This window comes from Anabrus simplex, chromosome 6 (assembly GCF_040414725.1).
Source record: "Anabrus simplex isolate iqAnaSimp1 chromosome 6, ASM4041472v1, whole genome shotgun sequence".
In the NCBI taxonomy this organism is placed as follows: domain Eukaryota; kingdom Metazoa; phylum Arthropoda; class Insecta; order Orthoptera; family Tettigoniidae; genus Anabrus; species Anabrus simplex.
This window is the reverse complement of record NC_090270.1, coordinates 275,179,673-275,251,761: the sequence shown is the minus strand read 5'-3', so window position 1 is coordinate 275,251,761 and position 72,089 is coordinate 275,179,673.

Below are 72,089 nucleotides of genomic sequence, written 5' to 3'. Positions count from 1 at the left end.
CAGCTCTATTGCTGCTAAGTGACAATGTTACAACCAAGTTAAAACGAATGAGAAGTGATATACATCCAATTAATGAATTAAGATCTATTTACGGGGAGTACAAACACCTTTTTCCACAGTTCCTGTAGAAATCTTTCTCCAACAACCATCGACGATGTTCCTATTGGAATGATCTTTAATTCGATTATCTCATATCGGAGAATTAAGTTAAACTTTTGAAATCAAATTCTCGATATCCATCGTTAACAAAATGTCGGCAGGTTGTCTGAAACTAGAATGAACTAATCATTCCGGTAAACATCTGAGTTAGACTTCCAGTGCGCAGGCTTCCTGCGCGCAGGTGCATTATGGCCAGTCCTGCTTAGCAACAAAGGATATACTTAAGCCGACTCGGCGCCGACTGTCTGACTCAGAAAACCAGCGTGCATCTTGGACGTACCCTTAATGTTTAATACATTGTGCAGTCCTATAGGCTATCCTTACCTAACGTACTTTAAATATAAATTCACAATTTAACAAGAGAAGTCACATCGTATTATAACAGAAAACAATAACACAATAATATAACAATGCACTCTTGAGCGGAACAGCTCAGCACCGACGTTATAAGCTTTTGTTTCCACTTTCCACTGTGGTAACATGACCGGAGAACGTACTAGGATACAGCTCAGTGTCGAGGGGAAAGCAGCCTTGCTTGGCGCAGGCGGAGTAATACTCGCCTAGCTGTTAGAAGAGTTTCAAAGCGTAACCACTGCATAGAGTGATAACAGTCTCTCGCTCAGCCTTGACGATGGCAAACTGCTGCAATAGAGTACTCGCGATACGTCCGGGCAAAGAGACAAGAATATTAATATTAAAGAACTAGCTGACCCGACAGACGTCGTTCTGTCAAAAATAAATGACAATGGAACGAACTCAAATTTAGTCTGTACTGCACGCAAAAATCAGGTTAATGCAAATGGCGAATCATCAACATCAAATGAGTTAATTTTCTACTGCTAACAAAAGTTCGTAACAAACTACTGGAAAAACGTATTTCCATTACCTGCAATATTAATATCTTGATTGTGAATAAGGAAATCCTCAAATTATCCCCCGTTGGAAATCAAGTAATTTGATAAGTTGATGGCGTGAAGATAATGTGGGAAAACTTACTGCTCTTTCTTCGTAGGAAATAACTATAATAGAAAACACTGATTCCAATCAACACTATGAAGATATTATTCATTGTAAAGCTTTAAGGTACACGATATTTTTTGTTTGATTACCTGGCGCGTAAACAAACAAAGTTGATGGTTTTCCAACGCGGGAACAGGCAACATACAATTGGCCATGCGAGAAACATGGGTTTTCAAGATTAATGCCGCAAAATGAAATGGAAATGGCGTATGGCTTTTAGTGCCGGGAAAACACTCAATGCTGTCCCTGGGATTTATTTATGGTCATAGCAAAAGCGAGCCGCACTGGAAACTGCAGTCGTTTAAATTCAAATTGTATGTCAGTCGGAATCATAGGGATGCGTGGTATCAAAACGTCTTCTCCTTTATTCTTCCCCGTCAGAAAAGTTGCTTCGATCATGTTGTTCAGTAATGTTTTCATCGCTAGCCGTGTGCCATTACAAAGACGCGGTTGGTTGATATTTCGCAACATTATGACCAGTGATCCGACATATAATTGAAGAATGTGAGGCGGCAATCCTGGCAAATCCAGCGAGTTCAAAAATTCGGGTGAATACTTGACGACATCATCTTGGTTAGTAGCGGAATCAACTGATTTGTATGTCCTCAATTCACCGGCAATTTCATTTTGAATTTTGAAATGTAATTCATTTACATCCATGTTTTTGGCAGCAAATATAGCTCGTTCGCTCAACCAAATTTGATCTGTGTAATTTTGAGCAATGTTTGGGAACACCTCTTGAATGAGTTCGGTTTTGGATTCAGTAAACAGACAAAAATTGCCAGGAAAAGTAATGCAGCCAGTCAGAACGTCTGAAGGGAATTTGCCATTACCAATATCAATGAAGAAAATGAAATAGCGTATGGCTTTTAGTGCCGAGAGTGTCCGAGGACATGTTCGGCTCGCCAGGTGTGTAGGTCTTTCGATTTGACTCCCGTAGGCGACCTGCGCTTCGTGATGAGGATGAAATGATGATGAAGACGACACATACACCCAGCTCCCGTGCCAGAGAAATTAACCAAGGATGGTTAAAATTCTCGACCATGCCGGGAATCGAACTCGGGTCCCCTGTGACCAAAGGCCAGCACGCTAACCACTTAGCCATGGAGCCGGACACCAATGCCAATTAGTTGTTTTGAAAATATCTCTCCAGATGGATTATTTTGCAACTCGACACGCATATTCTGGCTTAAATTTAGTATCTTGACGTGTTTCCCCAAAACCGATGACTTTAAACATGGATGGAATCACTGGCAATGTTTGACGAAAATCTCCTGTTAACAAAATCATCGCTCCACCAAATAGGTTTTGATTGTTCCGCAGATCTTGCATGGTTCGGTCTAATGCTTCCAAAGACTTTTTTATGTGCCATGGTGCATTCATTCCACACTATCAAATTACATTGCTGCAAAACCTTTGCCATTGCAGAGTTCTTTGATATGTTGCAGGTCGGAGTTTCGTTGCTTTGCATATTCAACGGCAATTTTAGCGCTGAATGGGCTGGTCGGCCGCCTTCCAACAATGTAGCTGCAATGCCTGATGAAGCAAGTGCGAATGCAATTTCATTGTGCGAGCAAATTGTTGCTAAAATCAATGAAATTAAGAAAGTTTTTCCTGTACCCCCGGGAGCGTCCAAGAAGTAAATCCCTCCACTTCCATCATTTATAACTTTCATTAGAGTATCAAATACATACTTTTGTTGTTGGTTCAACAGCGGAAGATTTATTCGAACTGATGATTTTGAGTATACGAGCATCGGCGAAGGTTAAAGATGCTCTAAAGGTCTGCACACACCAACGCGGGATGCGGGAGCGGGAACAATCCCGTCGCGAACTATTATGAGTACAGCGGGATATGGATCCATTCACACCGGTGCATCACTCTCCCGCCTACACGGCGGGATTGCTGCGAACCATTTACAGTTCGCAGCATGCAGCGTTTTCCCGCGTCCCACATTCATTGTGACAGTAGCAATGGCGGCTGAACTGTTGATAGAGTGCGTTAAGAAGCACCCAACGCTTTACGACATGAGTAATGTACGAAAGAAAGATATGTTGTTGGATGCAATAAGAAAAGAACTGCGTATACCTGGTATCAATTCTTTAATTTTATCACACATTTTTTTTCACACATTTCTCCGTTCGTGAACTTCCAGATACATGTAAGATGTATACTAAAACTATTTATACACTGTTGTTATGCATTCTTCTTCTCCTACTTCTTCTGCTTCTTATTCTTCTTCTTATTGTTATTAGGGCTAAATGGTGTGCAGTATAGGTGTAAGAAGGGTAGTCTAATTACAGAGTACGCCGTAGGTCGTCACTATTATTATTATTATTATTATTATTATTATTATTATTATTATTATTATTATTATTATCAAATAAATTTCAGTTGTGAGATATCCCGATGCATATACAGTATATTCTTACAATACTATGAGAACGACGTTAAATGAAAACAAAAATTACCTAACGACAAGCAATTACCGGTATATAAAAGCAAGACATTGGAAGAAATTATTACAAAACCAGGAATTTCATAATAATGAAAGGAGAAGTATAAAAAAGCAATATATGCAAACAATTTTTATTTTCGTAAATTTAAAGTAATTTTTCTACAGCATTTCATTCTCTGCGTATTTTCGCCATGTCATCGTACTGTGGGTCCCCTCTACTGAGACCACGTCTGCCTATTAAAGCAGTTTTATTGCTGGACAAAGCAGGGCCACATCCAGATGAACATGAACTTGTATGTGATGTGATGGAATTCGAGCTTCATTTTTGCCCCCACTAACGTAACAAGTTTAATACAACCTATGGATCAGGCCGTTTTAGAATGTTTAAAAAGAAAGTATCGGCACCGCCTGCTACATTCACTCCTGGAAACAACAGAACGTGAAGAAACCATCACGAACTTCCTCAAACAGATAGCCAGGAAGGACGTATTGTATTGAACGAACTTCGCAACGACTAAGTTTCACTCCCACTCCCGCTTCCCGCGTCCCGCGTTGGTGTGTGCAGAAAGACGAACTTCGCAGCAACCGCGGGATTGTAGGTTTCGCTCCCGCTCCCGCGTCCCGCGTTGGTGTGTGCAGACCTTTACGAAGTATCGTATAAGAGGAATGGATTGGCAATTGCTGTGAGCTCTGAGATTATACTTCTCAATGCCAAAATTGAGAGGATTTCTGATAGAACAATGGCTACTACCACTGATCTGTCAGATGAAGCGATTAAAAAGTATTTTCCACATACACACTTCAGCAGATTTGTGAGAAGGAGCAGTACTGGGTACAAATAGAGGAGGTTGTGATTTATCAGAATGACTTCAAAAGTATTACACATACCTGCACCTGTGTTAAACCATCTCGCTCGATTTATTCGAACATGTGTTATTTTACAGGAACATGTAAACCAAGCGAGACAGACTGTGCCCTGGAGAGAAATAATAATGCCATGCAATCACCCACGTTTTGAGCGATTATACATTTCCCAGCGCGGTGAGAGTGGTTGAAAAGAGCGGGAAAACAATGCTCATAAAATTGAAAAGACCTGAACTATTTTGTATAAACAGTGATATATGCTAACACAGCAGCGGTAATTTATTCCCAACTCGACCACTGCCTTTGGTCGGGTGCATGAATTTTATATGATGGCTTTAAAGAGGACTTAAGAACCCGACAATAATGATCTCTATTAATGGTTGCTTCCTTTCTTTCCAATGACCATGCCAGTCGTTGGGTTTTGAAGCTGTTGATTTAATTTAATGTACTGTCTACTCATGAGAAGCACAACAAAGCACTTGAAGTACAGTACTACTATGTTATCCCGTCCCGTTCGATTCAGCGTCAGTGAAACAAAAGTTTTGTAACTCCGAAGTGCTGTACATCACGCTGTTGTTTCTTCAGGTCCGCTCGAGATAAGCGCTAGTTGTGTGTGTTTATCAACAAGCTGTGAATCACGCAGGAGAAACATGCGCCCGACACCACAGCGAGTTGCGTATCGCTTTTTACCTACAGTCACTCCTATAAATATTCGGCCACTAATAAAATCCGCGAAATGACAGTAACGCTACCCTGAGCAGAATATGAAACCAATTGTGCCTAAGTAGAGGCATGATTTTTTCGCATTAATTTTTGAACAATTTCGCGAGAAGGATACTAATTTTCGCCTTATTTCGCGAAATAGATATTGCCGTATCGCTTTAAGTTCTCTTTAATGAAATTCTAAAATTAATCATTAAAGATTACATTACTACCACTGATCGTTGATTGTGGAGGTTTAATTGATAGACTGTACATACCTGGTACATACTTTTGAATCCATTTCCGGACTGTAGGGTCGCCTCTCTTCTCCAGCGGGATGTTGGCATTGAGTAGCATCGCTATTGTTTCGTGAATAAATTCTATTTTTTCACTCTTAGCTTTCTTTTGCATATCTAATGAGAGTTCTATTGTTGCCTGCCGTTTCACTGTTGGAATGCTAAATTTACGTTCTGAATGTTCCTTATTTTTAAAACTCTGTTTTGAGACAGTATCTTTAACCTCCAACTCGATACGAACATTACAAAATTTACACATTAAATTTTTGCTTTCCGAAACGTACAGTATAAACCTTCACTTAGCTCTGTTCTGTACCGTAACACTTGTCGAGCGACCCATCTTCGCCACTGTCTGTGATCACTTTCTTAATTTTACCTGACCACGAAGCCGAAGTACACCAGTCAATTGTACTGCTTGTAGACGTCATTAGGGATTCCAGGATTGCACAATGCCGTCAGGGGTCAGGCTGGAGGTTATTATCAGCCACCACAAGAACAACATTCCAAACATTTCGTTTGGCAAGAAGCCTGGAGCCAACCCCTTTTCTTTGATGCCATGTCTTAAAGAGATTTTCCAGAACATTAATGATAACATATTTACTGGTATTTCCTGTTGATGAATGTTTGATCTTCCTTTTCTTTTCATACATAATCTTGGAACAAAATATTAAGTTCGTTGTTCACTACAGATTTCGCTGTAATATCGCGCTTATCGCGAAATAATTGAATTTCGCTTTAAAATGGCCTTATCGCTTTAATTCGCTTTAATTCGGGAACATATTTTCTTAACCAGAAACATATGATTCGTAAAGATATCGCAAAATCGCTTCAAAATATTTTTTATCGCGTTTATCGTTAATGCGAAAAAATCATGCCTCTATGCCGAAGTAATGGAACTACATGTGGTTGGTTATGCCGAAGAGGAATCACGGAGCATTGATGTACAGTATGCTGTAAAAGAAAGGGCATTGCGCACATGGATGAAATGACACGCCTCAAATACACTGACTGACAGAGCAAATGCAACACCAAGAAGGAGTGGTCAGAACTTTATGCCAATTGCAGGGTAGACTGACGTCACTGAGATATGCTCATGATGTGAAATGCGCCGCTGTGCTGCGCACGTAGCGAACGATAAATGGGACACGGCGTTGGCGAATAGCCCACTTCGTACCGTGATTTCTCAGCCGACAGTCATTGTAGAACGTGTTGTCATGTGCCACAGGACACGTGTATAGCTAAGAATGCCAGGCCGCCGTCAACGGAGGCATTTCCCGCAGACAGACGACTTTACGAGGGGTATGGTGATCGGGCTGAGAAGGGCAGGTTGGTCGCTCCGTCAAATCGCAGCCGATACCCATAGGAATGTGTCCACGGTGCAGCGCCTGTGGCGAAGATGGTAGCGCAGGGACATGTGGCACGTGCGAGGGGTCCAGGCGCAGCCCGAGTGACGTCAGCACGCGAGGATCGGCGCATCCGCCGCCAAGCGGTGGCAGCCCCGCACGCCACGTCAACCGCCATTCTTCAGCATGTGCAAGACACCCTGGCTGTTCCAATATCGACCAGAACAATTTCCCGTCGATTGGTTGAAGGAGGCCTGCACTCCCGGCGTCCGCTCAGAAGACTACCATTGACTCCACAGCATAGACGTGCACGCCTGGCATGGTGCCGGGCTAGAGCGACTTGGATGAGGGAATGGCGGAACGTCGTGTTCTCCGATGAGTCACGCTTCTGTTCTGTCAGTGATAGTCACCGCAGACGAGTGTGGCGTCGGCGTGGAGAAAGGTCAAATCCGGCAGTAACTGTGGAGCGCCCTACCGCTAGACAACGCGGCATCATGGTTTGGGGCGCTATTGCGTATGATTCCACGTCACCTCTAGTGCGTATTCAGGGCACGTTAAATGCCCACCGCTACGTGCAGCATGTGCTGCGGCCGGTGGCACTCCCGTACATTCAGGGGCTGCCCAATGCTCTGTTTCAGCAGGATAATGCCCGCCCACACACTGCTCGCATCTCCCAACAGGCTCTACGAGGTGTACAGATGCTTCCGTGGCCAGCGTACTCTCCGGATCTCTCACCAATCGAACACGTGTGGGATCTTATTGGACGCCGTTTGCAAACTCTGCCCCAGCCTCGTACGGACGACCAACTGTGGCAAATGGTTGACAGAGAATGGAGAACCATCCCTCAGGACACCATCCGCACTCTTATTGACTCTGTACCTCGACGTGTTTCTGCGTGCATCGCCGCTCGCGGTGGTCCTACATCCTACTGAGTCGATGCCGTGCGCATTGTGTAACCTGCATATCGGTTTGAAATAAACATCAATTATTCGTCCGTGCCGTCTCTGTTTTTTTCCCAACTTTCATCCCTTTCGAACCACTCCTTCTTGGTGTTGCATTTGCTCTGTCAGTCAGTGTATATTCGGTCACCCCGAAAGGCCGGGATTGCCGTTGTGTTCATTGGCTGCTGCTTTGTTGCGGACTAGTATCAAATGGGGAGCAAAAGACAGCACAGTACCACGTTTGAAGACCTCCAGCTCGTGATATTCCATCATGCTCGAGGTGAAATGAAATGGCGTATGGCTTTTAGTGCCGGGAGTATCCGAGGACATGTTCGACTTGCCAGGTGCAGGTCTTCCGATTCGACTCCCGTAGGCGACCTGCGCGTCGTAGTGAGGATGAAATGATGATGAAGACAACACATACACCCAGCCCCCGTGCCAGCAAAATTAACCAATGATGGTTAAAATTCCCGACCCTACCGGGAATCGAACCCGGGATTCCTGTGACCAAAGGCCAGCACGCTAACCATTTAGCCATGGAGCCGGACGTGCTCGAGGTAAATCGCATAGAAAGATATCGCAAATTCTTAACATTAGCAGAATAATAGTTGGAGATATAATCAGACGATTCAAAAATGAAGACAGAATTGATTCAGTTCCCCAGACAGGCAGACCAAAAAGACTGACAGAATGAAAGGAGCCGTTTGTGCTTCGGAATGTGAAACGAAATCCGAAAATTAGTGCTCCGAAACTGGCAGCAGCTGTTTTAGAGGAGTGTGAAAAGAAAATGGGTACTGAAACCGTGCGAAGAGCACTGCGAAGGAATGAGTTCTTTGGAAGAAGGGCTAGGAGGAAACCAAACATCAGCGCGGTAAATAAGTAGAAGCGGCTAGAGTTCGCGAAAACCTACTAAGCAAACCCAGTGCTTGGTGGGAGGATGTATTATTTGTTGACGAGTTAAAGTACAACGTCTTCGGGTCCGATGGAAAGCAATTGATGTGGCGGAAACGTCACGAGGAACTGAAAACAAGCAATTTACAAGCACCGGTAAAACATGGTGAAGGAGGTGTGTTGCATCGAAACGGGGTTGGTGCACTGAGTTTCAGTGAACATGTTTTGACAAAAGAGGGCTATTTGGCTATCTTCAAAAACAATTTGCGACAATCTGCGGAACAACTTCGTATACAGCGTACTTTCAAGTTCTACCAAGATAACGACCCCAAGCACAAGTCGTAACTTGTCAGCGAGTGGCTGCTGTACAACTAACCGAAAGTTTTGGAGACTCCACCGCAGTCACCCGACCTGAAACCCATTGAGAATGTGTGGAGTCGAATGAAGACAGCTCTACAATTGCGGCTGCCAAGTTCCCTCATAGTCTTAAAGAGGAGGCTGCTACAAGAATGGGCGGCATTAAGCCCCGATTATATATTTTTTTTTGCTAGTTGCTTTACGTCGCACCGACACAGATAGGTCTTATGGCGACGATGGGACAGGAAAGGGCTAGGACTGGGAAGGAAGCGGCCGTGGCCTTAATTAAGGTACAGCCTCAGCATTTGCCTGGTGCGAAAATGGGAAACCACGGAAAACCATTTTCAGGGCTGCCGACAGTGGGATTCGAACCTACTATCTCCCGAATACTGGATACTGGCCGCACTTAAGCGACTGCAGCTATCGAGCTCGGTCCCGATTATATCAAGAAAGTTATCGCCAGTATTCCGAATCGACTGGAAGAGGTCATAAAACATTAAGGTGAACCTACAAAGTACTGAATATGCAACAGGGTCGTAAATAATGCGAGTTTATGTTGCTTTTTGTATAGTGACCGAATATTTTTGAGGCGGCACTGAAATTATTGCTTTTATTTAATGTACGGCAGAAGGCGTACTAATGACTGTCAGAAAGGTTTGACTTACATCACAATATTCGTAGAACGTGTTATTATGTTTTCCTGCATGTTTCGTTGCATTATACATTATCGTTATAGTGTAAGAATAACTACCCAATAAAAGTGTGTCAAAAATCAGAGTGACCGAATATTTATGGGAGTATCTGTATTGCCCGTACGTATGAAACGCTTGAATATCTCCAAATTTCTAATCGGCTTTACAAAATAAACACATCACTGAACCTGTCACTTGAGTCTTAGTTGTTCTATTGGGTGAAATTAGTACAGTTCCATTTTAAAAAGTTGCTACCCGTTTTTCGGTGATAACGTACGTGGTGGAGACGAACTGGAGAGCGTTTTACGAACTCCTTGATACACTTCAAGAATTTGAAAATAGTATATCTTTAACGGATCAAAAGATACTTGAGGAGGAGAACTTTGGTGAATAAACCTGTATAATATATATAGGAAAACAAAGTACATCTTGTCCGAGTGGTAAGCACACAATTCAGGAAGTTCTAAAATTAAATATTTCTTTCTTAATCCGTTTACCCTCCAGGGTAGATTTTCCCCTCGGACTCAAGGGCAGTGTTCTGGAGCGTAAGATATTGGGTCGGGGTATACAACTGGTGAGGAGGACCAGAACCTCGACAAGGTGGCCTCACCTGCTATACTGAACAGGGGACTTGGGGGAGGGGGATGGGAAGATTGGAAGGTATAGACAAGAAAGAGTGGAGAAAGCGGTCGTAGTCTTAAGTTAGGTACCATCCCGGCATTTGCCTGGAGGGGAAGTGGGAAACCACGGAAAACCACTTCGAGGATGGCTGAGGTGGGAATCGAGCCCCGTCTACTCAGTTGACCAATGAGGTTGAGTGGACCCCGTTTCAGCCCTCCTACCACTTTTCAAATTTCGTGGAAGAGCTCGGAATCGAACCCAGGCCTCCGCGGGGGGGGGGGTGGAGGTAATCACACTAACTACTACACCAAAGAGGCGGACACAATTAAATATTTACAGGATATATTTATGGAACTTTGATTATTATTGCTAAATCCAAAAGTGACCATCGCTGATGTGAGTACCCGGCCGGGTCGGAGATTTTAATCTGTATTGGTTAATCCCGATGGTTCGAGGGTTGAGTGTGTCTGCCGTCTTCAGCACTAGAATTCATCATTGTTAGAACCCCATCCTCACAGTCGCGAAGGTCGCCTGTTAGGCGTCAACTCGAAAGACCTGCATTAGGCCTCTCCGCAGGTCACGCGCCATTATTGTTAGTAGCAATCCCAAGCGCCTGGCATGACGCTCGGGTAGAGTCAAGCCCTTGAACTTTCGAGGCTGCTGTCTAATTGGGCTTTCTATGTACCTGCGAAAAACTCGTGACAAACTCATCTTTAAAATAACGGTTGTTCCTGATGGACACTGCGCGTGCTTCGGTCACTGCTGAAGGGGAGCGTGATGCTTGATGCGTGATTTAACGGCGAAAATAATAGATTCCTTCGACAATGGTGTAAGGTTGCCCTTCCAGGATTTTAATAATAATAATAATAATAATAATAATAATAATAATAATAATAATAATAATAATAATAATAATAATAATAATAATAATGTCCGCCTCTGTGGTGTAGTAGTTAGTGTGATTAGCTGCCACCCCCGGAGGTCCGGGTTCGATTCCCGGCTCTGCCACAAAATTTGAAAGTGGTACGAGGGCTGAAACGGGGTCCACTCAGCCTCGGGAGGACAACTAAGTAGAGGGGGTTCGATTCCCACCTCAGCCATCCACGAAGTGGTTTTCCGTGGTTTCCCACTTCTCCTCCAGGCAAATACCGGTATGGTACCTAACTTAAGGCCACGGCCGCTTCCTTCCCCCTTAGTTGTTCATAACACACTGTCAAGCACGCGACCGATCAGGGAGGGCGTAGTCCAATGGTCACTAATAGGGCCGATCCTGTTCATTCTATTTACGAATGACATGCCGACAGCGGAACTCACTACCACGCACCTCTACGCGGATGACACTGCTATCACGGTACAACATCCTCAGCTAGCATGCACCCGAAAGAGACTACAAGTGGCACTCCGAACCCTCGAGCCCTGGCTAACCTAATGGCGTGTCAAGGTAAACGTTGACAAATGCCAAGCTGTGATGTTCACTAGGAAGAACAGACGCACACATAGGCCAGCCAATATCAAACCGCTCAAACTATTTAATCAGGATATAGCATGGCACGACAAGGTCAATTATCTAGGAGTAGTCCTAGATAGAAAACTAACCATGCTACATCAGTATCACATTAAAGACATCCAGCGGAAAACACACGCACGACTGTCACAGCTCTATCCTATACTGAATAAAGGATCCAGTATTAACAAAAGAGTAGCAATCAACATGTACAAGGCCCTAATTAGGCCAATAATAACGTACGCAGCCCCCGCCTGGGGCTACACTGCTATGACGAACCTGGATAAGCTGGAACTAATACAAAACAAATGCATTCGAGCAGCGGATAGACTCCCGTATGACACACCAATACGCCACCTACGCGCAATTGCGAAAGCTCGATAAGGCAACACATACGAAAACAAACACTCCGAATGTACACGAAGTCATGGGGTAGTAAGGTCAACCCACTTGTCAGTGGAATAGGACGCTATGACGTCGACCTTTACACCAAATACCCCACGCCGAAACACATTCTGTTCAGCCACAGGGTTAGGAGGCCGGGGGCCCAAAACCGCCCTCGCTCTTACGCTGACACCAACTCACTACACCGCACCACTTAACATTACGCACACACACCACAATACCTGTATATACGTACACATCTAGTCGTAGATTATGTTATGTTATATGATTATTATGATATGCTATGTTGCAGATCTAGCCGCCACAGGGAATCAAGCGAGGGAGGATTGAGAGAAGAAACACAACATGATGAAGGCAACATAGCCATAATAAGAGACGATCCAATCCAACCCCGTGCCCCGCCAGTGACAAAGGAGTGGACGGAAAACCCACCCCTGCTAACACCATTAACTATTTACTTGTTTTTCAGCACACGAGAGCGGAAAAGCGGCCCGCACTCTACAGAAGAAAAGTGTTAATGTATATATATGATAGGATGTGTGTATATAATTGCAGAGACAAGTGTGTGCCACCAACACCGCAAAGAAGGGACGTCATCAGGCGAGAAAGAAGATGCCCCTTACAATAAGTAAGGCTTGGCACTACTCCACTTCACCTTAAAAGGAGACTTGGCACCAGGGACCGCTGGCTGCTGGACCAAGGGACTAATCCAGCGGACCCGAGCCGCTCCAGGCAGTGACAAGAAAGACTAATTCCCCATAATAATATTGACAAAAGCTAGGTAAATGGTTATGATTGCATGACACATACTCTTAACTAACACAACCTCTGGACTTTTCCAGCCCACATCCTTGCATGTGCTATCAAAAGATGTCAGGTTTTACATGTAGCCTCTTTCTCTTTTCTGCCTATGTGGTTTTTCCCTGACCCTTCAATACCATACCTTAACACTATCCTACCAATACAAACTCGTCTGGCAACGTGTTTAACATGGAAACAGGCAGATGCTCCTTGTATCATTTCCCACTCTTCCCAGCTATCTCTTTTCTACCTAGAAACTAATAGCATGTCGGAGGCAATGTAGATTGAGTCGATTGCCACGACGGGGGGAGTGGGCTACGGGGGCTCCCGTAAAAAAAAAAAAAAAAAAAAAAAAAAAAACCAACCTTCTCCCTTCCTTGTCTACCCAGTCCGATGTTTCCATTCCCACACAAGCCCTGTTCAGCTTAGCAGGTGAGGCAGCCTGGGCGAGGTTCTGTTCTTCCTCCCCAGTTGTATCCCCTCGACACAAACTCACGCTCCAGGACACTGCCCTTCAGGTGGTAGAGGTGGGATTCCTCGCTGAGTCCGAGGGAAAAACAACCCTGGCGGGTAAACGGATTAAGAAAGAAAGAAAGAAAGAAAGAAAGAAAGAAAGAAAGAAAGAAAGAAAGAAAGAAAGAAATACTACTGCCGAGCTCGATAGCTGCAGTCGCTTAAGTGCGGCCAGTATCCAGTATTCGGGAGATAGTGGGTTCGAACCCTACTGTCGGCAGTCCTGAATATGCTTTTCCCTGGTTTCCCATTTTCACACCAGCAAATGCTGGGGTTGTACCTTAAGGCTACGGCCGCTACCGTTCCCATCCCTCCATCGCAGAAAACCTTCGACGCGTTAGCGACGTTAAACAAAGAGAAAAAACTATGGAACGACGTCTGGACACCAAACATTACCCGGAGACGAGTACAGACTTAAGGATCGCTGGCTGTAGGATGACGTCAGTTACTACTGATGTACCTTCAGGTTCGTATACAAAATGAGCTCGGTTCGTTCGAAGTTGTCCATAGCAGCAAAATTACGTCAAATGTGGTGACTTCTGACGGCATTGTAAATTCGGATACTAAGTCTAAAAGATGGTGATGTTATACAACTATGTTGCAATTAAAGCGCGAGATAACTTGTTTGCCTTGTCGGTTCGCCGCAGGTATGGAATATGCCTTTGTAGTCATAATAGCACGCCTCTCCATTACGTATAGTGCATTTACCAGTAAAGTAAATATGTGATAATAATAATTTAATAAAGTTTTTCAGGTAGATTTTAAGTTTATTATTCAAAATAGTTTCAGCAGACTGAAGAGCCTAACAGTTAAAGAATAATTGAGTTGAAACTGAAAATATATCAGATATTACATATTGTCATTTTATTTATATTATTGATATTACTGTATTATTATTATTATTATTATTATTATTATTATTATTATTATTATTATTATTATTATTATTATTTATTAATTTCGTAATCCGTTTACCTTCCAGGATTGGTTTTTCCCTCGGATTCAGCGTGGGACTCCACCTCTACCGCCTCAAGGACAGTGTCCTGGAGCGTGACACTTTGGGTCTTCGGATACAGCTGGGGAAGGGGACCAGTATCTCACCCAGGCGGCCTCACCTGCTATGCTGAATAGGGGCCTTGTAAGTGGACGGCAAGATTGGAAGGAATAGACAAGGAAGAGGGAAGGAAGCGGCCGGGGCCTTAACTTAGATACCATCCCGGCATTTGCCTGGAGGAGAAGTGGGAAACCACGGAAAGCCACTTCGAGGATGGCTGAGATGGGAATCGAACCCCCTCAACTCAGTTGACCTCCCGAGACTGAGCGGACCCCGTTCAAGCCCTCGTACCACTTCGAATTTCGTGGCAGAGCCGGGAATCGAATCCGAGCCTCCGGGGGTGGCAGTTAATCACACTAACCACTACACCACAGAGGCGTACATTATGTTTATTATTATTATTATTATTATTATTACTATTATCAGTTTATTGTTTAATTTTGTAACAGTGGTTAAGTGTAAGAAAGTCCGACTCGTTGGCTGAACGGTCAGCGTACTGGCCTTCGGTTCAGAGGGTCCCGGGTTCGATTCCCGGCCGGGTCGGTGATTTTAACCTTAATTGGTTAATTCCAATGGGACGGGGACTGGGTGTATGTGTTGTCTTCATCATCATTTCATCCTCATCACGACGCGCAGGTCGCCTACGTCCTGGGATATCCCGGCACTAAAAGCCATACGACATTTCATTTCATTGTAAGAAAGGTCACAGGACCCTAACTGCGTCACCAATAAGGACGATATCTAATATGAACCATGTATCCCTTATCTGAGTGAGACGTAACATTTGCCCAGAAAACTGGTCCGAGGTGAGTCTGCTATTTGGAAGCAGAGGCAGTGTACCTAATCATACGCGGGAAATCTTGAAAAAGCTTGGATTCCAGCACACGACTTTAGAACAAATTAAACAGGACTTTAAACAAAATCGGTGACAATTTTAGTCATCATTTATACCACTCTTTCCTTTACTTTCTCTACAATAACTTAAATATTTTCGGTTATCATCGTCTAAATTGTAAAAATTCAGGATCCTTCTGGTCATTCACGGTTTGTGAACTTATGTATTTTGAATAATAATAATAATAATAATAATAATAATAATAATAATAATAATAATAATAATAATAATAGTTTCGGGGTTACCCGTGGAACGCAGAAGTGAAAGAAGGTGCCGGGATGAATGGGTCTAACTACAATGTCAAGAATAGAATTTAAATTTTAAGGTAACGGTTATATTTTCAGACACCAAAATTGACAATTTTTACAAGTAGCAAACGTTAAATAAGATTGGTAAAAAGTCCAAGATTCAGAATCTTAACACCTTGGGGTTTAAGCCCCCAGCTTTACATTTCCTGAGCTACCCGCTCAAATTGAATAAGCTCATGAATTTACACAAGGGCAGAAATCCCCTGATACATGGAGCACTTACTCCTTAAACTACAATATCAGGCCTCCCAGAGGCACTTTTACAACACTTGAAAAAGAGTTAAAGTGCTCTCAGTTTTCCAAGCCTACTCAAGGCAACATAACATGAAAACCTAATAATCACTGGCCTTACAAGGCACTATTTATAATTAGAAATCTTATTACAGAGAGGTATCTAGTACCCAACCTACAGGGCCTTAGTGAAAAAGAACAGGTTAAATAAACGGCCCGAGTACAACATGAATGGAGTCGAAGATTGAGCTCCAAAAAATATAAAGACCTATAGGGTACTTGGCGGACGAAACAGGGGCTAATCCTAAACTACTGAGGTAGCGCGGATGGAGATAACTTTAATACATTGCAGAAACAAGTGTGGCACCTCAAACCAAGATGAAGGGGAGTTCGAGAGGGTATATCACTCTCTATCCCCGATGTACAGTTTAAGATTTTATGAAGTTTTACATTATCCGGCAGAAAGTTACATTTTTAGGAAAACTAGGTTACATAGTTAATGTTTCGGACCTTTCCCTCAGGTTAAACTGCGGAGCTAGCAAGAAATAAAGATGTTATGTGGCCATTACCTTGTCGATGAACTGCTGCCTGATGAGAGAGGCCTCCTGCTTTGACACACACACTCAATAAGATGACGATCAAGTTGCCAAGAGACGAGAAAATCCGCAGTTTATAAACCCTCGGGGAAAGTTCGAGATCTTTCGCGAATAAACCAGCCACACCCTCTCAATTTATTGGTCACTTTAAAAGTTATACTGAAAACCAAAGAAGAAGACTATGATTGGTAGAAAATTAATTACAGAAATTAGGGATTGGTTGGATTCAAAACTGGCGGAAGGAAAAGATAAATATTGCCAACCCAAAAATAAATGAACATCAATTAGAAAAACTTATGAATACAAATCTTCTTTAAATCAAAAGTTCTTTCACTTCACACCAGGGTGCAAGATCATAGTTTTTTGTAGTGACATCTCTGGAAGAAAGTGCAAAGTTCTTGATGAATGGCAAACAAAACAAGTAGAAATACAGTCAGTTCAGGAAACTTCACAATAACAAAATTACATTAGATTTCTGTGGTGACATCTTCTGAGTAAAGTTTTAAGTAGGTCTAGTTTCAAGTTCACGGTTTTTCCAGTGGAGGAGTTCTTTCATGCGCAAGATTTAAATGCGCGGCGTTGGGGGGTGTACCTCCCGGTATAATAATAATAATAATAATAATAATAATAATAATAATAATAATAATAATAATAATAATAATAATAATAATAATAATATTACATACATACATACATTTATTGAACATAACAGGCGACTTCGCCCCTATACATGTTCACATGCAGAGTAAAATGAATAATAATAATAATAATAATAATCAGAATAATAATAATAATAATAATAATAATAATAATAATAATAATAATAATAATAATCAGAATAATAATAATAATAATAATAATAATAATAATAATAATAATAATAATAATAATAATAATAATAATAAGGCTAATAATAATCAGAATAATTAGCAGTCATTAGCTGTAGCAGTCACTCACTCAATGTTCATCCAGTGTCCTTATTATGCTCTGTACTTGCGTCACATTATTGTTCCTGACCTACACCTAATCAATAAATCAAACAACAACACTCAGCATTTCAGCACTTGCATTCCAGCTAACTTTAAAACAAACAGACCATGCAATCATGTCTTATTACCCAACTCCACATAACTAAGTACTCGGTCCCTATATTCCCTAATCCATTAGAATTTTATCATACTATCCCCTTCCCTTATATACATAACTATTCCACCCCCCTATTCCCCTGCCCACCCTCTAACTCACTCTCCTTCATTTTACTCTCGCAGGCCTTTTTTGTCGCACAAAAATACCTGTTCAATTCACCCCCTTTTTCCCATTGTTTAATAATCCATCTCAGGATTGCGTTCTCATCCCCTCTCCCCAATATTTCCCGATGCTCGGCACTCAATAATCCATGTCTTAACCCCCTCGTTACCTCACAGTCTCTTAGCAAGTGGAAATCATCATTCACATCTCCACAAAGTACACACCTTGTCTTATCTCTCCCCTGTATCCACCCTGTATTCCTTTGCAAACCTAAAAGCCACCACATCATCCAATATCGTTTTGACCTATCGACGTATCTAATATTCAACCCTGCTATCTCCTCTATTTTCGTCAAAACAGTCAGCGAATTTCTTAGTCTGCTTTCCCCCAATAGTTTCTGCCTATGGATATCTCTAATTCTCCTTTTCAGTATATTCATCCCTCTCACTTCTGTCTTCGACCAAACCTCCCCCCACAGGTGTCCTAATCCTATCCTCTCCACATATCCCTTTATTTTTTCTAACCATCCACCCTTATACATGCTCTTACATTGCTGTGCATACGCTGCCCGTAATACCCTCCCCCCTTCCTGTCTTTTTAAATTCATCCAGTATCTAACTATTCTTTTCACACCCTCTGATTCCAAATCCTCCCCACACATTAATTCCGCCCCTACATTTGCTGTACACCTCGGTAAGCCCATTACTAACTTAGCAAAGCTACTAACAATCCTTCTTAGTTCCTCTCTTTTCTCATCCAGCCCCCAAACTTCTGAGCCGTATAATACCCTCCCAACGATTACCGACCTGAACACTAGCCTCAGTGTTTTATAACTGATCCCCGGGTATTTGACTAGCAAATTTCTGACTGAGGCTAAGGCTGCCAATCCTCTATATTTCACCCTTTTGATCTGGTCACTCCAAGTTCCTTTATCATTAAAAATAACTCCTAGATATTCCAACTTCCTTACCTGTTCCAATCTTTCTCCCTGAATTACCCAATTACCTTCTATCTTCCTTCTTTGTCCACCTGGACTACTAATATTTTAGACTTATTTCCATTAATTCTCAATCCCCATTTCCTCGCAAATAGCGTCACTGACTTTAAGGCCCTATTCATCGCCCCTGAAGTTAGCGTCATCAATAACACATCATCCGCAAATATCAGTCCTGGTACTTCTAAACCATTAATTACTGGCACAGCCCGATTTTCTGTCCCAAACCCCTCTAAAATATCGTTGATAAATAAAATAAACAGTATTGGCGATAACTTGCATCCTTGTTTTAAACCCACCTTGGACTCTAATGGTCCACTCAGTCTCCCTTCTCCCAATTTTACACAAAACCTGACAACCCTATATATTCCTTCCACTGCCCTCAACAACATCTTCTCCGAAATCCCTAGCCTGCCTAATTTCTCTAATAGGGCCTCTCTATTCACCTTGTCAAAAGCTTGCTCAAAATCTATTGCTGCTACATAAACCGTACTTCTAGCCATATTCTTATACTTTTCTAGAATAGTCTTTACTATCATTATATTATCTACTGTTCTTTTCTTTTTCCTAAATCCACCTTGGTAATCTGTCAAAATTTCATTTTCTTCCGCCCACCCGCTTATTCTGTTCGCTAAAACCCCAGTATATATTTTACTCAAAGAATCCAACAGAGATATACCTCTATAACTGTTCACATTGTTCCTACTACCCTTCCCCTTGTATATAGGGCATATAATTCCTGTTTCCCATTCCTTAGGGTAATTACCTCCCTCAAATATCCTATTGAATAGTTTAACCATTCCCTCTATCATTATCTCATTTTTGCTAATTTCCTTCCAAAACTTGTTATTTATACCATTACACCCCCCCAGCTGACTTTGCTCTGGCTCTGCTTATCACTCTCAGGATTTCCTCCCTTGTGATTTCTTTATCCAGGTCATAAATTGCCACTCTCCTATTCCTCCAAATTACTTCTTCTCCCGAACCTCTCCATCTTTCATCCCCCTTATTCCCTAGTAATTCGTCAAAGTGTCTGACCCATTGCACTTCCTCAATACTCGTTTTCTCTGTATTCCTTCCACCCTTAATAATTTTATTAATCTTATCCCAAACTCTCTCAAAATTATTTGTCTTGCAGTCATTATTTATGGCTTCCATTTGTTCCTCTAACCACGTCTTTTTTGTCTCATAAATTTTCTTTTTATACTCCTTCCTCAATCTACAGAAAAACTCCCTTTCTTGGCTCCCACCTTTCCTTCTATATTCTCCTAACGCGTCCATCACCTTCCTCCGCATTCCTTCACACTCCCTATTAAACCATTCTTCTCCCTCTTTCTTATTTCCCTTTCTAGCTTTCGCCTTCTGCGCTATTATCTTTATTGGATGTAACAACAATTCCAAGGCTTTATCAGTATTATTCTCTTCTAACGCCCCTTCCCACCCATATTTCAGGAGTTGTAACTCCTCTTTTACTACCCTATTCCAATCCCGGCCCACCTTCTCTGTCCATTTATACTTATTATAACCACTCCCTCGTTTATCATTTGTCTCATCTTCCTTCATTGTACACTTCTCTTCCCCCCTTTTCAGCATAACCCTCACCGGGAAATGGTGTAATTCAATCCAGTCTCTTATTTCCATTCTTACTACTTCCTCAATCATTCCTTCCGAACTTAAAACCATATCTATCACAGTACCACCCTTCTCAGTAACATATGTCAATTTCCCCGTCCTGTCACCCTCTATCCACCCATTCAGAATATACAAATTTCCCACAGCACACATCTCTAGGAGCTTCTCTCCATAACTATTTGTAATTTTGTCCTCACTCCTTCTACTTTCCAACAAACACATTCCATCCTCCCTACTATAAACTGGGCTCTGTTCCCCTATTCTCGCGTTCCAATCCCCGAATAACAACATATCCTCCTCACCTGGAAACATTCCCCTTATCCTACCAATATCTACCAATAACTCTTCAAAAAATATTTATTTGCATATGCTGAATTACTAGGGTGGCAGTAAACAAAAGCCAGATTTATTTTCTTCCTCCTTCCCTCACCCCCTCCCATATTCAATCTCAACCATATGGTTTCCATCATATCGGTCTCTATATCCTCTACTCTTTCACTAATTTCTTCCCTAATTAGAACTATCATCCCTCCTGGTGCTCGTCCCTTATTCCTCTCTTTTCTTCTATATTTATATTTTATCACAACCCCTTCCATGAAATCTCCCTCCCTGTTTCCAGCCACGTCTCCAAGAGTGCCACAACATCAAAACTTTCAATTACATCCCGAACTTTCTTGTTTCCTAATTTGTTCCTTAGTCCCTCAATATTCACACATCCTATTTTCCAATATAGTTATAACTCTCCCTCCCTCCCTCCCTTCTTGGTCTCCCTCTCTATTCTTACTTCTAGTAGTTATCGACCTCTCATTCCTCGTCTCCATTCCTCCTTCTTTAACCAACCTATACCGTTCCATGTCCTCTGTATCCTCCATCCCTTTACGTACTTTTCCCCATATATCTTTTAAGCTCCTACTTCTGACTTTACTCATAATTTTTTTACCTTCCTGTCGATCTGTCTCCTCTTGTCTTTTCTTGTTCACTACACCACTGCACTCTGCTCTCACCGATTCTTGCTGCTCACCCCCACTCACCCCCTCACTATTTTGGGCTCCTGAATCCACCTTCCCTTGTCCTTTCTTGCTCACTGCAACACTACACTCTACTCTCCCATTTTCTTGCTGCTCACTCTCACCGTCCACTTCACTATCTTGATCTTCTGCCTCCCGGCTGCACTGCCCATTCTCTTCTGAGATGCTCTCCTCTCCTGCCACGTCTCTCCTCTTCTTTTCTTCTTTCTTCTTCCCATCTTGCCTTGTCATCTCACCACCCTCAACCCTCTCGTTTTCGTCCATCTCCTTTAGCTTCGTCACTGAATGTACTCTAACCCATCGCCCGTTTGTCACCTCCAACCTCAGACCTCTTATTCGGGCCTTTAGCCCCTGGTTCCTCGCTCTCCATAGGTGCCTATTCAAGATCCTCATATTTTCACTTCCTTCTCTTCCCATGTCTCTTTTCACCCTTATTTTCTGTCCCTGTAAATTCTTACTGTTACCTACCACAATTTCTGCCATTAGGGTAGAATTTTTTTTACCCTAATTGGCCTCCGTCCTTTAGTTTTACCTATTCTCTCTACATCGTCTATGTCACCACTACTGAAATCTATCTTCATTGTATCACGTATAACTTCGATCACCTTGCCTATCAGTTCCAACTTGCCCTCCCTCACATCTTCCTCAACTCCATATATAAATATGCCTTTCTTCCATCTCTCCTGCTTGTACTCCTCCCCTTCTTTCTTCATCCTCATCATCTCCTCTTTCAAATATTTCACTTCCCCTCTCAATAACTCGATTTCTTTCTCATTATTGTCAACTCTTCTGCTTGATTCCTCCGTCCTCGTTTCCAGCCATTTCTTCATGTTGCCTATCTCCTTCCTCTGCTCCTCCATCATGTCCTTTATTTCCTGCAGTTTCTCCCACTGGCATTTCTCCTGCATGACTTCACTCACAACCACCCTGAGTGCGGCCAAATCCTCTGTGTTATATTTTCCACTGGTATTTGGGCCTGAGTTTAATTCCACCCCCCCCCAATAACCAGTAGCACCGCTACCACTGCCACTACCAGCACCGTTTCACTTATTTTTAATCCGTCCTTACTTATCACCAATCCATTCTTGTTCTCCTTCTTCCGTTTCGCCTGCCATTTGCCAATAGCGGCCCGGTATTGCTCGATGCCAACCATATTCACCGCACGCACTACTCTACACGACCTCTCTCCTCGACCGCTCGAGCTAGACTGGAATAATAATAATAATAATAATAATAATAATAATAATAATAATAATAATAATAATAATAATAATAATAATAATAATAATAATAATACGTGCGCTTAGGGTGAAAGAAGGTGCCGGGATGAATGGGTCTAACTACAAAGTCAAAGTTAATTTAAAATTTTAACAAAGGTTATATTTTCAGAAGAAACAGCAAAATTATAACAACTTTTCACTTGGTGAAATGACAATTTGGAAACAAGACTTAGAAAGATCCAAGATTTCAGAATTTTAACACTCTTGGGCTACGAGCCCTAGTACTATAACTTTGAGCTCCTAGCTCAACCTTTACAGGCGAGCACCAATTGTTCAAAGGGCAGAAAGCCCCTAATCCCTGGAGCACTTGCTCTCAACTTAAAATATCAAGTCTCCCAGAGGCTCAGTTACCACACTAGAAAAGAGCTAACACGCTCTCAATTTTTCAAGCCTATTTAAGGCAATACCAGAAACTTACAATTATTTGCCATCAATGCACAACTTACAAAAAAGAAACAGGGGTATCTTGTACCCAACCTACTGGTCCTTAGCAGAAAAGAACAGGTTAAGTAAATGGCCCGAAACACCAAATTGAATGGAGGCGTGTACTTGCACTCCTAAATATGCATTCGTAAAACCTAAAAGGCACTAGGCCGATGAAACAGGGGCTATTCTCACACTATGGGGGTGACTCGTATAAGAATAATTTAATACATTACGGAAAGGAAGAAAACCAGTTACAAAACGTAGTCATCTCAAACCAATATGAAGGGGAGCTGAGAAGGTAATTCACTCTCTATTCCCGAATTACAGTTACAGATTTTATGAAATTTTCACTTTAGCCGGCAGAATTTACATTTTAGAGAAGTTGGTTACATATTAAAGTTTCGGACCTATCCCTCGGGTTAAGCTGCGGAGCTAGCAAGAAATAAAGATGTTAAACGGCCATTGCCTTGCTGAAGAACTGCTGCCAGATGAAAGAGGCACCTCCCGCCTCCGCTTCACATACACACACTTAGATGTTGATCAAATGGCCAAGAGACGTGAAAATCCGCAGTTTATAAACCCTCGGGGAAGGTTCGAGACCTTTCATGAATAATCAAGCCACACCCTCTCAATTTTATTGGACCATACAAAATTTACATTCAAAGTCGAAAAAGAAATCCAGCATTGGTCGAAAATTAATTACAAAAATTAGCGATTGGCTGGATTCAAAACTGGCGGAAAGAAAAGATAAATATTGCCAACCCACAAATGAATGAACGGAATTTAGTAAAGAAAAACTTATGAATACAAAATTTCTTCAAAATAAGTTCTTTCACTTCGCACCAGGGTGCATGATCATAGTTTTTGTAGTGACATCTGTTGTAGAAAGTCCAAACTTCTTGATAAATGGTAACCAAAAACAAAAAAATTCACACAGTCCTGGAGACTTCACAATCACAAAATTAAGGTAGTGACATCTTCTGAGTAAAAGTTTAAGGAGGCCTAGTTCCAAGTTCACTATTCCTCCAGTAGAGGAGGTTTTATTAACGCAAGGTTTAAATGTGCGTCGTAGAGGTGTACCTCCCTGTACAGTAATAATAATAATAATAATAATAATAATAATAATAATAATAATAATAATAATAATAATAATAATAATAATAATAATAATAATAATAATAATAATAATAATAATAATAACTCTCACAAGTGTTAAAGTAAAATTTACTCCAAGAAAATACCACCCCAAGAAAATTCAACAACAGAAATTTGACATAAAAAGGATTCCTGTTACGGATCTAAAAGAAGCATGGAAAAATCAACCAGCGAAAACATTGGAAGAATTCCACACCAAAATCATACAGAAGGCACGAGAAATAGTACCCTAAAAAGGAATACAAAACACTCCTAGTTGAACTCAACATGCAACCAAGCCCTAGAGATTAGAAAATCTGCATTTCAGAAATACAACAGTAGAAAATCCCAGAAAACTCAACGAGAATTTTATGAGACCAGAAAACAGGTATCCAAAGCCATCAGGCAGGAAAAAAGAAAGCACCTGAAAGAACAACTGGACTCAATTGAAGAAAAATTTAGAAACCACAACACAAGGGATTTCTACGGAACATTCGCAGAAAAAATCCGAGGATACATTCCACAGAACTTATGTTTCAGGAAACAAGACGGAAAATTGGCGCTTACTAATAAAGAAAACTGCCAAGAACTTGCACGGTACTTCACAGAACATCTTAACTACCCAGAACCCACTGAAAGATTTCTTGAAGAAGCATCCAGTTTCACTCATCCAGAATCACCTCCTCCAAACCAGGAAGACATTCAGAGCCACATTAAACGACTAAAGAACAACAGAACCTCGGGAAGAGACGGGTTTGTTGCAGAATTCCTTAAGAATCTTGATCCAAATTCACTCAAGGAACTTACAGAAATCATACAGAAAATTTGGAAAAACGGAAGACTCCTAGAAGACTGGAAATGTGCCTTGATTCACCCACTTCACAAAAAAAAGGAGGCAAAACTGATGTCATCAACTATAGGGGAATCTCCCTCCTTGAAGTCGGGTACAAAATTTTCTCTGCATGCCTGTTGGAAAGAATACAAGAACAACTCGAGCATAAGATTGGTGAATATCAAGCTGGGTTCCGCCCTCACAGATCGTGCACTGAACAGATCTTCAACCTCAAAACCGCTCTAAAATTCAGGGCCCTCAGAAACCTTCCAATCATCTGTACCTTCGTAGATTTCAAGAAGGCTTATGATTCAATTCATCGTCAATCTCTGTTCAGCATCCTGAAAGAACAGGGACTAGACTCCAAAACGCTAAACTTGACCAAACAGACCCTCACTGACACGAAGTCAAGAGCGAAATTCATGGGAGAAATCTCAGACGAATTCCTGATAAAAACTGGTTGTCGGCAAGGAGATGGACTATCACCCCTCCTCTTCAACCTCGTCCTAGATAAGGTGATGAAGGAATGGGAAAAAGAACTGAAAGCACAAAATAGCTGGAACCCAGTAAACGTTGAGACACAGAAAAACAAGCTTGAAATTCCATGCTTAGCCTTCGTGGATGACCTGGTCCTTTTGTCCAGCGATGAAGTCACAGCAATAAAGCAAGTTGAAATTCTCCAAGAATGTGCCAGAAAGGTCGGACTTCATATCTACTTCCAGAAAATCGAATTTTTCTGTGAAAAACTAGACACCCATAGTCTCAATACAAAATACGGACAAATCAACAGAGTCCCTCACTTCAAATACCTGGGCGAAATCCTCGAACTAACCTGACAAGAGAAAATAGCCCAAAACAAACGTGTCCAAAAATTCAGAAGAGCATATGGGAGAACAAGAGAAATCTACAACAAAAAATGTATGTCTCTCCACGTTAAGATTAAACATTACAATACTGTAATCAAAGCTGAGGCTTTATATGCAGGGGAAACTCTAACGCTTCATAGAAAAGGCGAGCTGGAAAATATCCTAAAAGAAGAGCGAAAAATAATGAGGAAAATGTTAGGATCAAGACACATGGATGAAGGGTACCGCCTCCAAACCCGGAAATCCACAGGAAAATTATATAATATTGCGGCAGACCTCAGGAAAAGAAGGCTAAAATTTTATGGACATGTTATGAGGCTTCCAGAAATCAGACTAACCCACCAAGTTCTTGAAAGAGTTGATAAACTGAAGAATTTTTCCTTGGATACAACAAACAAAAGCGGACATGAAGAACGCACAAATTCAACCTGAAGAAATTTTGAATCGAAATGTATATAGAAAGAAAATTGACAAGTGGGAAGTTACTCCAGAGAATGAAGTACCAAAGAGAGCAGGTACCAAGTGGACGGAAGAACGGAAGAGGATCTTTAGTCAACAGATGAAGGCATCCTGGATCCTCCGCAAACTAAATCATAAATAAAGCTTCGTGTGTTCCGAAAGAGACCATTCATACTTGGGAAAGTAATCAGGACCTGGGAAAAGGAAACTAAAGGAATAACCCTTGGAAGACTACGTAAAGACAGAATTCACGTGCAATGTCTGGCCTTTTTTGATGACATAGCAATCCTTTCCAATAATAGGCATGAAGCAATTCATTCCATTGAAAAACTGCATGAAATTGCCATCAAAACGGGCCTTCAAATTTCACATGAGAAAACTCAGTACATGGAAGGAGCCTCACGATACTTAAATGGACAACCTATGATAACTAAATTTGGCAAAATTGTTCAAGTGAACCAATTTAAATATTTGGGAGAAATTATTCAGCCCTCTAGTTTAAACTGCGAAGCAAATAAAGAAAGAATTTCCAAATTACAGAAAGCATACAGGATCACTTGGAACAGGTATAATAAAAAATAAATATCTCGGAAAGCAAAACTTAGACACTATAATACAGTGATCAAACCTGAAGCGTTATATGCCTCAGAAACCTTAATCATTGGTGGAGGATCTTTAACCAAAGACATTGAGAAACAAGAAAGGAAAATTTTACGAAACTTTTTGACCCAGTTTGTATAGATGGAATATGGAGAAAAAAATCATCCCAGGAGATATATTGTAATTATGAAAAAAATTCTCACACTTTTCGGAAAAGACGATTGAAATTTTATGGACACATTGTCAGAATGAACACTAACAGGCTAACTAAAAGAATTTTCAACCTGGCCCTTTCGTCTAAAACCAAGAACAGCTGGCTTCGTGAAACTGAAACAGATCTCCAGGAAATCAACATCTCAGAAGACATTGTAAAGGACAGATGTAAATTCAGAACCAAAATCGACAATCACCACTTTGAAGACAAACCCAACACCAGAGCTACTATAACTTGGACAGAAGAACGAAGGAAGAAGCTCAGCGAAAGGATGAAGCGATTTTGGGAGGAAAAGAAGGCCGACATATCAGCTAAGCAAGTTCAACCGTGCTCCTGAGTAGGGCATAACGATGTAAAATAATAATAATAATAATAATAATAATAATAATAATAATAATAATAATAATAATAATAATCATCATCATCATCATCATCATCATAATAGTACATTTTGGCCGGTCAGATCTTCCGATGAAGGTGGGTGGCGTCTGCCGTGTATGGGAAACTGTGTGTTCTTGTTGTGGAGAATGGTGTTGTTGTGTGTGAGCTGCAATGAACACAAATAGCCAGCTCCCGAGCCAAGGGAATTAATCGTTTAAGATTAAAATCGCATGACCCGGACGCGAATCGAACCCGGAGTTTCGTGGTCCGAAGGTCAAGATACTGACCACACAGTATGCAGGCCTAAATGGAGACGTGTATTAGGGTGATCACAAACACCCAATCCCCGAGCTAGAGACATTAACTTAACACAGCTAAGATCTCCGGCTCGGGCGCGAACCGAATCCGGGGTTATCTAAATGGAAGGTCACTACGCCAACCACTCATCCAAGGAAGTGGACTGTGAAATATTGGAGGTATCTTGGTATTGTTCCCGCCATGGGACCTCTACTCAGAGTTTGTGGCGATCACACTCTTCAGACTACTTGCACATTCCTTACGTGTAACGTAATCCCCGTTGCCATTCAACACTGGGTTACCGTTAACTATCCTCCACGGGCTTATGCATAAATATAATGTTTCGTGTATTGGTGGACAGTCACCGCATTATGCACGATAGACCTGGGCTGGCGAACAGGTATGCACAAATTATCACTTTTTGCCTATGGCACCAATATATTTTAAACCGCCCGGCTGAGTGGCGCAGACGGTTGAGGCGCTGGCCTTCTGACTCCAACTTGGCAGGTTCGATCCTGGCTCAGTCCGGTGGCATTTGAAGGTGCTCAAATACGTCAGCCTCGTGTCGGTAGATTTGCTGGCACGTAAAAGAACTCCCGCGGGACTAAATTCCGGCACCTCGGCGTCTCCGAAGACCGTAAAAGTAGTTAGTGGGACGTAAAGCAAATAACATTATTATTATTATTATTATTATTATTATTATTATTATTATTATTATTATTACATTTTATACCGATGATAGCATTCAAGAACTTGAACAAGATATGCAGCATGGTGCAAATTGAATTGAAATATGGTTCCGTAAAAATCGACTTCGAATTAACCTGACAAAACCAATTAAATTTTATGTCATAAACCTAAAAGTTGTTATTTTTAAAATTTAATATTGACATTTTTTGGACAATCAGTACCTAGAGTAAAGGTTGCTAAATAAAAAATATTGACGAATAACTAACGTGGAATAATCGTGTCGAATCTATCTGTGACAAACGATCGCAGCTATCGGGATTCTAAACAGACTGAAATATAAAGTTTCCCATGATTTATTGAAAAGTGTTTTCCAAGCACTAATGGAGAGCCACATTACTCGCATGACCCGTATATGGGCATGTTGTACTAAATAATTATTCAGTAGAGTTGTTATACTGCATAAAAGAGCACTGAAAATACTTTTTAAACTGTCTCTGTTAACTTCTACTGAACATTTGTACAGGCTATGCAATGTTCTTTCACTTGATAGCCTACGACAGAAATCTTCATTTGTCATGATGTATAAAATTATTCGTATTTTGGCAAGCTCAGATACATAATGTACAACAAATTCTATATTCACAATTACAATACAGGACATACTACTAATAATATCAACTGCACAGCTATCCATTCAAATAAATATGGAAGTTATTAATATTGTGTCATTATTCTTTTAGTCTCTATAATAAGCTGCCAGATGATATAAAGAACGCCTCTTCAGTACGAAGATTTTTCTTTCTGCAATTTGCTTCACGTCGCACCGACACAGATAGGTCTTACGGCGACGATGGGATAGGAGTGGGAAGGAAGCGGCCGTGGTCTTAAATAACGTACAGCCATTTGCCTGGTGTGAAAATGGGAAACCATGGAAAACCATCTTCAGGGCTAACGACAGTGGGGTTCGAACCCACTATCTGCCGGATGCAAAACTGACAGCTGCGCGGCCCTAACCGCACGGCTAACTTGCCCGGTCAAAAGAAGTTAAAGAACTATCTTAAGTAGAGTAAAATTGTAGAGTTAATACATTTTGAAATTGACTGATACATTTTCTTTCTTGTATATTTAGTTGTTTGTTTGCCTGCTTGTTTACTCTTACAGTGTATCAGTATTCAATTATACGGTACGCATAAAACGAAGGATCCAAGGTCTCTCATACAAACTCAGACGAACGCACGCTGTTTGTACTCTGAGCCGAACTTATGCCGCGTGCGGCCGCCCTCATTTAAGCGTGTATAAAATCTTATATAAAATATTACCTTATAAAAGATGCTGGAAGTGTCGTCCTTCCTGGGTTATACAGACATTGTATCTTGTAACCACATTCTGGCTGACACGAGTGAGTTCTGACACTGTAATGTTTCTGATTTTATTCGTCATATTTTTCTTTCAGTTCCTCCAACGTGTGAGGATTTGTTCGATATATTTTATCTTTAAGTTTACTCCACAAGTAAAAATCACACACTGTTAGATCTAGAGAACGATGAGAAACAGACCAGCACTGATCACTGTCTGCAAATACCTCCGAGATTGAAAGAAGGGAATCTTCTGCTGTATGAGCAGGAGCTGAATCTTGTTGAAACCTCCCACGCGAATTTTCTTCTTCCGTTAACTGATGGTAGAACATCTTGGGACCTCTCTGCATTTACTGTCATCTCGAAAGTAAAAAAGGCCCAATTATTCGCCTTGCACTAATGCTACACCAAACACAAATCTTCTTATCATAATGAGGGACTTCATAAACACCACTAGGATTTTCTGCATACCAATAGCGAGAGATATGACTGTTCACACTGACGTGCCAGGTCACCTTAATTTTAATATCAATAAATACTCACTCTTTTCCCTCTCCATAAACAATATACCTTGGGCTTATGGCTTGAAGACAATAGTTGATAATTAATATTAATAAGTAATGGGACTCTTAATACTCCCAGAGGTGGGGTGACAGAACACTAACCAATAAGTACACTTAAACTAGGAAATAAAGGATCATTAATAAGAATTTATGAAAGTACCAATTAAAATAACGATGTACCGATATTAGGATGATAAGCGTGACGGCATATTTATGAAAACTTAACTTACGGAGACAAACAAAAAATTGAATTAAATAAAATTTAATAAAATGAACTGTTGCGCGAAGACTTGCAGTAATTTAAGCCATTAGCTTACTATTTATAGATTCTGGTATCTGGACACGTTCGATGTAGGAGCTCGTACTGCCATTGTCATCTCTCGTAGTAAGTACTAGTCCTGTTTCCGATTCGTGCATTGCCCACTAGTTGGACGACTTTCCTGACCTTAATACTTCCTGTAATACTCACTACATAATGTGGTAATGAATCCTAATTTCAATATCAGAAGCATATTAGGTTGCGTTCATTGAGATAATACACGTGTATTCTTCCGTATTACAGAAATGTAGCGTGACTAAAGATATAACAAAATGATCTCCTGTTCCAGAAAGTCAAAAACCGGTCTCTCGCTAACTTTATCTGTCGTCATTGAGATAGCCAGTTCTCAGTGATATTAACTTTCAGTAGTGCTCTACTCAGATGCAAACTGAACTTGTAAACTAAACGGAGAACCACTTCTTGTTGTCTGCCCTGTCTTCTCTGGTATAATAAGAACGACGAGAAAGACCTCCTTGCTCTATTATTATGGCCATGAGACGCTAAGAACTGAGACGTTAAGATGTTACGATATTCTCGTATTAAGATGTTAAGATATTAAGATTTTCCGACTTTAAGACGTTGAGCTATGAAGACCCCCATGAGCTCTTGCCAAAATCTCCCTCCACCTACCACATCACGTGGTCCAGTAAGATCTGATGTTCTATCCCTTGTTCTTTCCATCGTTGTTTATCCATCATCTTGTTTTGTAACGTTCATTCACATAGGCTGAAAGTTCGCGCGCTTCCTAAGCGTCATGTAGCAAAGTTGGAAAGGTAGAAAACAAGTTCTGTCTTTTCAGAGTATGGAGGGGACGGTGTAATTCTGCAATCTCGATGATGTACTTTTCCTGGTAAAGGGTTAAAATTAGTATGGCGTGTCCGGTCGCCTGACCTCGGGCTAATGGAAATTTACTGCAAGCTATTAATACGGGTGATGTAGTAATACCTTACTCAAGATTTAACTCGTTAATTTTTCGTTATTGCCGTGATACAAAGAAATGAGATGATAACGTAAAATAGATGAATATAAACCCCATATATAAGCATAATAATTTAGAATGGTCTACCATAAATTAAATAAATACATCTTTCCAATTAATTCCACAGTTTGATAATTTCATATACATGCTGTGATGTTCGAAACATCACAACACGACCATTAAGACGAAACGAGGCCTCATCCGAAAAGAACACAAGTTGTGCATCGAATAAATGATCATTCATTGATGCAAGATACCACTCATATCTCATTCTTGTGGCTGGATCAGCAGGTTTTCAACAATGGGCGCGTGTAACAGCTTTGTAGCTCTGTGTGCAGAAGAAACCGATACCCCTAATTTTTGTGCTAATTTTGTGAATGATTTATTCGGTGACCGTTCAAGATTCGCACCAAAGTTATGTAGCTTTTCCTCTGTTAAAACTGTCGTGTGCTTGCATGCTTTTTAATGAGCACTGAGCCAGTAGTTTCAAATTTACTTACAATTACGTGAATCTGTGCTCATGAAGGTGGCACTTTACCAGGAAATTGCTGAACAAATGCATCGCGTCCCCGTCGAGCCGACTCGTACTTAAAATAACTTTTATATACGAAAATACGGTGTTGCAACGAGAACTGTCTCACCATGTTAACAGCTGAGATTCAGATTGGCGACTGATGCTTGCGAGGTCGAACGTATGCAAGCTGCTTGCAAGGTCAAGAACTACGCGCGCGCCTCCCATACTTCAGCTAACATAGTGCAGAGTACAAACACCGTGCGTTCGCTCTGGGTTTATATGAGATATTCTGTATACATATGCTAATGTTTCTATGACATATTAATATTTTATGATATTAACGTACGTAACCAAAATTATCGCTGAACTAAATAATAATAATCGTATGGCCTCAGCTACCGTGTGCAGACATTTCAATTTGACGCCATCTGGCTGTCTGCTCGTCAATTTCGACGTTCCGTTTTTCTCTAGGCCCCCACTAGGTGGCAGACCGAGTAAACCGAAACTCTCTTGGGCGTCTATGGCTGAGATTTAATTAATTTTGTCGGGTAAACACCAAATGTGTCACCAGAGATCTTTTACATGCCAACATCGTACGACATGGAGTGTCGAATGGACTTTTTTCCGCCCTTCAAAAATCCGACTACCTCTGCCGGGTTTGAACCCGCTATCTTGGGATCCGGAGGCCGACACTCTACCGCTGATCCACAGAGGCAGCTGAACTGATTTGATGTTACAAATTTAAAATTGTTGAGTGTATTAAATAGTTTTCAATTTTAATTTTTTAAATAATCTGTAGGCATTATATTAGAATGTACTGCACCATAGTGCTCAGGTGCCTTGACAAATAAATAAATAAATAAATAAATAAATAAATAAATAAATAAATAAATAAATAAATAAATAAATAAATAAATAAATAAATAAATAAATAAATAAATAAATAAATACACTGACTGACAGAGCAAATGCAACACCAAGAAGGTTTGGTTCGAAAGGGATGAAAGTTGGGGTACAAACAGAGACGGCACGGACGAATAATTGATGTTTATTTCAAACCGATATGCAGGTTACACAATGCGCACGGCATCGACTCAGTAGGATGTAGGACCACCGCGAGCGGCGATGCATGCAGAAACACGTCGAGGTACAGAGTCAATAAGAGTGCGGATGGTGTCCTGAGGGATGGTTCTCCATTCTCTGTCAACCATTTGCCACAGTTGGTCGTCCGTACGAGGCTGGGGCAGAGTTTGCAAACGGCGTCCAATGAGATCCCACACGTGTTCGATTGGTGAGAGATCCGGAGAGTACGCTGGCCACGGAAGCATCTGTACACCTCGTAGAGCCTGTTGGGAGATGCGAGCAGTGTGTGGGCGGACATTATCCTGCTGAAACAGAGCATTGGGCAGCCCCTGAAGGTACGGGAGTGCCACCGGCCGCAGCACATGCTGCACGTAGCGGTGGGCATTTAACGTGCCTTGAATACGCACTAGAGGTGACGTGGAATCATACGCAATAGCGCCCCAAACCATGATGCCGCGTTGTCTAGCTTAGGGCGCTCCACAGTTACTGCCGGATTTGACCTTTCTCCACGCCGACGCCACACTCGTCTGCGGTGACTATCACTGACAGAACAGAAGCGTGACTCATCGGAGAACACGACGTTCCGCCATTCCCTCATCCAAGTCGCTCTAGCCCGGCACCATGCCAGGCGTGCACGTCTATGCTGTGGAGTCAATGGTAGTCTTCTGAGCGGACGCCGGGAGTGCAGGCCTCCTTCAACCAATCGACGGGAAATTGTTCTGGTCGATATTGGAACAGCCAGGGTGTCTTGCACATGCTGAAGAATGGCGGTTGACGTGGCGTGCGGGGCTGCCACCGCTTGGCGGCGGATGCGCCGATCCTCGCGTGCTGACGTCACTCGGGCTGCGCCTGGACCCCTCGCACGTGCCACATGTCCCTGCGCCAACCATCTTCGCCACAGGCGCTGCACAGTGGACACATCCCTATGGGTATCGGCTGCGATTTGACGAAGCGACCAACCTGCCCTTCTCAGCCCGATCACCATACCCCTCGTAAAGTCGTCTGTCTGCTGGAAATGCTTCCGTTGACGGCGGCCTGGCATTCTTAGCTATACACGTGTCCTGTGGCACACGACAACACGTTCTACAATGACTGTCGGCTGAGAAATCACGGTACGAAGTGGGCCATTCGCCAACGCCGTGTCCCATTTATCGTTCGCTACGTGCGCAGCACAGCGGCGCATTTCACATCATGAGCATACCTCAGTGACGTCAGTCTACCCTGCAATTGGCATAAAGTTCTGACCACTCCTTCTTGGTGTTGCATTTGCTCTGTCAGTCAGTGTAAATATTATTATTATTATTATTATTATTATTATTATTATTATTATTATTATTATTATTATTATTATTATTATTATTATTATTATTATTATTATTATTATTCTCTAAACGTCTCCATGTGGTGTGGCTGTGATGTCCCTTGCCTTGTGCTACGCCACCGTCAAGCTTCAGGAGATTAGTGATGGGGTGGGGGAGATATTATTTGACTCAGGTAGCGCCGGCGAGAGCCGTGCAGTATCCAATGAAAACTTGAGAATGGAGGATGACAGTTTTTTGTCAGTTCCGCGTGGAATGACGCGCTGGATTGCGATGTCTTGTATCCAGAGTTGTAAAGTAATTGAGTTTTAATTTTTAATTTCGTGTGGCTATTTCTAGCCGAGTGCAGCCCTTGTAAGGCAGACCCTCCGATGAAGGTGGGGGACATCTGCCATGTGTAAGTAACTGCGTGTTATTGTGGTGGAGGATAGTGTTATATGTGGTGTGCGAGTTGCAGGGATGTTGGGGACAGCACAAACACCCAGCCCCCGAGCCCTTGGAATTAACCAGTGGAGGTTAAAATCCCCGACCCGGCTGGGAATCGAACCCGGGACCCTCTGAACTGAAGGCCAGTATGATGACCATTCAGCCAACGAGTAAAAGTAATGCATTACTTGTAACGATTACATTTTTAGTATTTTTTAAACTCCTAATCGTTACTTTTTACAAAATATAATTTTTACTTGTTACTAGCTGACCCGACAGACGTCGTTCTGTCGAAAATAAATGACAATGGAACGAACTCAAATTCAGTCTCTACTGCACGCAAAAATCAGTCTAATGCAAATGACTACATCAACATCACATGAGTTAATGTTCTACTGCTACCAATAGTAAGAAACTGCTGGGAAAACGCGTTTTCATTGCCTGCAATATTAATATCTTGATTGTGAATAAGGAAATGCTCAAATAGGTCACAGCATATCACTACTCAGAAATACTCCTGATTGACTGTAATATTGTAATTTTTACTTCTTGAAATACAATTGTAATCGTTACATTCTAGTAACTGATACACCAGGTGTATGCATAAGATTTTTCCGGTGTTTTTGTGGTAATGACAAACACGTAATTTTCAAGGGAAATTATTTTTTTGTTTATTCAAAATATTGGTCATGGGCTTCTACACACGTCGCCCATCTTTCAGCTAATTTATGTATATCATGCCAGAAAAACTGCTTGTCCTTTGCGGCAATCCATTCGTCGAGCCATTTTCAAACTTCCTCAAAATTGCTGAAGTGCTGGTCCGCTAGCACGTGCCCCATTGATGCGAAGAGGTGATAGATGGCGCCAGGTCAGGGCAGTACGGCGGCTGCGGAAGGATGTCCTATCCAAGCGATTTCAAGGTGTCTTTCACTGGTTTTGCTGTGAGAGAAGGCGCATTGTCGTGTAATAAAATCACTTTGCGAAGTCTTCTGGCCTATTCCACTCGTCTTTCGATCAATGTGTGATTTAAATTAATCATTTGTTGGCGATAGCGTTGTGCACTAACGGTTTCGCCGGGCTTCAAGAGTCTTCGCACATTTGTGGTCTCCCAGAGCGCGCACTGTCTTTCATATTGAAATCACCGCGTTTAAATTGTAGAAAACTCTTTCTTTTGATTAAATAAGAAAACCAATGCGTGCCGCGAATGTTCTTTTTCAGGCACAAACGTCGACATGATCACTGAACGATACAACACAGACGCTCGTGTTTGGCGGACTCAACTTGTGTGTGTTGGCAGGTTAATGTCAGACGAACAAACTGACGTAACTTATGTATCAAATTCATACGCCGCGTATTGTTCCCTGGCCATATCTTGGCGAAACGGGAAAAGACTTATGCATATACCTGGTACATTGCACGTAAGTAGAAATGTAAACAACATAAAAAGAATTAAAAAATGAAACTTTTTCAGCTCTATTACAGCAGAACCAGTAGTAGCTTCACCAGTTCTGGATGAGGTACTATCTTACCTCTCCAGAACTTCTAAAGACATTCCAACGATGTTCTTAAAATTAAACAAAGCCATTCCTTCAAGTGCCCCTGTAAGGCGTCCTTTCTGTAAATGCAAAGACGTACGTACTCCCCCCACCCTTAAGACGTCAAGGATTAACGATGAGAATTTTAAGAACCAACCAATTTATTTGCAAATTAAATGGAAAATCGCCGGGCTGAGCGCTGGCCTTCTGACCCCAACTTGGCAGGTTCGATCCTGCCTCAGTCCGGTGCTGTTTGAAGGTACTCATATACGTCAGCCTCGAGTAGGTAGATTTATTGGCACGTAAAAGAACTTCTGCGAGACAAAATTCCGATACCTCGGTGTCTCCGAAATCCGTAAAGGTAGTTATAGGGACGTAAAAACCATTACATTGCCTATAAATTCTTCTCTTTCTTCTTCTTCTTGTAGCGCTTTTTACCACACTCTTGTGGATTCTCGGGTGCGAACTGTGTCAGCCCCTGTTTTACGGTCGGATACCCTTCCTGACGCTAACCTTATGTGGAGTTCTCTTATAAACCCAAATCGAAAACGCACGGTGTTTGTACTCTGTGCTATGGGAGGCGCGCGCAAGCAGCCTGCACGTGTTCGACCTGGCAAGCATGAGTCGCCAGTCTGAATCTCAGCTGTTAACATGGTGAGACAGTTATCATTACAACACCGTATTTTCGTATCTAAAAGTTCTGGTTTCATCTTAATGGTCGTGTGAACAGTCATAACTCTCGCTATTCGTGTGCAGAAAATCCTAATGGTGTTTATGAAGTCCCTCATTATGATACGGAGATTGGTGTTTGGTGAGCTGTTAATACAAGACGAATATTTGGGCCTATTTTTTCGAGACGGCAGTAAATGTACCAAGATGTTCTACCATCAGTTAACGGAAGAAGAAAATCGCGAGGGTGGTTTCAACAACATTCAGCCCCCGCTCATACAGCAGAAGATTCCCTTCTTACAGTCTCGGAAGTGTCTGCAGACAGAGTGACCAGTGCTGGTCTGTTTTCCCCTCGTTCTCCAGATCTAGCAGTATGTGATTTTTACTTGTGGGGTAAACTGAAAGAAAAAGTGTATCGAACAAATTCTCACACATTGGAGGAACTGAAAGAAAACATTATGAATAAAATCCGAAATATTACAGTGGCAGAACTCACTCGTGTCAGCCAGAAGGCCAGAATGCCTGTATAACCCAGCTAGGACGACACTTCCAGCATCTTTTATAAGGTAAGATTTCATATAAGATTCCATACACGCTTAAAGCAGGGCGGTCGCGCGCGACATCAGTGCGGCTGAGGCAGCTGCTGTAGCCCAGAGTACAAACACCTTGCGTTCGGTCTGAGTTTATATGAGAGACTCTGTATGCAATCGCTGTTTCCTGTTTCTCTGGCAGTTGGGTGTGTGATGTTTTTTGTGTGAAGACAAAGAAATATGTATTGGGACAAACAGCCAGTCCATGAGCTAGAGGGATATAACCAGGCGCGGCCAAAATCAGTGACCCAGCCGGAAATGGGGTCTGGGACCCTTTGACCCGAAGCCCTGACATGATATTTACATTGGTCACATTTTAATGTAGACCACGCAATTAGTTTAGGGACTGTTTGTGTTTGTTTTAATAAGCAACTCTTGTATTGCAGCATAGCTTACCACACTGCGAACCATCTCAGAAGCACAATATTAATTGAATATATCCCTTCTAATTAGTTAAGCGACAGGAAAGGCATCCGGCTGTACAACTGTGCCCCCCTGTGGGTGTGGGCAGTAGAATAATACCCACGGTATCCCCTGCCTGTCGTAAGAGGCGACTAAAAGGGGCCTCAGTGGCTCTGAACTATGGAACGTGGGTTGTCGACCACGGGGCCCTCAGCTGAGTCCTGGAATTGCTTCCACTTACTTGTGTCAGGCTCCTAACTTTCATCTATCCTATCTGACCTCCCTTGGTCAACTCTTGTTCTTTTCCGACCCCGACGCTACTAGGTTTGCGAGGGCTAGGGAGTCTTTAATTTTCACGCCCTTCGTGGCCCTTGTCTTTCTTTGACCGATATCTTCATTTTTCGAAATGTCGGATCCCTTCCATTTTCCCTCTGATTCGTGTTATACAGAGATGGTTGCCTAGTTGTACTTCCTCTTAAAACAATAATCACCACCACCACTGTACAACTGGGCCAAGTCCATATGGTAGTGGTGTTGATGGTGATTATTGTTTTAAGAGGAAGTATGACTTATCTCTAGAATTAAAGCCCATTGGATGATATTTCTACCTGATTACTTGTGTCTATGAAGTGAGAACGGAGTATAGCCCAGTTCAAAAGATTCCCACCTTATTTCATATTATTTGAAATCGTTTTTAAAAATGAGAAAATTGCGTTGGATACCGAAGTATAAATCAGAGACTATCGCTTTCAAAGAAGTATGGGTTGGAACAAAATCCGTAGAGATGGTAGCACCATCCAGTAAGGTTTGGTTATAGGAGCACATTTGGACGTGTGCACTTACCATACAGTAACTGCTCCGTAAGGTGTGATGTCACCATCACTCGCGCATGCACGACACCTGCCAAAGCGAGAGCACAAGACGAATGTGAACATGCATGCAATGTAGGAAGTTTGAAACGTAGAAGCCGACAAATTTAAAATGCGGCAGGTTAACGTTCTAATTAATCAGTTAAATACCGAATAATTAAAGGGTGACAGGGGTCCCAGGGCAAAATTTTGCGTATAAACGTGCATTTGTGCTCTTGTTCACGAGCCGCCGCTAAGAATAACACTGTTTTGGTCTCATAGAATGTAAAAATGGTATTTAATTTTTTATATGGTATCTTCATACATCGGGATGGCCCCAGAAAATCTATTGCATATGCTCGCTTTATTTTCGAAAGCATTACTGCTCGCCTGGGGTGACTCGTTACCCCACGGATTCTTCTTGTTAATTTGTCTCGCCCGCTAAATTAGTTTCAATTAATTATTTCTGTTATGGTTTTGGATACTTGGATATCTCAATTGCTAACATATATATTATATTATTGGACGAAATAATGAGGATGAAAGTTCATTTTTATAGGTACCGTACTGCAGAAGGCGCAATGACATTTTATATCAACAATTCATCAAGAAATGTAAAGTATCAATGTTTTGCGAATATCCTTACTAGCGATATTATTCAAGAACATAAAGAAATAATACCGACGAACCCAAGAAAGATTGCCTGCATCGGACATACCACAACCTCCCACGTCATTGTCTCGATTTTCACGTACAGTGTTTTGCTCTTTTGCGCTGGAAGTTACAATATTAGATTGTGAGCAGGTGTTCTGGAAGAAGGAATTATAAAACTCAGAGGGTGGTGGGAGTTTAAAATATCACTTGTGACCATTTTTGCGTTTTATTACTGGTCCAAGATCAAGAATATCATCATAGCCAACTTCTGAAGCACTCCCTTCATATGTAATATATCTGACACGAGCTCAACATCTTCATCATTTGCAATATTGCCACAATCATCCTCATTATCTGTATACAGTTCTTCGCACAGAACGTAATTAACGCAACCAGTAAATCACCCATCCACTGCAGAAATGGCTATGTTCTAAAGTTTAACAGACACAAACTTAGCACAGGTTAATGCTCACACAGTGAACAGCAACAGGGGAATTCCACTCGCTTACTGACTGATGCTAAGTTCAGTCATTTTTGAGAATTAATAGAATAGAGAAGGCTGGATGCATATGAGGCGTCTAGTATCAAATGCCGGCGAATCCATTTACTTGCATTTCCGGCAAATTGCAAAAAAGTCAAGAATAAACGATTGTCTTGAGTAACATAGCTTTAACGTTAACATTTTAAATTGGCCATTTAGCGCAAAATTCTAAAATACAAAGCCTTGTGGAATATGGTTTTTAAGATATTTAAGAAACAAAGTTGAGGAAATTTGGATGTGGCCGTGTCTTCACCAAGTAAAACAGGAAAATAATTGTATTAAATTAATTGCACACTGACTGACAGAGCAAATGCAACACCAAGAAGGAGTGGTTCGAAAGGGATGAAAGTTGGGGAAAAAACAGAGACGGCACGGACGAATAATTGATGTTTATTTCCAACCGATATGCAGGTTACACAATGCGCACGGCATCGACTCAGTAGGATGTAGGACCACCGCGAGCGGCGATGCACGCAGAAAGACGTCGAGGTACAGAGTCAATAAGAGTGCGGATGGTGTCCTGAGGGATGGTTCTCCATTCTCTGTCAACCATTTGCCACAGTTGGTCGTCCGTACGAGGCTGGGGCAGAGTTTGCAAACGGCGTCCAATGAGATCTCACACGTGTTCGATTGGTGAGAGATCCCGAGAGTACGCTGGCCACGGAAGCATCTGTACACCTCGTAGAGCCTGTTGGGAGATGCGAGCAGTGGGTGGGCGGGCATTATCCTGCTGAAACAGAGCATTGGGCAGCCCCTGAAGGTACGGGAGTGCCACCGGCCGCAGCACATGCTGCACGTAGCGGTGGGCATTTAACGTGCCTTGAATACGCACTAGAGGTGACGTGGAATCATACGCAATAGCGCCCCAAACCATGATGCCGCGTTGTCTAGCGGTAGGGCGCTCCACAGTTACTGCCGGATTTGACCTTTCTCCACGCCGACGCCACACTCGTCTGCGGTGACTATCACTGACAGAACAGAAGCGTGACTCATCGGAGAACACGACGTTCCGCCATTCCCTCATCCAAGTCGCTCTAGCCCGGCACCATGCCAGGCGTGCACGTCTATGCTGTGGAGTCAATGGTAGTCTTCTGAGCGGACGCCGGGAGTGCAGGCCTCCTTCAACCAATCGACGGGAAATTGTTGTGGTCGATATTGGAACAGCCAGGGTGTCTTGCACATGCTGAAGAATGGCGGTTGACGTGGCGTGCGGGGCTGCCACCGCTTGGCGGCGGATGCGCCGATCCTCGCGTGCTGACGTCACTCGGGCTGCGCCTGGACCCCTCGCACGTGCCACATGTCCCTGCGCCAACCATCTTCGCCACAGGCGCTGCACCGTGGACACATCCCTATGGGTATCGGCTGCGATTTGACGAAGCGACCAACCTGCCCTTCTCAGCCCGATCACCATACCCCTCGTAAAGTCGTCTGTCTGCTGGAAATGCCTCCGTTGACGGCGGCCTGGCATTCTTAGCTATACACGTGTCCTGTGGCACACGACAACACGTTCTACAATGACTGTCGGCTGAGAAATCACGGTACGAAGTGGGCCATTCGCCAACGCCGTGTCCCATTTATCGTTCGCTACGTGCGCAGCACAGCGGCGCATTTCACATCATGAGCATACCTCAGTGACGTCAGTCTACCCTGCAATTGGCATTAAGTTCTGACCACTCCTTCTTGGTGTTGCATTTGCTCTGTCAGTCAGTGTAAATATTTAAATGTCTCACTATACCACTGTATATATTAAAGAAATACAAAATCAAACGGGCAAGAAAGCTGTACACCACAGCTATAGCAAAACATTAGAATTATTTTGCTGTGTTACCGTAACTCAAGGGTTGATCAGTTATTTAAAAAAAGCTTTGTCAGTTGCATTTGGTTTCTCTATCTACATAAATAAAGTTGTAGGGGGTCCGCTGTCTGTAGTTTCGTTTATTTTGCCAATTTTTCATATATTTACCAACCTTAGGTCAACTCAAGACCGTATCCGTTGTTGTTAGCTTTCGTGTCTGTTTGTCCGTCTGTTCCACCATCACGGCGAAAGGGCTGGATAGATCTCGACCAAACTTCATATTCAGAGTATAGCCTACTCATCCACGAGCAGGTATAAATATGAATATGCATATGATTAGAAAAACACAGAATAGACTGGCGGTTTATAGGAAGACCAGAACAGGATTTTTAAATTTTCTCTTATACTATTGATTTTCTGTAAAACCCATAGACTTTATGTGAAACGTACTTGCATTTTAAACTTTCGTTTTGTGCATAATTTCGCTTACTCTTCAAATGACGGAGAAAATTACTATTTTTTGCAGGTTTCATGCTCTGCATTGAGTGACCGACAACGATCCTACCGATTACCATGGCAACGTCTATGGCTGCTCGCCAGCAGGGAAGTAACGTAATGCCATTTTCGTCGTCATTCCCGTAAACTCGTGGCTGTTCGTTGGACAGAAGGCAAGAGAGACGCCAAGCTGCCATGCTGCGATGTATTTCTCTCTTTATAATGAAAACTCCCCATCTCCATTGTGAATGGCATTAGGCAAGTGAGCCTGCCGTTATAGTAGAAATTCCCGAACTCGATTGTGAACTGCAGTAGGAAACGTGGCCTGTCATTATCAACAAAAGTTCCCAACGCGCACCGTACATTCAAAGCAACGTATGCGGTCGTTCCCGTGTTTTTTTCTTTCTTTTCGGATAACGCTAAGAGACACGCAGTTTAATATAATATTTCTCACTGCGTGTATAGTGATTTACGTTGCAATCCATACACAATATAGAATACCGTAGCGAAAGCACGGGTACATTTGCTAGTCAATTACTTTTTTTTCTGTGCTATGCTTTAGTCTACATCAATTTAAAATGAATGTGCAATTCTACTACACTTTATTTATTCTTATTTTACTGTTAGCTCTATGCAAACGCGATTTTTAGTTTCACGTTAATATTATATCTTTTGATTAATGGAGAGATTATCAGTAGCAACGGGATGTATAAAGAGGCCATGGAAAATAGGAGACTTAAGTTAGAAAGGCTAAACACTGCCATCAAAGCCATTTACAACAAAAAGAATCTTTTCATTAATGCCAAACTAAGACATTATGATGCTGTGGTAAAACCAGTGATTATGTATGGGGTGGAAACAGTAACACTAATAAACCTGGAAAAACTACTAAAGATTGAAAGGAGAATATTAAGGAGGATTTACGGCCCAAGAGTGGTAAAGGGAAACTACAGATTACGATCAAATACAGAGATATACAGAAGAACAGAAGACTTGGAAAGAATAAAAAGGAAAAGACGGCTGCGATTCTATGGACACATGGTCAGAATGGACCCAGCAAGGTTAAATAAACAATTGTTTAATAAAATATACTACTTGAAGAGCCAGGGGATATGCCAAGCAGATGAAGGAAAAACTCAAGAGGTTAGGAATTACAGATGAAGAATGCCGTGATAGAGACCAATTCAGGAAAAGACTTTCCAACATAAAGGTTCTTGTGGAAGAAAAGAAAGAGCGCAGAGGGGGAAGATGGCCTGAAGAGAGAAGAGTGCAACGTTCTGAAAGAATGAAGGCACTGTGGAGAAAGAGGAAGGAAGTAGGGATGATAAGAAGGATGTGAAGTGGTATTGGCGTGGTCCTAAGTTTGGCCGGTTCGCAAGAAAGAAAGAACTCATATTTTCTGTCTTTCTTCAGAAAACTATAAAAAGCCCATTAAAAATGTATAAACGCTAAAGGATGCTAAATTTTAGACTTCAAAACGCAAAATATTACCAACCCTACATATAATCTTTACTGTAGATCTTGAATAGTTGCACGTCTATCAGCAAAAGAATGGAAGAAAAAAGTGACGACGTTAATTACTTTCATGATTTTGTGGTGGTGACTACTGTTTTAAGAGGAAGCACAATTAGACAACCTTCCTCAATATAAAACTAATCAGAGAGAAAAAAATGGAAGGGATCCGACACGTCGAAAAATTAAGGTAACGGCCAAAGAAAGACAAAGGCCACGAAGGGTATGAAAATGAAAGACTCCACAGGCCTTGGGAACCTAATAGTTTACCGTCGGGGTTGGAAGTGACCAAGAGTTCACCACTGGAGGTCGGATAGGATAGGTGAAAGTGAGGAGCCTGGCACAAGTAAGTGGGAAACAATGCCAGGACACAAAAGGGCCCCGTGGTCGCCAACCCACGCTCCCGAATTTAAGAGATCCTGGGGCTTTCATGTTCTTGTATAACCATAAGATTCACCGGTTCTTACCGAAATGAATAGATTAATTTATGGCTACTCAATGATTATTGAAATTAAACACAATAAGCAAGAACTCAAGCCCGTACATACTGTATTATGTCAAAATTACGTGAAATTGAACATGTTATTTATGATTGTTTCTGATATAAGGTAGGAAGGGAACATTTTATGTAGCTTTTTAAAGTAGTATTTAGTTTTTATGAGACATACATTTGGACTCTTGGATCGATACGGCCTGTAGACTATATCACGAAGGAAGTTCTATGAATAACTGGAAATAATATTACGGTTCAGTTTGTGGAAGCTTATTATGTTGGACTTGTTTCTAAGGAAACGTGCAAACTTATTATTGTCACAATGGCAGCTTGTAATGCATGCGGCACATAGTAATCACTGTTCATTGAGCGTGACGCACCATCTACAGGATTGAGGTAGTAACACTACTAAAGCAAAGCAAAAAGCAAAGTCATCTCCCTACAGGCCATGAAGGCCTTTGGAGGGGTGGAAGGTAAAGGCTTCCACTATCCGTAACCTCGGCACTTGATGGGGTAGAGAGTAACACTACTACAGTATTTGATATCCTTAAATGAATATGCGCCCAGAATAGAATGCGAAAGCAGGAGTTTCACAGCCCAACTCAACAATCCTCCGGTAGGAAACAATATAATACACGAGATGCATCTTTATTCTTGCGACCTTATTCCTCAGTGTAACATAATTTTAAGATCCGGTAGGAAATAATGGGATTGGGAGAAGCCTTAATTCTGCTCTACAGTCACAACACATTCGATGCACAGTCAACACCATGACACGACAGAAACATTCTATTGTTGAACAAGTCGTTTACTGTGCAGTCCGCATTCAGTTAATATAAGAAGGGTAAGAAAGGTTTTCGCTATTCCCCGTTCACCCAGCACGCGTCCGTAAGGATTCCGGGGGCAATCAAGCGTGCTGACTCTCTGGATGGTTGCCACGGGTGATGGCGGGGAGGGGCCATCACTACGGGGAAGCCTGCTGCGATCGCAGTTGGTACTCCCCCACTGTATTTGTTAATATCGTCGGGGTGACAGCCGAACTCGACACGAGGTCACTGCTCCTCAGAACAGGGTTTTTCTCTGTTTGGGGATTCAGTCCCAAGTGTCGGAAACGACTGAAACTTCGGGGATATTAGCAAATACGCGGGATGAGGTGCGCGTCCGAAAGGATTCCGGGGGCGACAAAGCGCATCGACTAACTGGATGGTCGCCACGGGTGATGGCGGGGAGGGGCCATCACCTCTACGAAAGCTTCCTGCGTTAGGTCAGGGAAGCAAGGCACCCTCATCGTATTTGGTGGTGTCCTCGGGGTGACAGCCGAACTCCCGACGAGGTCAAGGACTGTTGATCTGTTTTGAGGATCAGTCTGCGACCGAGTCGCGGGGCCGACTCAAGCCTCGGAGGCAACAGGAAATAAACGTTGGGTACGGTGCGCGTCCAAAAGGAGACAAAGCGTGCCCCGCCCCACACTCTGAATGATAGCCACCATTGCGACTTGCTGCATTAATCAGTTAGGTCAAGACTGAACGAATTCTCCTTGGTTGATTGGTTATGTCCTCATAACCAACTTCCTTTGGCTGCGTGACCGCTGGTGTCTTCCAGCTTCCCCCTAACTTCCAAATTGATATTCGAAAATATTCTGGAATGAAAATACTCTGAATCTCTAAATCATCTCCACGGGTAAGGGCGTGGACCACCTTCACAATGAAGACAGATATGAGAGTATCTTTCTGTGGTAGCTTCAAAGTAGATCTGCTGAAAAGTGTTGTATAAAATGTCTGCAATGTTTTTCTCTGCTCTAGTTGTTGCTGCTGCTCTTCGTGGATTTATCACATATTACAGATGCGACAGAGGGGCCTAGGAGAAGTTCTACGCACTATCTGACAAGAGAGAAGTGCGGCGAATTGACAAAATGACGCATGTTCAGTTGCTGTGAAGAGCTTCAATTGTAAATTTTGGTATCAATGAATGGTCATAAAATCTATGTATGAATGATTTTGTCTACCCTTATGATATTTGCTGAATAAAGTTCAACATCACAGTTCTTAACCGTAGTATTCTTTAATATTCAAATATATTTACACTATCTGTACTAGCTGTAGCTGATGGGTTTTAGAAAAACTCACAACCATATGGTTAGCAGGAGATTTGAGATAATACACTAATACCCATCTCCCATAATCTCTGAAACCATAGATCCGGGAGAGGGTATTGATTATTTTAATCTTAATTCGATACATGTAGTTTACAAAACTGAATAGAGCATAACTGAAAAACAAAAACAAAAAAAGTATAAGGTGTCCGGAAAATATCCTGAATCAGAATTTAATATTTGTAAGTGATTTCGAAATTGAACAGAGAAATAATGGCCTGAAAAATGTATTAGAAATATTATTGTAAGAAATGAAGCTTTTCGGACATGCTATCGAGGTTCATCGGATACCCCGAAAACATGACCCCCCCCCCGTAGAGGTCACCACAGTAGTCATCCTCAGTCCCTCCATATCATGTACGACGCCTGACATGAATATTAATATTGACTATCGAAAGAAAAACAATAACCATGCAGACTAATGGAACTACGACGATAAATTAATTATATGTTGCAACTATAATCTGCGTACGTAACTGCTCTAGACTTCAACGGAGTTATATTTTTTAGGTTGGCTTAGACACAATTCTGCTAACTAACTAGCATGAATCACTTCTTTTCCTTCCACCAATTTACTACTCTACATTCCCCTAATTAATGATGAATAATTTTGCAGTTCTTCCCGGATGCATCCACTCTCTGTTCAATAACTTTACAATCGTATACAGCTGATTTTCATTACCAATTTTTCTTATATTCTCCTCATCTATAAATTTCTCTCTTATTTTCCTTGTCTCTAAACAACCTTTTATAAGATGTGACCATCCCATTTCTTCAGAACACAGTAAACATTTATTTTTATCTCTATTTTGCCTGTATGCTTTACGTTTATGTACCCCATTAACCACCATATAATGCCCCTCATTTTCTTACTTGTTATATTATCTATATTTATCTTCGTTCTCCCAATTACATTACAAAATTCCTCTAGTGACCTCTTATTTTTACACTGTGAATTATTGTTTTTTTTTTTTTTTTTGCTTTTAAATATCATTAACTTTCAGAACTATTTTTTTACATGTTCTTAGCTGCTCTATGCAATCCCTTTCCTAGTAGTATCCCATTTCTATCGTTTCCAAATGTCCCATATCCCATCCACCCAGTATCCTTGGTTCTGATATTCCATTTGGTGTTGGTAGGCTATCTGTAATACTTCGCCACCTCATCCCAACTTCAGTCTCAGCCAGTATTTCATTATCTTTTTAACAATATACTAGCAGTTTCCCGCTGGCTCCGCCCGCAATGTACAAAGTATGGTGTTGTTCGTTGCTATCCTCACGGATGTTTTTGCAAAGTTTCGAGTCAATGAAATAAAGCACATGATCTGCTGTGGTAAAACACTTGAAAATACATCACACAAAGAAATTGAATTAAACGTTCCTTGGAACAACACTACGCGCCGAACTGTTAAAAAGTCCTTCAGAGATCTTTGTCATGGAGACAAATGTACTCATAACTTTTCTCAGAATTTACCAATTTAAGAAGTTATTACCTCAAAAGAAAGCTCTTGATCCACTGAGTGTTTTTAGATCAAAACAAACTGCGTACCTCAATTAGAACGAATGATATGATTGCTTCAATGAAAAAAGAATGTTGAAGAAATGAGACGTCAAATTGAATGTGCACTCATAACTTTCCTCAGAATCAACCAATTTGAATAGTTAAGAGCTGAAATGAAAGAGCTTGATCCACTTAGTGTTCTTAGGCTAAAATGAACTCCGTACCTCAATTAGAACCAAATATATGATTGCTACAAAGAGACAGAAAATTGAAAAAATCAAATAATTTGAGGAAGGCGGAAGTTAAGTGAATTATAGTACCTGATGACAAATCTGTGCATGAATACCTTTCAGTTAAAAAAAGAATGAAGGAAATCGACCGGATAGAATGGCCGGAATGAGTGACTTTAGTTTTCAAATTTTTTTTAAATGTATAGATATCTGCAGACTTACATCACTGGACATCATTCTCACTCCACAGTTAGCTGTAAAACTGGGTAGTCCCATCATTTTTTAGCAAATCTACTCATAATTTCATCAAGTGTATAAACTTTCCCTTCAGGTCACTAGATCTCTCCTCCGTACAACGCCCTAGATATAAACTAGTGTATTAAAAACATGTTTATACGCTCTGTAGTCGGTGTTGGGCATCTTTTTATCCGAAATGCTAATAGCTGTCTGTGAACTCATACCCTTAATTTAGCTCTTTTTATTTGTTGTGACCGGAGAATCCGTGGTTCAGGTGGTAGCGCGCCGGCCTCTCACCGCTGGATACCGTGTTCAAATCCCTGTCACTCCATGTGAGATTTGTGCTAGACAAAGCGGAGGCGGAACAGGTTTTTCTCCGGGTACTCCGGTTTTCCCTGTCATCTTTCATTTCAGCAACACCCTCCACTATCATTTCATTTCATCTGTCAGTCATTCATCATTGCCCCCAGAGGAGTGCGACAGGCTTCGGCAGCCGGCACAATTCATATCCTCGCCGCAAGTTCATTCATCCCATCCCTGACCGGTCATTGTCTGGAAAACAGGTTATAGGTTTTCTATTTGTTGAGACCATTCTCCATTTGCACTTAATATAATACCCAAATACTCCACTTTCTTGATAACTTCTAATCTCGTCTCACCAATCCACCTTTTTTTTTCATTCTTTGACAATTGATATCTTTTTTTGGTTTTCTGTACATTAATTTTTAATTCAACTTTTTACAGTAATTTACCACTTCATTTATACTCGTACTTCCCTCCATGCTAGCGGGAGTCGATGTGAGCAGACGGATGTCATCCGCAAAAATGCGACCTGTAATATCCTGATTCTCATGACTTGGGTAAACCACTGACTCGAAGCCTTTCGATTGAAAAATATATTATCTAATTATATAAATAAAGTTTTAGGGGACCCGGTGTCTGTAATTTCGTTTATTTTGCCAATTTCTCAGATATTTATCCGTTTTAGGTCAACCGTACACCATATCAGTGGTTTTTAGCTTTCGCGTCTGTTATCTCCATTTCTGCTTACTCTTCAAATGACGGAGAAAATGTCTATTTTCTGCGGGTTCCGTGCTCTGTCGCAGACCGACAACGAATCTATCGGTTACCATGGCAACGTCTCTGGCTGCTCGCAAGCAGGGAAGTAACGTAATGCCCTTTTCGTCATCATTTTTGTAAACTCGTGGTTGTTCGTTGGGTAGAAGGCGAGAGGGACGTCAAGCTGCCATTCTGCGGGATATTTGCGGAATACCGCTGGAGATTACAATCGTCTTCGAATAGCACTAAGGGTAGCTGTCAATATTTCAACAATACCATAGAGTGTAGCCCATTGTCACAAACAGTGACCATATGCGAGCCAAAATTTATTATTCTAGCTGCCTCATACGTATGCGAAAAATGAAATCAACGTGTGAAAACTGTACCCGAATTTCACCTATTCGTAGTTTCTAACTCAGTCAAAGATATGAATAGAGGAGATACGAAAAAATATCATAGGACCAACCGTCTAGACCATTATAAAAGGAATCTGATCATCAAAACACACCAACGTGTACCTTACATCGGAAAGAAGGTATGGGGACCTCCCCGTGGTGTTTCTCGGATAACGCTAAGAGATATACAATATAATAAAATCTTACTCTCCACGTGTACAGTAATTTATGTAGAAATCCGTATACAATGTAGAATACCGTAGCGAAGCTCGGGTACATTTGCTAGTTAAGACATATTTGCACCAGCACTGTCAAATAGTTATCACATATCTTACTAAATTTCTAGATTATCTGGTAAATAATAATAATAGATATACCGATAACAATAATAGCAAAACATGAATGAAGGTATTTTTCAAATTCACATAAAAGTTCAATACCAACTTAACTGATCTGTAATATAGTTCTACATAACGTAAAATAACATAAAATCTGCACAGTGTTTGTCATAATAATACTTTATTCTATATGAAAAGAATAACAAACGGCAATAAAATGCAAACACGCACAGTCGTCAAAATAGCTCACAGAGTCTTGTATCTTTCATTTCCATGAAGCCGACGCTGTCTAATTCTTGTGTCATCAGCCGTCCATGTTTAATTCTTGTGCATAAGGTGTTGTATCCCACAGAACTCGTGGCTCGAATAAGTTGATGAACATCAAATTTAAGCATACTTTCAATCACAAGACGCTTCTTGATGACATTCAAAGTGCTAAATCCCCTTTCATAGCGCTAGTTATTGGCAATGTTGATATAGCCATTCTCACTTTATTCAAATTGTCTTTCACACGTTTACCATTACTGTTTGTGAAATCCCTGAAGTCTTCACGAACCATGTCGAATGGCATGCAGAACCTTTCACACAGTTATGCAAATTTGTTCTCTCCTTCAAGCCATGGAACGTCTACATCTACTGGCCATGTAGAAGGTTCCATTACTTGATTTGTTCAATCAGTGCTTTGGACTCTGATGTATTTGCAGCATCACTTTGGGAATTACAGTAGTTCTAAATTAACAACAAACTCGTGTGAACAAATAAAAAGGGCAGCGACCTTTATACATTGAACGCTCTTTAGAACTGTGATTCTGATCGTCTGATGCCATTAGGAGATGTTCATGCAGAGCTTTGTAACACTTTACGGTTGCCTCAGAATTTCTATGAGAGAAAGCTACCGAGGGCACAAACAGAATTTTCCCTACTTTTGCTATTTGCAGTCCAAGGTCATTTGCCTATAGTCGATACTGATTGTATCTATGATACAGTGAATAGACTTTATCCATGAAAATCTACAAAGTATTTGCTCGAGACACGGAGTTTTCTACACTCAGTTCTATTCTATGACAAAACTATACCACTTGGAAATTGTAGGATACTTTTAGCGCACCAGATTTTTACCCTTTATAGAGCTCGCACCATCTTTACATACACTAATCACATTTTTTGCTGAAAATTCATGTGAGAGGCCATTACAACATAATCATTTAAACAAGGTATTCACTATACTCTCAGAATAACCAGACTCCAATTACTGTATAGCAATTTATAGAAAAATGGCTTTTAATTATTAAAATATTTTCTTCCCCTTTCTTGCTTCCTTGCGGAACCTCATAATTTTCCCATTCTTCTGAAATATAGAGTTCTAGTTACCTTTTAACAACCAAATCAAGTTCCATTCCCTTTGGACAACCATACAACAAATTTTCTGGTCTTCAGTAGCTAACCAAGGGTATGTATTCAAAAAGGTTTTTGATTGTTGAGCAGTGCAGTATTTTGGACACGAAGGCAAACTTTCGCTTACAAACGCTGCACAGGTAGAACTACTACTGGCATCTGAACTTAAAAATCACATACAATAACCACGTGGCCATCATCTCTAACATTTCTTTTGTGAATAGATTCTCCAGATCCCTTACAGTCCGTCCGTTTGTTAAAGTAACTGAACAAGGTCTTCTTCATCTTCGTGCAATAGACACCTGCCGTTTATTAAAGTTAACTGTTTATATACTTTACAAACTCGATCAAGACTCAAGACTTCCAGAAGCAAAAGTCTACACAAGCGGGAACAAGGAATAAAACAAAAAGAAAGAAGAAACGAAACTACTGAAAAAGGCTAGTATTTTTTCTGTTAATTTAAAAACTGAAAGTTCTGCCACGTTTAGAAATTTGAAGTAGGTAGTATTCAATATCATACATTCCAGAGATTTGATAAAGCAGTGTAAGTAGAAACACAGTTGGCAGTTGTGATTTGATACAGACGTTCTTCACTATTGGCCTCTGAAATACCATGGGAGATTTAAAACATTTAAATGTTATAAAACAAAGAAACTTCAGTCATTTTAAAGATGAATAGGTTTCAGACTGCGTTCCGCCTTTCGAGATAGGTTTCAGACTCCGTCCGGTGCGTTCCGGCACCATTGCATCCCTGGTTCAAACACCACAAACAACGGCTGTATACATGGACGAGACCTGGAGACACTGGAAGGTATCAAATAGACTTCATTATTATTAGGCAGAGGTTCAGAAACCAGGTGTTAGATTGCAAAACTCTTCCAGGAGCAGACGTGGACTCTGAACACAACTTGTTGGTCATAAAATGTTATATGAAGCTGAAAAATCAATCAATCAATCAATCAATCAATCAATCAATCAATCAATCAATCAATCAATCAATCAATCAATCAATCAATCAATCAATCAATCAATCAATCAATCAATCAATCAATCAATCAATCAATCAATCAATCAATCAATCAATCAATCAATCAATCAATCAATCACTACTGATCTGCATTTAGGGCAGTCGCCCAGGTGGCATATTCCCTATCTGTTGTTTTCCTAACCTTTTCTTAAATGATTGCAAAGAAATAGGAAATTTATTGAACATCTCCCTTGGTAAGTTATTCCAATCTCTAACTCCCCTTCCTATAAACGAATATTTGCCCCAATTTGTCCTCTTGAAGAAAGGAAGGAATGCAAGGAGATGGTATCCAGACAAGTTGAAAGAAAAGAGTGTGAGGGGTTGTTTCAAGGAACATGTTGCACAAAGACTGACTTAAATGGCTGAAGGAAACACAATAGAGGAAGAATGGACAGTCGTGAAGAATGAGGCCAGTAGGGTTGCTGAAGAAATGTTAGGAAGAAAGTACAGATCACTTAAGAATTAATGGATAACTCAAGAGATACCAAACATGATTGATGAACGATGAAAATATAACAATGCAAAAAAATGAAAAGGGCAGAAAAGAATACAGGCAATTGAAGAATGAGTTAGGAAGTACACGACAGCTAAGGAAGAAAGGTTGAAGGAGAAGTGCAAGGATGTTGAAGGTTGTATGGTCCTAGAAAAGGTAGATGCTGCATACAGGAAAATGAAGGAAATATTTGGAGAAAGGAAAACGAGCTGTATGAATATTAAGAGCTCAGATAGAAAACCACTTCTAGGGAAAGAAGACAAGTCAGAAAGGTGGCAGGAACATATCCAACAGTTGTATCAAGGTAAAGAAGTAGATGAAATGGTTCTGGAAAGAGAAGAAACTGTTGATGCTGATGAAATGGGAGACCCAACTTTGAGGTCAGAATTTGACAGAGCTTCGTCCGTTAGGTCATCGGCCTAGAGGATGGTTGGATCCTCAAATAACACCACCAAAGTTATGCGGTTATAAGGAAACCCCCAAAACCAATGGTAGCACCAAAATGAGGCGTACTAGGTAAGATGAGGAGTGAGGTAGTTTGCCATTGCTTTCCCTACTGGGCCATAAAGTACTATTGCAGCAATACTGACCCCATCAGCAACACCTTTCATAACACTCAGACGCACTAGTCGTGCTCTGAATGTCATTACTCAGCACTACACATACCCCAGCAGCTTCCGTATTGTCACAGTCATGGATGAGACTGGGACTTCGGTGAAAGCTACACTTTATTCTGGCCTGTGCCAAGAGACGGATACAAACGTACTGTATCCATCAAGAAATGATAGCAGGCAGGACAGAGCTTTAAGAGACCTAAATAGGAACAAGGCACCTGGAATTTATGACATTCCCTCAGAATTACTGACTGCCTTAGGAGATATCAGTATGGCGAGGTTATTCCATTTAGCGTGTAAGATGTATAAGACAGGAGAAGTGCCATCCGATTTTCGGCAGAATGTTGCTATAATTATTCCCAAGAAAGCCGGTTCTGACAAGTGTGAAAACTACCGCACCATTAGTATCTCACACCCATAAAATTTTAACGCGTATTGTTTACAAAAGATTGGAAAGACAAGCTAGAAACTGAGTTGGGAGAAGATCAATTTGGCTTGAGAAGAAATGTAGTAACGCGAGAAGCAATCCTGACTGTACATCTGATCTTAGAGGATCGAATTAAGGACAGGCCCACGTACATGGCGTTATCTACAATCTGTATAAAAATCAGTCTGTAGTGATAAGAATTGAAGGCCTTAAAAAAGAAGCAGCAATCCAGAAAGGAGTAAGGCAAGGCTGCAGTTTGACCCCCCCCCCTCCTTTTCATTGTTTCTATAGAACAGGCCTTAAAGGCAATCAGAGAGGAATTTGGAAGGGGAAGCACAATGCAAGGAGAGGAAATCAAAACGCTGAGATTTGCTGATGATATTGTTATTTCATCTGAAACTGTAGAAGATCTAAGAAATTCCTGAATGGTATGGACGGAGTCTTGGGTAATAAGTGCAAGGTCCAAAACAAAAGTAATGGAGTGCAGTCGAACGAAGTCGGGTGATGCAGGTAATATTAGATTAGCAAATTAAGTCTAGGAAGTAGATAAATATTGGTACTTGGGTAGTAAAATAACTAACGATTGCAGGAGTAAGGAGGACATAAAATGCAGAGTAGCACAAGTAAGGAAGGTCTTTCTTAAGAAAAGAAATTTGCTCACTTCGAACATTGGTATAGGAATTAGAAAGATGATTTTGAAGACTTTTGTCTGGAGCGTGGCATTGTATGGAAGTGAAACATGGATGATAACAAGCTCAAAAAGAAAGAGAATAGACGCTTTTGAAATGTAGTGTTACAAAAGTATGCTGAAGGTGAGATTGATAAGTCAAAACACAAATGAAGGGATTCTGAATCGAAATGATGAGAGGAGATCGATTTGGCTACATTTGACGAGAAGAAGGGACAGAATGATAGGGCACATCTTAAGACATCCAGGTCTTGTTCAGTTAGTTTTTGAGGGAAGTGTAGGTGGTAAGAACAGTAGGGGTAGATCAAGGTATGAATATGACAAGCAGATTAGAGCAGATAGTGGATGTAGTAGTTACGTAGAAATTTAAAGGTTGGCACAGGATAGGGTGGCATGTAAAGCTGCATCAAACCATTCTATGGACAGATTAGCCAACAACAACATGTCGCCCTTTGATCCAAAATCATCGTTGCATTGAATTCTCCGCGATAGAAACTGTCAGGAGCAATGTAGGCCTATAACTAAATTTTGTCAAAAATGTATTTGACGGCCTTTGATATTAGGCGCCACGTATGTGCGATTCAGGTACAGAACAAAATGAAGTCGTCTTGGATTTCATACCCATTGCTGCCACCATTTAATTACAAAAAGCAGCTAAAGGTGATTGCCAAAATGGCCAGAAATAGCTAAATATGTGGAATATCTTGCAGATTGTCGCTATATGCATAAGACAGGATAGATTTACGCATACACACACTTCTCTGTTAAGTGTAACAGCTGAAGGATAACAAATATTTATGAAAGTTCAATATTATTTAAGTTACTAAACTCGCCTAACAAAATTATACATGATCAGCTTTAACCCTTCTCAGCAGCACTTGGCGGTGTCCGTTGAGTTTTCTATTACGTGAAAGCTGCACTTGTTCCAAAAATCGAAAAATACATGAAAAGAACGTTTTTTCGTACGGCTGAACACATGCTCGATCTTCTGCACTTGAATGAGGCAAAGATAGGGCCGATAGAGAAAACCAGACGAATTCCAAATAAGGATTTTCTACTGCGCCATCTTTATACTCATTAAATTATAGTCAGAATTAAGTCGTGGAGTACCCATGAAAAATATTCCTCCACTGATTTTCAGTTTTGTGAATACTCCTTTCAAATTCTACAACTACTGTAAGTCTACGATAGATTCTTTAACTGTTTATAAGGAGAGTCATGTCGGAAATATTATGATTTTTGCCAAAAAGAAATATAGAATTTTCAATTTTACCTTAAAAATTAAAAAAAATTCACAAATTCTTCCTGTATCAAATTCCGTCAGCAGCTGGCAAGGGACACTAATCTACCCGATTCGGTGTATCAACCTAAATGATTGAAATTCGGAAAGACTTGAAACAACTTTAATTCACAAGGAGGCATTACAAATAATTTATCACTTTCATTACGTCATATTTCCCACGACAACGAGTATATAAAAACATCAGATGGGACACAAAACAAAGGGGCACTTCTTCCATGTGTCTGTCTATGTATCTGAGTCTGTCACATCAGTTTTTCAAAGTAAAGTTAACAAAGTAAAGCAAAGTCATCTCCGTACAGGCCATCAAGGCCCTTGGAGGGGTGGAATGTAAAGGCTCCCACTATCCTTAACCTCGGCACTTCATGGGGTAGAGTGGTTAGCTCTACGCCCAGCCCTCTTTACCCCCAGGAATTAACCTGGTACTCATTTTTGGTGTAGGCTGAGTGAACCCCAGGGTCATGTGCACCTCCGGAAGTGGAAATCTCGTTTCTTAAATTTTACAACTTCCTGACGGGGATACGAACCTACGTCCTTCCGGGCGAACCGAGCACGCCTTTACTGTCTCGGCCAAGCTGCCCCTACTTTTGCCTTAACGCCATTTTTAAAGTTCTAAATTGCGGATTTAAAGGGTAGTGGTGCCGTATTTCTAGAGCAAGCCTACGCCCCTTCCTCTGACGCTGTAAGACAACATTAGCTAACATTTTTCAGGTCTTTATTATCTTGTATAAAATGCCCCTTGCGACAGAGTTCTTATCAGATTCACCTGAAAGTTTCGAGAAATATTCCAGTATGTACAGGAATTAAAAACAGTTCTGCATTCTATCAGCAGTTGAATATTTCCTTCATATTTTCGCTTTGAAAATAGTTCCAAACTAGATTTTTGCCTATTTTATGAATAATCGTAAATTTAAAAATTATGTCTCTAATATTTTACATCTGACTGCAAAACCCAGAGTTATTATTAAATAAATGACCATTTTTACAAATTTGACAAATTATAGGCCAAAACAATGAAACGTTGCCGCAAGGAACACTTTCCATGCCACATATAAAAATATAAATTATTTATTGATAACTTTGCAATTAATCAATCAACTCCAAGTTTCGTGTGGTGCTATATCTGGTTAATATATGCTTGTGTTTTAAATTTGGTTGTGATAGGTGCTAAATTGTTGAAGTTCCAAATGTCAGTCATGGCTCCCCTTAGGACTTCATTCACAGTAGTGATATTTTTTTGGAGAATTTCGATATTGTCAAACCGCCGATTTTGAATTTCTGTAACAATTTTGTTTGTAAAATTCACATACTTACCGATATCTTTTAAAATTATCCTCGGTGTCAACTGACGAACTGGAAATATTTTATTCTCAGGTGAATTACCGAAATATGCTACGCAGATAAGGAAGACGAACGTGTGAGAAAAGTCGAATTGGAATTTTTGGTGGTTATTTATGTAACAGTTATTCTTCCTCTATCAAATTCCATCAACAGTTTTCAAGGGACACTAATCTACCCGATTGAGTGTATCAACCTAAATGAATGAAACTCAGAAAGACTTGGAAAGAAAGGCTTTAATTCACAAGGATGCCTTAAAAATAATTGATCACTTTCATTACGTCATTCTCATTAATATAAGAATTATTTCAAAAATGCCCAAATCAGGAATACTAAATCTGAAACTGCACTGAAAATCACAATTAAAACTTCAAAGGTAAATTTGGCTACAAATGGCCACATTAGGGAAACAAAGTGGTGAAAATGCCACTAGTGGCTTTTTCGAAAATTTGTGGCCAACTTAATACTTTTAAGTGGCCAGATCTAGTCACTTAGTAGATAAATTGGCAACTCTGGTCATATCACCCCAGTGAGTATCCTAGGGTGCGTTCTTAGGAAGTGTCCCAAGCAGAGAAATGCTCATCTTGGTATTATATTCATTTTAAAACAAAGTTTTCGGTGGTTTTTGTTCAAATGTTCTCCAGTATTTCATTAAAACCTGTTCTTTGATTCTTCACACGTTCATCACTCTAAATGAAAATACTGCTAAGTAAAAAAATCACAAACTTACTGAAAATTCAAAAAATCTATCGTAATTTTAGGTAAAATTTCTGAGAACGTGTTTCAAATTATGGACTTGAGACTTTTACATGTATTTCCATCAATGTTAATTGACATTGGTAAGTAGATTCAACTTCCTAACTGAAATATATTACTGCTAAGGAAATAATTACCATGCAAACAAAAAATAAATAAAAATCTGCCAAGTTCCTAAAAATGAAAAATAATATCTTAGAATTTATTGAGCCTAATTGTGTAATTTTAATTATCAATAGTTACTATTACATGTAAAATATATGGTCCAAATTCCAGTTTTCTTTAGCTAAGAGTTTCTGAAATACTTGTACCTATGTATTTTAAAATGTAGTATAAAAAGTGATTTAAAGATAAGATTTAGTATTACAACTTAAGTGTATTCTGGAAGAATAGTCATCATTATCTGCTTCAGCTGCTTCATCTAGCTTCCTTATTCCTTTTTCAATCCTGGCTTCCTTTAATGAAGCCTCATCAGCTCTTTCTGCATATTTTACACGATTTTGTTTGATATGACATAAGACTGCTGTGGTGTTATGAACTGGTTCTATGGCCAATGAACTCAATACTTAAATTCTACCCATTACACCCTCATTGAATGTAAGAGCAGCATCCACATATACCAATAACTAGAGGCCGGAAGTTAGGCAAAATGCCTTTTTTATCTGGGTGGATATATCGAAGTGCCAAATAGAGACGAACCTATTTCCGTTCATTTGGGAATGGTATGATCAGTTATTATTTTGCCCTTATTATTTTGGCTGAAAGACCTTCGAAGATGGTACTGCTGTACTTCGGAAGTGGCATTCTATTCTGCGCTGTCAAGATCAGAGCTAGTTACATGAATCGCCAACCTCCGCTCGGAGACGGCGTCTTAAGAAAAAAGCTTCTTTGATAGTTTAATGTCTTTTTTAATTTGTCGTGGATATTTTCTGCTGTTATTTACCTATTAAAATTAATCAATTGAAAGAAAATATATCATTCCAATCTACTGTATTAATAATAAAGAAAAATGATTTTAAGTTAATGGATAACAAATAACATTTACACAAACGATATTTTCATGTTATACAAATTAATCTCCACCGAAAACTCCACAAGCCAAATGGTCGAGAGGGTTACCAGGTCCCGTTCTTGCTGCGTAAAATTACGTGTTGGTGGTGATTATTTTTTTAAGAAGAAGAACAATTTGCTAACCATCCTATTAACACTAGTCTGAAGGAAAATGGAAGAGATCTGATACTTCGAAAAATGAAGGTATCGGCAAAAGAAAGGGAAGGACTCCCTAGGCCTCGCAAATCTAGTGCCGGGACCGTCAAGGTCGGAAAAGAACAAGAGTTAACCAAGGGAGTTCAGACAGGAAACATAAGAGCGAGGAGCATGACACAAGTAACTGGCAGCAACGCCAGACTCAGCTAGGGGAACCGTTGTCGCCAACCCACAGCCCTTTTAGTCGCCTCCTCGTATGACAGACAGGGGATACCGTTGAAGTTATTCTATTATCTCCGCCCACAGGGGGATGTAAGATTTAGTACTAAATTGTGATGTAGATGCCTGTTACGTAGCTTACGTTAAAGAATCTTTATTATTTTAGTGCCCAATTTTGTCATTATAAATGCCTATTTTAGTTATTTTACTGCCTCTTTCCTAAATGTTAAGTGCTTATTTGCCTGCCTATTTTAGCAGATATAAATGCCTGAACTTCCGGGCTCTACCAATAACTATTGGGCACTATAATAAATGAAAACAGTGTTTGCAAGCGTTCCCATACACAATTATTGAAACTTTCATTTAATTGTTTAGTCTGCCCATGGAGACAATTTTTCAAGAGTTTCTCTTCACTGAAATCTCTGAAAGCAGATCTCATGGCTGATATTACGGCACTAGGAAGTGCGTGTTCATGCTGAACTAGTACCACCTGCTAATGCTTTTTGAAAAAAAACCACTCCATGACTCCTCGTCTTTTGGGAACAACAGATGTAGGCATGGGGCATGGCATGGCTCAACTTACATAAAATACCCTTTTAAGAACTAAATATGTACAAAACGTAATAAAAGTGCATACCATTTTGTTGAGAAAACTTTTGGAGAATTTAATACAGTAAAAAACAAAACATCGTCGCCATAAGACCTATCTGTGTCGGTGCGACGTAAAGCCCCTAGAAAAAAAAAACTGTATTTTTTTATCCTTTCATACTTCCCTGCTCCCTTAAAGAGAAGTTACACGCAAAGACTAATGTTATGGCCACGGTCGTTAAAGTCAGCGAGTGTATATTACAGGGTATAGACCTCTGCACATGGTTATGACTAGGGCTCGGATGTTTAGGAAAAGTCATATTTTTTCTTTGTCTCTATTTTCTTGCCTGATAGTATTTTGGTGCAAATCAGGTGATTATCGTCACAATTAAGCGATTTTTATTTGTCATATAAATGCATATTTTGGCTATTTTTTGTCGTAAGGTCATATTTTGAGCTATTTTCGTAGAAACGTCATATTTATGTCGTATTTCGGCGGTCTGACGACAGCTGTAGCTGTGCAAAATCAACTTATCGAATACGAATTAGTGTTCACAAAACTGCTTGTCGCTATCACATCTGCAGTTAATACAAGTGGAATACCGTTTGTATAGAATTAAGGCCATAGACTTCACTACACCTTTTACATGATTTAAATATGCACCAATAACCTTGTGACGTAGAAACGAGCTTCTCTTCTTACAAGAATGTGTTAAGTGATAATCGGAGTTCTTTCGCGCCTGATGATATGAAGATGAATCTTGTCATACACTTCAATTCCACCCGCGGAGAAGAGTGAAAAAGAGAAGTCAGTTTGCACTGTAGGCCCTGCCGCCCTACCATAATGTATTGAAAGACATCTACTTAATTCGTTTCGTGGTACTCAATTTCAACTTTAACGCATTTAATAATATTAATGAAATCTGCGCTTGAACGTTCCAAAATATTAAAAAAAAATATTGATTTCTGGTTTTCTCGTATTTTAAATCACCACTACAGGGTGCAAACATGTTTTAACTTTTACAATGTTGTGTGATCTGATAATCTTATCTAACCTAGTACCGGTACTTTATAGCTATGTATTCACAAATGTTCGATTAGTGAATCAAGGACAATAGACTGTGAATAACTGCTAAACATGTTTATTCAGAAAATTAATGTGAAAGTAAGAATAAAGAATTTAGTTAATAAATATGTATCGAAGGAATTGCCCTTTCAATTTATAATTTATAAAAATGTCTATATTTAGGTTAATCATTTTCGGCCCTAGTTATGAGGCTACTTAGGGGTTGTAGTAAGGATGTAAAGGAGAGGGCGTATGAGTCTTTGGTAAGACCCCAACTAGAATATAGTTCCAGTGTATTGGACCCTCACCAGGATTACTTGATTCAAGAACTGGAAAAAAATCCAAAGAAAAGCAGCTCGAGTTGTTTTGGGTGATTTCTGACAAAAGAGTAGCATTACGAAAATGCTGCAAAGTTTGGGCTGGGAAGACATGGGAGAAAGGAAACGAGCTGCTCGACTAAGTGGTATGTTCCGAGCTGCCAGTGGAGAGATGGCGTGGAATGACATTAGTAGACGAATAAGTTTGAGTGGTGTTTTTAAAAGTAGGAAAGATCACAAAATGAAGATAAAGTTGGAATTCAAGTGGACAAATTGGGACAAATATTCGTTTCTACGAAGGGGAGTAAGAGATTGGAAGAATTTACCAAGAGAGATGTTCAATAAATTTCTAAATTCTCTCCAGTTATTTAAGAAAAGACTAGGTACAACACAGATAGCGAATCTGCCACCTGGGCGACTGCCCTAAATGCCGATGAGTGATGATTAATCGATTGATATATTGATTTGATGTCAGCTAATTCTTTCTACATCAGAACTGTCGTATTTATCACCAGACTTCCGTGTCTTGTACATCCCCAACCACTACAAGCTTAAAATAACCCGCAGTTGGAAAAACCACAGCGCTTTTTTTTTTTTTAACGTTAGATTTGAATACACATGTAAACTGGCGACACGCCAAGGTGGTCTTGAAATGCTCCACAAATCTGAGGACGAATGAAGCAACAGTATGGTTAATAAAATGCACCCAAAATATCTACTGTAGCTCGAGTCTTAAAGCAGTGCTGCGGAGACTAATACCTGGTGGAACCATTGTTGTAGGATGGACGTGCACTGCCAGATCAGATAGCCTATTGTTCCCTCTGAAAGAGACAAGCACTGTGAGGTATCTTAACCCTTGGCAGGGCACGTCTTTAAAGTCAAGTTTGGGATTTTCAAGGCAAGTATTTCATTTTCTGAACGATATATCATTTGATGCTTTTAAATTCAAACCCCAACATTTCCTTCTTTTTCTTGAGAATGAGTTGCACACATTACTGGAATCTGCATTGAGATCTTCCTTTAGAGATGTCAGTAAGGAGCATATGCTGACATTCCAGAGGATTTGAGTGCATAAAAAATCACAAATTAAATTAGTACACCTGGCGGCCATGATCGTTAAAGCTTCAGGTATGTAAGGTCTGGCTCCGTGGTTAGCCGGTTCGAGTCCCGTTAGTGAGAAAAAAATCACCTTCAGAATGTTGACCAGTAGGGTAAGAGAGGTGATGATATACATTTTCTAATCACTAGATTGCGTGCCAAAAGATTGGATTCAAATCCAAACATCCCCGCAGTGTTCATATGCAGTCATCCATAAACTGCACGATCATTTGGCGGAAGGGGGATAGGCTGTACGAAAAAATCTACGTTCATCAGTTTTTATTCATTATTACCCAATTTGAATGTAAATAGGATGAAAAGTCAAGTCCTTTCCGTTTTAATTATTGTGTTCGTGGGGTCATAGTACCTCATGGCGAACACTGGAACTACCAAGGTGTTAATATCAAGAATGATCTTCATCGTGGTATCATTTCAACATGGTTGTTAAGAAAGGTTACAGATCTCTTCACGTAGTTATGAGAGTATTTAGGGGTTGTAGTAAGGATCTAAAGCAGAGGGTAGATAAGTCTCTGGTAAGACCGCAATTAAAATATGGTTCCAGTGTATGGAATCCTCACCAGGACTACTTGAAACGAGAACTGGAAACACTTCAAAGGAAAGCAGCACGATTTGTTCTGGATGCTTTCCGACAAAGGAGTAGTGTTACAAAAATGTTGCAAACTTCGGGCAGGGAAGACTTGGGAGTGAGGAGACAAGATGCACGACTATGTGGTATGTTCCGAGCTGTCAGTAGAGAGCTAGCGTGAATTGACATAAGTAGGAGAATAACCTTGAGCGGAGCTTTCAGAAGTAGTAAATATCATAATATGAATATAAAGCTGGAATTCAAGAAGACAGATTGGAACAATCAATCAATCAATCAATCAATCAATCAATCAATCAATCAATCAATCAATCAATCAATCAATCAATCAATCAATCTGCATTTAGGACTGTCGTCCAGGTGGTAGATTTTCTATCAGTTGTTTACCTAGCCTTTTATTTAAATATTTGCAAAGAACTTGGAAATTTTTCGAACATTTCCCCAGAATAAATTTTTCCAATCCCTTATTCCTCGTCCTGTTAATTAATATTTGCCAAAATTGGTCCTCTTGAATTCCAACTTTATCTTCATATTATGTTTTTCCACTCACGCTTATTCGTCTACTAATGTCATTCCACGCCACCTCTCCAGCGACAGCTCGGAGCATTCTCGGCTACTTCCTATGCCTCATCTTCCCTCTAGATTTCTTCTTCTTTCCGTATATGATTCAAACTTGAAGTGTACAATAGCGAGCGGCTGATACTACTTTGTCATTAGTTTGGAACAAATCTCCACCGAGGAAGAAACTTCAAGGCAAGAGCATACTAACATTTGACTTGGATCTTGAAAAGCACCACAGATGTACAAGGTAGCTACGAGTATATTACCTGGTAGGAGATCCCATTTTCTCATGTTCATCTTACGTCATGATACTCCCACTCTCAGGCGATCGAAGTTCTCCATTCTGGATAAGGGCGCTCTCCGCCAGGGGCCAATTCTTCCTTGGCTTTCAGTTCGTTCCTCCATCGTACGAGGCCCTTCCTGCGTCCCTTTCAGGAGTTTGATTATTGAGAGGAATCTCTTCCGTGACCGGAGTCGTTATCTGTCTGGCTGGAGACCGAATACGCTGATGTCGGGGATCAGTCTCCTTCCGTTCTGAATCTGCGGCTATATCCCTCCGGATGTGCGTAGGGGCAATACCAAGAAGTGGATATAGTTTTTGTACAGGACTTGACTTTAGACATCCACTTAACGTTTCGAGCCATATCGTTTACTGCAAAACTGACTTGCTTGGTGTGTTCCGAGGCATTCCAGACTGCTAGTTGCTTTACGTCGCGCCGACACAGATAGGTCTTATGGCGACGATGGGACAGGGAAGGGCTGGGAGTGGGAAGGAAGCGGCCGTGGCCTTAATTAAGGTACAGCCCCAGCATTTGCCTGGTGTGAAAATGGGAAACCACAGAAAACCATTTTCAGGGCTGCCGACAGTGGGGTTCGAACCTACTATCTCCCGAATACTGGATACTGGCCTCACTTAAGCGACTGCAGCTATCGAGCTCGGTCATTCCAGACTGGTGCTGCATATTCTGGATTCTGGAGGTCAAATGGACTGTATCGCGATTGACCTGTCTAAAGCATTTGATAGGGTGGATCATGGGAGACTACTGGCAAAAATGAGTGCAATTGGACTAGACAAAAGAGTGACCAAATGGGTTGCTATATTTCTATAAAATAGATCTCAGAGAATTAGTGTAGGTGAAGCTTTATCTGACCCTGTCATAATTAAGAGGGGAATTCCTCAAGGCAGTATTATCGGACCTTTATGTTTTCTTATATATATAAATGATATATGTAAAGGAGTGGAATCGGAGGTAAGGCTTTTTGCGGATGATGTTATTCTCTATAGAGTGATAAATAAGTTACAAGATTGTGAGCAACTGCAACGTGACCTCGAAAATGTTGTGAGATGGACAGCAGACAATGGTATGTTGATAAACGGGGTTAAAAGTCAGGTTGTGAGTTTCACAAATAGGAAAAGTCCTCTCAGTTTTAATTACTGCGTTGACGGATTGAAAGTTCCCTTTGGGGATCATTGTAAATACCTAGGTATTAATATAAGGAAAGATCTTCATAGGTAATCATATAAATATGATTGTTAATAAAGGGTACAGATCTCTGCACATGGTTATGAGGGTGTTTAGGGGTTGTAGTAAGGATGTAAAGGAGAGTGCATATAAGTTTATGGTATGTCTCCAAGTTGAGTATGGTTCCAGTGTATGGGACCCTCACCAGGATTACCTGATTCAAGAACTGGAAAAAATCCAAAGAAAAGCAGCTCGATTTGTTCTGGGTGATTTCCGACAAAAGAGTAGCGTTACAAAAATGTTGCAAAGTCTGGGTTGGGAAGAATTGAGAGAAAGAAGAAGAGCTGCTCGACTAAGTGGTATGTTCCGAGCTGTCAGCGGAGAGATGGCGTGGAATGACATTAGTAGACGAATAAGTTTGAGTGGCGTTTATAAAAGTAGGAAAGATCACAATATGAAGATAAAGTTGGAATTCAAGAGGACAAACTGGGGCAAATATTCCTTTATAGGAAGGGGAGTTAGGGATTGGAATAACTTACCAAGGGAGACGTTCAATAAATTTCCAATTTCTTTAAAATCATTTAGGAAAAGGCTAGGAAAGCAACAGATAGGGAATCTGCCACCTGGTCGACTGCCCTAAATGCAGAACAGTATTCATTCCTTCTGAGGCTGAGATTCATAGGGCCTCGGTTGAGATACTTAACGTTTTCGGACTGGCACCCCAAGCCTTGCCTGTCATCTTGTGAATGATGCTGTTGCGGGCGCCTACTTTCCCTCTCGTGTTGCAATGTTGTTTAAACGCTAGGGTACGACGAAGTGTCACTCCCTAGCATTTTTGGGTCGAGATTTCCAGACGTTCACCTCGCGATGTGATGACCAGTTTTCTTCGTGCTGCCTTTTTGTTGAGGTGAAAGTCGCAGACCATGGGTCTTATTCGGGTTAGGCCTAAGGTAATTGGTATCATAGTAATGTGAGAGTTTGTTGAGTGTTGCTGCGAGTTTCTCCTCTACCTCACTGAAAGTTGCAGCTTGAGTGGTCACTGCTGTATTATCAACATAGATAAACTGCCTGGTATTCTTTGGCACTGGCTGATAATTCGTGTAGATGCTGTGCACGTTTGTAGTCAGTAATACTTCGTTGGAGTAATACGTTCTTGTGATTATCTGTCTACTATTCTTTCCCTGAACGCAAACTTACAGTCTTCTACAAAGGAGAATGGAGTTAATCAGTTTCGTCATCTTGCAGTCCTTGGTTAGGCAGTAGACGTTTCTCAGGTGCATCCTATGGTTCACAGTGTCGTATGCGGCAGTTAGATCCACAAATGCCACACTAGTGATTTGTCCGTGCTCAAACCCATCTTCAATATGTTGGATGAGATTGATACTTTGCCCACAACATGATTTTCCAGGGTGGGAGCCTCCATGTTCCGGAATGAAATAGTTATCGAGGAAGGTACTGATCCGGTTGAGCACCATACGTTCTAGAATATTGAATAAGTGGCAGAGCAATGACTCATACCGATTCTTCACCGATACTTTTCCTGAAATCTGACCCTGACTAGACCGCTTAGCCCACGATTTATTTTCCTATAAAACATTAGTCCACCTGTCCTCCACAACTTCTTCCCTTCCTCCCCCTCCCTCTTGTGTACTTGCTGTGCCCTGTATAATTTTTGAGGCTAGACCTACCTTATTCCTCTTCTCCGTTAGAGTTCTAGTTATCGTCTTCAAACTGTCTGTCTTTTCCCTCATACTACTTTAACGGCTGCTCACACCCATAGTTCCTACACCTTTATTCATTAGCCATTATTCAATTTTCTTCGCAGGAATACGAGGTGAAAACTCAACACAAATGAAATAACTTATTCTGGTGAATTAAAAGTCAAAGGAAATAAATGCTATATTCTGCACCAGGATTACACAACACTAAGGTAAGAATATAATAACTAATAAAACAAACACACAACGATACTACTTAGACGTATTCTTTTTTAATTATTATTATTAAAAGACGAGGAGTATAATTTTATGGTCACCTTTACCGAATGAACTAAGGCAGGCTAACTAAGAGGATTCTTGATTACATCTCCAAATGCCCCCCCCCCCCCCCGGTTGATTGGCTGGAAGAGATACGATGGGATCTACAAAGCCTGAAAATCACAGATGATATCAAAAGTAACAGGCTGGACTTCCGGCAACAGATCCCTTCAGCGGAATTTTACTTTTGCAAATCCAACGTCAACCTCGAGGAGTGTCATCGAAGGAACAGAGGCAGGCCATCAGCTGACGTATGCAGAAGTTCTGGGAAGAAAGGGAAAGAAAAATACTGTACCATAGTCTTAGGTTCCAAGCGGTCTATACAATAATAGGCCAAATTCTTTAATTTAAAAAATGTTTTTATCTTACCACGTGCTAAAAGAAATGAAAACTACCGTTAAATGCTTAAATATCTAAGGTTTATACAAGAATTACAAGCTAGACACTATCTTATAAAATAACTACACCACATTTCTAAACCGCAATTTAGCGTTTCCTAATCACAATAGCTGCCTGCTGTCATTTCTTGATGGATACAGTACTTTTGCATCCATCTCTTGGCACAGGCCAGAGTAAAGTGTAGCTTCCACCCAAGTCCCAGTCAACATCCATGGCTGTGACAATATGGAAGCTGCTGGGGTATGGGTAGTGCTGAGTAATGACATTCAGAGCACGACTAGTGCAACTGTGTGTTATGAAAGTTGCTGCTCATAGGGTCAGTTGTGCTGCAACAGTACTTTCTGACCCAGTGAGGAAAGCAATGGCAAACTACCTCACTTCTCATCTTGCCTAGTACGCCTCATTTTGGTGCTGCCATTGGTTTTTGGGGTTTCCTTATAACCGCATAACCTTTGATGGTGCTATTTGAGAATCCAACCAGCCTCTGGGCTGATGACCTAACAGACAATTACAATAGGTTAACTGAAGGCCATATCCAGGAAATTTTTTCGGGGGGGGGGGTTAGGATGGAAGGGGGGAATTCGAAAACCAAAAGCTATAAGCCTAGTACCGGTAACAATATGTTTACTTTCAAATAGATTTTACAGAAAGAAAAGTTTGAAACAGTCTATGAGCAGTATTTTTTACAACTCAAAAGGGCGAAGTAGAAAGGTATATTCATAGCGTCTGGTGGGCAGAATACGCTTGAACATGTGCGAGCACTGCGACATAAAGATATCTGTAATTTGCTTAAAAATGGAGGTAACAATAAGTTTCACTGTAAGTAAAAAATATTTAGAGGTTTTATTATTTCTTTAAAATCTTCTAGGGTCTCGATAACATGAAAATATTTCTATATGTTTACTAAAATTGATTTTTATGGTGAAAAATGAATTAAGAACATAAAAAATTTAAAATGTCCATTTATGTTTTCAGTAAATTTGTTAACTATATTCATTGAGAAACATTTAAAGATGACACAGATTTTATAGAATAAATTCACTTATTTATTTTGCAAATACTTGTTTTTATAATATTTCTAATTTATTGCAGGATATTTCAAAACCCGTACGTGCTGTTTAAATTTGTCAAGTTCACTTTTATTTCGGAAGGGGTTTGAACCTCACTAACCTCCCACCTTTGTTCGCCCTTGGGTTTACTGACATTATAGTAACGCAGTTAAAACCAAGTACTTAAATATGTAGACAGATTATTATACTTGTTTTCCTACTACGCACGTCAGAAATTAAAACTGCATTGATAATTAATTTCGTGTGGCTATTTCTAGCCGGGTGCAGCCCTTGTAAGGCAGACCCTCCGATGAGGGTGGGCGGTATCTCCCATTTGTAGGTAACTGCGTGTTATTGTGGTGGAGGATAGTGTTATGTGTGGTGTGTGAGTTGCAGGGATGTTGGGGACAGGACAAACACCCAGCCCCCGAGCCACTGGAATTAACCAATGAAGGTTAAAATCCCCGACCCGGCCGGGAATCGAACCCGGGACCCTCTGAACCGAAAGCCAGTACACTGACAATTCAGCCAACGAGTCGGACAACTGCATTGATAGTACATATATTGCACCCCCGCATTATATATATTATTATGTCTATTCTGTGTAATTTTGTTCAGTTGAATGTAAAACGAAGAAGCCGGGAAGTTGTCCATAGCAGATATTGTTTGTATACGTACATTTGTACTGTACATGGGGAAATCAAATTTAATTATAACCGGGAAAGTCCCGTGATTCATCTATTAAAATACTGGAAAATTGAGATGTGCCATTTGTTCATGAGGAGGCGAGTCTATTGACTGGAGGTCTATATAAAGCTTGTATATGGCGCAGCCCAGTGTTATTAATCAAGGATCAGAAAGCGAATCATGTATTATCTATATTTATTGTCGATTGTACAGTATTCACAGACTGCCTGTGGTCCAGTATCTGTTGGCCACTACATGTTGGCTTGTATGTATTCTTGAACTGTTACAGCCTACGGCCTGCTTTCAAGAGGCAGACGAGTCTTGTGAAACATACGGGCATTTTTTCATAAATGAACGGTACGATGATACTTGTGTTAAAATCAGGGAGTGCCTCAAAAGGTGCATTACAACAAAGGTGTGAGGTGCTATTTGGCCAAGGCGGTAAAGACATGTTCGGTTCACCCGGAAGGATGTGGGTTCATTTCCCCGTCAGGAAGCCGAAAAATTTAAGAAATGAGATTTCCACTTCCGGAGGTGCACATGGCCTTGAGGTTCACTCTGTCTACACCATAAATGAAAACCAGGTTAATTCCTGGGGGCAAAGGCGGCCGGGCATAGAGCTAAACCACTCTACACCACCAAGTGCCGACGTTACGAATAATGGAAGCCTTCACCTTCCACCCCTCTCAGGGCCTCCATGGACTGTACGGAGATGGCTGTTTGATACAACGAAGGTTTCTGAATCAGAGTGCCACGTGTCGGTGGAACAATCCCTGAAAATTGTGTATATTGTTCAAATTATTGAAGTGTGTTGCTGGTATCAATATTGTTTTTTTTTTTCTCTTCACAAATGGTTTCACGTCGCACCGCCCTATGGCGACGTTGAAAATAAGCAGCCGTGGCCTTAAACAAGGTACTGCCCCACCATTTTTGTCTAGTGTAAACATGGAAAACCATCTTCAGGGCTGCCGACAGTGGGGTTCGAATTCACTATTTCCTGAATGTAAACTCACAGCCACGCGCACCTAACCGCACGGCCAACTCGTTCGGTGGTATCAATGTTCGCCATTGTTTATTATACAAATGGTTGTAGATCGCAGTGGTTGATTTCCCATGTTTTTATTTCAGCTATAGATTTTGTGTATGCGAATGTGTTAAGGGACGAAATTAATGTTATAGACTGGCCTCCTTGTGTCCTAGATCTCATCCCAACGAAAACATGTGGGTTGAGAGAAAGCGTGTCATGAGGGAGAACTGGCCTGACACTGCCCCAAGATGATCGGGATCTAATCCTTAATGCTTGGGAGGAGTTTGCCGAGAGCGAGCAGTATATTGCTCCTGTTATGGCTTCCGGTCGTCACCGCCTTCAAGCGGTAATCGAAGCCGATGACCTTTGTACGAGTTACAAGACGAGCTCACGGGGTTGTTCTAATTCCACGTAAAAGTATAATTATTTTCCGGCTGCTGTAAAAACATCGATAGCAGTCGTTAACTCACTACGGTGAGATATTTTTATTCCACTAGGGATAGTAGTGCCAAACACAATAATAACACAAAAATGTAGACACTTAGATTTTAAACTTAATTGTCAACTGCGGTAGGGGCCTATCACTTTCTATCCAACAATTTTGCAGTCCGAGCTATTCGTTCACTGGCCAGCTTATACATAATACGAGATAATGTTATTGAAACACAGCCATCCTTGTTATCTGTCTATTGCCTTCCATCATAGGACTTTAGTACTTTTAGTTTAGTTTTATAAGTTTTTACGTCGCACCGACACAATAGGTCTTATGGCGACGATTGAGTAGGAAAGGCCTAGGAGTGTAAAGGAAGCAGCAGTGGCCTTAATTAAGGTACTGACCCAGCATTCGCCTGGTGTGAAAATGGGAAACCATTTTCAAGGCTGCCGGTAGTGGGGTTCGAACCCAGTAACTCCCGAATGCAAACTCACAGCTGCACGCCCCTAACCGCACGGCCAACTCGCTCGTATTTTAATTTTGTTATTTACATATTATAGTTA